This window comes from Schistocerca gregaria, chromosome 1, assembly GCF_023897955.1.
Source record: "Schistocerca gregaria isolate iqSchGreg1 chromosome 1, iqSchGreg1.2, whole genome shotgun sequence".
Lineage (NCBI taxonomy): Eukaryota > Metazoa > Arthropoda > Insecta > Orthoptera > Acrididae > Schistocerca > Schistocerca gregaria.
Genome location: NC_064920.1, coordinates 1,176,861,393 through 1,176,933,481, shown reverse-complemented (window position 1 = coordinate 1,176,933,481; position 72,089 = coordinate 1,176,861,393).

The following is a 72,089-nucleotide window of genomic DNA, read 5'->3' as shown; positions in this document are numbered from 1 at the left end:
AGAAGTAAAGCTGTGAGGACGGGGCTTGAGTCGTGCTTGGGTAGCTCAGTTGGTAGAGCACTTGCCCGCGAAAGGCAAAGTTCCCCGAGTTCGAGTCTCGGTCCGGCACACAGTTTTAATCTGACAGGAAGTTTCAACGTGTTTCTAGTTGCGGCGAAATCTTCTCAGCATATTTTAATCACAAATTTTCCCCTACGAATGCGACAATATTTTGTTGATGCCGACTTACGTAAGGAGAAACGATCATCTTAATAAAATAAGGAAAATCAGATCTAGCACGGAAATATACAGGTGCTGGTTTCTTTTCCGCAAGCTGTTCGAGAGTGAAATAACAGAGAATTATTGTGAAGATGGTTCGATGAACCCTCTGCGAGTCACTTAAGTGTGATTTGCAGAGTTTCGATGTAGATGTAATACATGAGAAATTATACTGCAAAATGCAGAGGAGATAGCGGGAAAACGTCATTAAGGAACGCTGCAAAGGGAAGAAACTGCCTGATGATGTCTTCGAAGAAGACTTGGAAACAGATAAGGAAGACATAGGGGATTGACTGTTAAATTCAGAGATTTTTGAGTTTGAGGGTACAGCACTTACTTATTTTACATAGCAGATGGAATATTTTTGTGATGGATGGGTCTCTCAGGAATAATTCGAAGAAATTTCGTCTCATTTCGAAAAGCCTTGTATCCTCTAGAGTATTTCTGTGATTGTCTACTTTTTATCGCAGCATCATATCTCACATCATATAATTCCTCTTTCTATTCTATCATGTTGTCATTTCACATGTTTAGCCCTTATATACATTCCATTCAACTATCCCCTTACAACTTTCGCCTTTCAACTTTCCATTTTTCACCTAGAGCTGGCTGGCCATCTATGCTCTGAATACATCTACATCTACAAATACTCTCCGTAAGCTAACGTAAGGGGGATACTCTGTACCACTACAAATCTTTTCCTTTGCTGTTCTACTCAGAAGCACAGCGAGGGAAAGACGACTGTCTGTAAGCCACTGTAAGAGCCATAATTCCTCTGATCTTCGTGTTTCTACCGCGAAGTGAACGTTGGTGGCAGCAAAATCGTTCCGCAGTCAGATCCAAACGCTGGTTTTCTAGATTTACTCAGCAACATTCCTCAAAAAGAGCGCCACCTTCTCTCCAGGGATTCCCATTTAAGTTCTCGAAGTATACATTGCCGCAAAAATTTGAACACCCCTTAAGAGGTTTCCAGTTCGTCTTACCATTCATGGTAAGGTGACCGCTAGCGATGAGCGGGAAATCCGCGTTCGAGTCCCGGGCTGGCACGAATTTTCATTGTTGTCATTCCATTCTACAGTTGATGGTAGTCATTATTCGCAGTTTCGAACTCATCTGATATTGGTGACAGTTGTCCAAGAGGACCATCCCGCTACTCGAAGGCTGCAATCTGATCCCTTTCAAATTCCCCAGTTCGCTGTAGGAAGCACAACTGCGTCTCCGTGGTATGGTTACCGGCTTACTTCACACGTTTGCACGACGCTGAGCCTTCTGGCTGAGGATATTCCCTATTAGAGGGTAGCGACAGATGGCGGCGCTCTTGTAGCTATTCCACGTAGTTATCTGTTGGCGGACGACGTTGAAACCATTATCAGTACATTTACTGTCCCACAGGTGGCGTACATCGTCGTAGGATAAAAATACTTTTTTCTGCATTGTACTTGCTTGCTGTTCGAACCTACCGTTAACGAATGTTGTAGTCCGTCTCTGAATTGCTTCAAAGTCTTCTTTTAATCCGTCATGGTGGGGATCCCAAAAATTCGAGCAATACTCAACAATGAGTCACAGTAATGTCCTCTATGCGGTCTGCTTTACAGATAAACTACACTTTCCTAAAATTCTACCAATAAACCGAGGTCAACCATTCGTCTTCCCTACTGCAACCCTTACGTGCTCGTTCCACATGTTATCGCTTTGCAACGTTACGACTAGATGTTAAACTGACGTGACTGTGTCAAGCTGCGCTACTTCTGTACCCGGCAATTACTGGTTTGTATTTTCTACTCATCTGCATTAACTTACTTTTTCTACATTTAGAACTACCTCCACTCATCATAGCAACTACAAATTTTGCCTAATCGTGTATTCTCCTATTCTAGATTTCCGGAAAGCTTTTTACACTGTTCCTCACAAGCTACTTCTAATCAAGCTGCGGGTCTATGGGGTACCGTCTCAGTTGTGCGACTGGATTCGTGATTTCCTGTCAGGAAGGTCGCAGTTAGTAGTAATAGACGGCAAATCATCGAGTAAAACTGAAGTGATATCAGGGAAGCGTCCTGGGACCTCTGCTGTTCCTGATCTATATAAATGACCTGGGTGACAATCTGAGCAGTTCTCTTATGTTGTTCGCAGATGATGCTGTAATTTACCGTCTAGTAAGGTCATCCGAAGACCAGTATCAGTTGCAAAGCGATTTGGAAAAGATTGCTGTATGGTGTGTCAGGTGGCAGTTGACGCTAAATAACGAAAAGTGTGAGATGATCCACATGAGTTCCAAAAGAAATCCGTTGGCATTCGATTACTCGATAAATAGTACAATTCTCAAGGCTGTCAATTCAACTAAGTACCTGGGTGTTAACATTACGAACAACTTCAGTTGGAAAGAGCACATAGATAATATTGTGGGGAAGGCGAGCCAAAGGTTGCGTTTCATTGGCAGCTCACTTAGAAGATGCAACAAGTCCACTAAAGAGACGGCTTACACTACACTCGTTCGTCCTCTGTTAGAATATTGCTGCGCGGTGTGGGATTCTTACCAGGTGGGATTGACGCAGGACATCGAAAGGGTGCAAAAAAGGGCAGCCCGTTTTGTATTATCACGTAATAGGGGAGAGAGTGTGCCAGATATGATACGCGAATTGGGATGGAAGTCATTAAAGCAAAGACACTTTTCGTCGCGGCAAGATCTATTTAAGAAATTTCAGTCACCAACTTTCTCTTCCGAATGCGATAATATTTTGTTGAGCCCAACCTACATAGGTAGGAATGATCATCAAAATAAAATCGGATAAATCAGAGCTCGAACAGAAAGGTTTAGGTGTTCGTTTTTCCCGCACGCTCTTAGGGAGTCGAATAGTAGAGAGATAGTATGATTGTGGTTCGATGAACCCTCTGCCAAGCACTTAAATGTGAATTGCAGAATAGTCATGTAGATGTAGATGTAGACTGACTCAACGACAACAGCCACACGTACACCAGAGCGTCGTCAGACAGCCGTGGGTTGCTGCTCCTGTTTTTCCTCTTTTCCTCTGTGTCACGGTCTTCTGACTGGCTCGGTGCGGCTCGCCACCATTTTCTCTACCGCGCCATCCTCTTCACCTCAGAGCAGCGCCTGCAACCTACGTCCTCAATTACTTGCTGGATGTATTCCAGTCTCTGTCTTCCCCTACAGTTTTTGCTCCCTGCAGCTGCCTCTGGTACCACAGTAGGTATTCCGTGATGTCTTAACAGGTGTTCTACCATCCTGTCCCTTTTTCTTGTCAGCGTTTTCCGTATATTCCTTTCCTTGCCGATTTAGCGGAGACCCTCTTCATTGTTTCCCTTACGTGTGTAGAAAACAGAAGTGGCCCTAACACGCTACCCTGTAACGCTCCCGACGATTCTCTTATCTCGGATGAACATTCTCCGTCTAGGTCAACGTACTGGGCTCTGTCACTGTACGAATCATCGGGCCACTCACCATGGATATCATCTAAGAAAAGGCCAAGCTGAGTTTCGCGCGAGCGATGTTTTCTAAAACCGTGCTGATTCGCGGACAGAACCTTTTCAGACTCAAGCAAATCTATTACATTCGAAATGAGGATATGTTCAAGACATCTGCAGCAAGCCGCTGTTACGGACGTTTTGGCTGCTGTTGTGGACTTCAGTCCGAAGACCGATTTGATGCAGCTCTCCATGGTTGTCCATCCTGTGCAAGCCTCGAATAACAACTGTAACTTATATCCTTCTGAATCGACTTTCTGTATTCATCTCCTTGTCTCCCTACACGATTTTTAGCGCCCCCCCCTCCAATTTTCCTCCACTACTAAACTGGTGATACCTTGATGTCTCATGATGTGTCCTACCATCGGATTCCTTCTTTTAGTCAAGCTGTGCCACAAATTTCTTCTCTACTGAATTCTATTCAGTACATCCTCATCAGTTACGTGATCTACCCGTCTCATCTTCAACATTCTTCTGTAGCACTACGTTCCAAAAGCTTCTATTCTCTTCTTGTCTAAACTCTTTATCGTCCATGTTTCACTTCCGCAGGTGGCTACACCACTCAAGTACTTTCAGAAAATGTTTCCTGACACTTACATCTATACTCGATGTTAAAAATTTTCACTTCTTCAGAAACGCTTTTCTTACCATTGCCAATCCATGTTCTGTATTCTCTCTACTGCACCCATTACCCGTTAGTTTGCTGCCCAAATACCAAAACTTATCTACTACCTCAAGTGTGTCATTTCCTAACCTAATTCCCTCTGTACCACCTGATTTAATTCGACTAATGCTGCTGTTCCTCTTATATCCTACTTTCAAGACACTACTCTTCGAAGCCCTTTGCTGTCTCTGTGAAACAGACGAATGTTAAGGATATTGGTCTGTAACTATGCAGATCAGTTCTTATACGTTGTATTGTATGGAACTGGGGACCTAGAAACGACGGAGAGGCTTCATCCCCGCTGTAGCCCTCAGTGGTTCACAACCCCACAACAGGCTACAGCAGTCCAACACCCCACCGCCGCCCCATACTGAACCAAGGGTTATTGTGTGGTTCGGCCCCCAGTGGACCGCCCCGAGAACCTCTCACACCAGACGAGTGTAACCCCAATGTTTGCAAGCGTACATGGAGACAGAGTTTGCTCATCAATCGCCGACATAGTGCGAGGCGGAACAAGGGGAGCCAGCCCGCATTCGCCGAGGCAGATGGAAAACCGCCTTTTAAACCATTCACAGACTGGCCGGAACACCGGACCTTGACACTAATCCGCCGGGTGGATTTGTGCTGGTTACCAGCACGCCTTTAGGCCTGGAAAAGCAATGCATTAGATCGCACGGCTAACCAGGCGGGCTTCGTTTACCTCTCTTATATACAGGAGTTCGCTGCTCCTACCTTCCAGTCTGTTGGACGAGATATTCCAGATAAAAGGGAGCTAAAGTAAGGGGCCAATGCCGCGGAGTACTCTTTGTAAAATCGCGCTGGGAGTTCGTGTGGCCCTGCTGAATTTCGTTTTCAACCCTTTCAATTGTTTCTATACGCCAGGGATGTCTATTACTATATCCTCCATACAGGAATCTGTGCTATTCTCGGGCGTGAACGATTTCTTAGAAGCGAAATATAAACTACTTTTTTTGTAAAGAAAACCGCTTTTTCCTGCTGCCACTTAATTTATTATTAAAACTTCAGCTTTCCGTTTACTGTGTTATAGTGCCACAACAAACATGCTCATCGAGAGACTGGACAGAAGCCTTAGACCCTCTTGGCAATTTTAGGTAGGCGTAGTACTTTCTCGATTTCGCGGCAAGATCTTTTGCTAAGTTATGACGGTGGTAGTTCTACGCTTCTAGCATCAATATTTTTACAGACGCTCGAATCTCTACCAGCTTCTGTCTGTCGTCGTTTGCTCGTTGTCCCTTGAAACGCGCTTGCAACAGCCTTTGCCTCTTCAGCGTTGTCCGCATTTCGTTGTGAAGCCACGGAGGGTCCTTTGCGTCCTTAATCCACTCCCTCGGCACATACTTCTCCAGAGCGCGATTTACAAAACTTTTAACCTATGTCCATAATTGCTCATTGTCCATCGTACTGGAAATAAATGATGTCTATTCATCGCCTCAGTGGCATGCAAACTGAGACGACGGCGAACGAGTCTTCGCCAATGTTGGTTGGTGGCCAGTGCTAAACAGAAACATACAAATCACAGCAGGTTTGCCAGTAAACACTGATAACGTGCAGACTGCATGGTCTGGATCGGCAACGACAAAAATAATTAGAAGTGGTTAGTACAAAATAATGTATATTGTACTTAACTGTTTGTGCAGGATTCTTCTTGGCTGTATACCTATAACTATAAACAGATAGCTATTGGGGCCTCACTTAGGCTATATGTTACTAAGCGTCTTGTTAGAGCTTGCTTCCTATCAGCTGAAGCCCACGTTAGTTTACCACTTGGCGTCCCGAGCAAGAGTGGACGAGAACTCGCTAGAAACCTGATACAAGCCGCGGAGTGGCGCTGGTCGTGACTCACGAGTCCAGCGATACTAACACGGACCGCGTTCGATAACTGCAACTCATAACAAGTGTGGTATCGAACGTTGGTACCACACTAACAATTATCTGCTCTTTCTTGAAGAAATATTCACGTGGCCTTATTCCTATTTCTTTAGTGACGCCGTCGATAACGTCAGGTGTAAAATAAACTCCTGGAAATTGAAATAAGAACACCGTGAATTCATTGTCCCAGGAAGGGGAAACTTTATTGACACATTCCTGGGGTCAGATACATCACATGATCACACTGACAGAACCACAGGCACATAGACACAGGCAACAGAGCATGCACAATGTCGGCACTAGTACAGTGTATATCCACCTTTCGCAGCAATGCAGGCTGTTATTCTCCCATGGAGACGATCGTAGAGATGCTGGATATAGTCCTGTGGAACGGCTTGCCATGCCATTTCCACCTGGCGTCTCAGTTGGACCAGCGTTCGTGCTGGACGTGCAGACCGCGTGAGACGACGCTTCATCCAGTCCCAAACATGCTCAATGGGGGACAGATCCGGAGATCTTGCTGGCCAGGGTAGTTGACTTACACCTTCTAGAGCACGTTGGGTGGCTCGGGATACATGCGGACGTGCATTGTCCTGTTGTAACAGCAAGTTCCCTTGCCGGTCTAGGAATGGTAGAACGATGGTTTCGATGACGGTTTGGATGTACCGTGCACTATTCAGTGTCCCCTCGACGATAACCAGACATGTACGGCCAGTGTAGGAGATCGCTCCCCACACCATGTTGCCGGGTGTTGGCCCTGTGTGCCTCGGTCGTATGCAGTCCTGATTGTGGCGCTCACCTGCACGGCGCCAAACACGCATTCGACCATCATTGGCACCAAGGCAGAAGCGACTCTCATCGCTGAAGACGACACGTCTCCATTCGTCCCTCCATTCACGCCTGTCGCGACACCACTGGAGGCGGGCTGCACGATGCTGGGGCGTGAGCGGAAGACGGCCTAACGGTGTGCGGGACCGTAGCCCAGCTTCATGGAGACGGTTGCGAATGGTCCTCGCCGATACCCCAGGAGCAACAGTGTCCCTAATTTGCTGGGAAGTGGCGGTGCGGTCCCCTACGGCACTGCGTAGGATCCTACGGTCTTGGCGTGCATCCGTGCGTCGCTGCGGTCCGGTCCCAGGTCGACGGGCACGTGCACCTTCGGGCGACCACTGGCGACAACATCGATGTACTGTGGAGACCTCACGCCCCACGTGTTGAGCAATTCGGCGGTACGTCCACCCGGCCTCCCGCATGCCCACTATACGCCCTGGCTCAAAGTCCGTCAACTGCACATACGGTTCACGTCCACGCTGTCGCGGCATGCTACCAGTGTTAAAGACTGCGATGGAGCTCCGTATGCCACGGCAAACTGGCTGACACTGACGGCGGCGGTGCACAAATGCTGCGCAGCTATCGCCAATCGACGGCCAACACCGCGGTTCCTGGTGTGTCCGCTGTGCCGTGTGTGTGATCATTGCTTGTACAGCCCTCTCGCAGTGTCCGGAGCAAGTATGATAGGTCTGACACACCGGTGTCAATGTTTTCTTTTTTCCATTTCCAGGAGTGTATTAACGTTGTCTGTGGACTGTCGAACTAGCTGCTCAAGACAGTACAAATGTACTACGCTAGACTGTCTGTAACCCCTGCGATGAACTGATAGACATCTCAATCTATATTCGTTAAGTCAAAGGAGCCTCCAACAAATATAGCATATGGTAGATATTTACGACGTAGCTTTCCTTTGTAAAACTGCCACAGAGGAATTGAGTGGTTTGTAAAAATATCCAACTATTGACTTGATTTCAAACAGACCTGTTACATGCGACCTGATAACTTCACTGCCACGCTCGAATTCGACATCAACAGAGGCAATATTTTTGTCAACTCGAATGAACCCTTCCCCTCATATGGATTCTAATCTGTCTTTTCGATACCAGTTCTTCGAATCGCTAAGTATCTCAGAGCTTTCATTTCTGTTTTCAGCCAGCTGTCGGTCCCGTGAACAATTTGAGCGCACGTCATTTCCTGAAGGGCAGTAAATTCAGAGCTTTCATTTCTGTTTTCAGCCAGCTGTCGGTCCCGTGAACAATTTGAGCGCACGTCATTTCCTGAAGGGCAGTAAATTCAGGATGTTTGTTACGAATACTTCAACAATTTACTGATAAACTTCTTTACTTTTAAATTCCGACAGGCAAATTGTGTCTACTCTGAACGCGGTCTGGTTTCGCTTTCTGTGTGTCGTCAGGGGACTGCTCATCAGAGTACCTCAAACTACAACCTAGCCTATAAAACGCCGATTTTTACTCCTTAAGTACTCTGCTACCCGAATGGCTGCTTCCTTCGTGTAATGGACTCCTGGCCTATCTAGGGGAGTTATATAATTCGCCACCATATAACACACGTCCACAAATCAGAAATTTATACATGTATTTTTTTTCAAAAGCTACCGTTAAGTTTCCTACAGGCAGCATATATCAGTATTCTAGAATTGGATGATTCTACGGTATTGCGTTTGTTGTCTATGGCTTCCTGATTGGATATTTTCCATTTTCAATCGCTCTCATATTGTACATGTCTGTATTCCCTTCCCATCGTTCACTATATTTTTTATGTTCTCGATTTGTCAATAAAATTCAGAATCTCCTGGAGGGCATTAGTTTCTACGCTCCCAATTAATTCGAGTCCGTCATTGAAATACGCCGTCAAGTTATTGTAAGTTGCATCTAATTCCCTAGATCTTCATGCGACATTTAAAGATGTGAGTAATTCAAAAGTTCGCATACACATTTTGCCGCATCATGAAAGCACATTCCAACAGCCGTTGGATTGAGTCTCATTCTATTAGGTCAGTACATAAGTTCCTGGCGTTTTTGTTGTGCATGTTAGCGTTCCGGTTGCTGTGAATTTACTTATAGATTGCCATTTTTTATTTAGAGTTCACCGTTGTTATTTGAGCGTACATGTTGTCACTTTGAATTTTTAGATAGTGAATGGAGATGTGGACGCTAGGAAATGAATGCCAAGGGGACAAATCGGAACATTTCCGACGTAATCTTCTGTTTGAGTTTAGCAGAGGGGTGATAGCTGCAGTTGCAGCTAGAAACATTAGCGCCATGTTTGGAGATAGTACCATTTTATAGAGAAAGGCAGGAAAATGGTTTTCTCGTTTCAAGGAAGACCGTTTTGACATTAATGACTGTCCACGTCCAGGAATACCTTTGGAATTTGATGAAGATCGTTTAAACGCATTAATCCACAATGATCCACGACAGTGTACTGGAGACGAACTGTGATCATTCCATCATCGTGCACCATAAATATGCAAAGGGGAAAGTTCAAAAATCTGGCGTATGGGTACCGCATACTGTAAGCAAAAATCACAGAAATCAGCGGGTCGGTTTTCGAAAACCGACTAATACGGTATTATATTTAAGTGCAAATAGCTGTCACCATCCTTCGCAGACGATGAGTGTACTCAGAACTCTGGTACACAGAGCACGTGTCACTGCGGACGAGAGCAGTCTGGAGGACGAGCTTCTCCACCTGAGAAGAGTTTTTGAAGGCAACGGGTACTCTCCACAGCAGATACATAAGGCTCTACAAACTAAATCAACAGTGGGCACAAGAGAAGCGGAAGAAGATACGGAAAGTTTTAAATCCTTGGGTTTCCTGCCATACGGTGGAAGCCTTTCGTGAAAAATAGGACGTATCCTCAGGAAACACAAAGTGAAAGTGATTTTTCGCCCTTTACCAAAGACTGCAGCACTCCTGAGTTACCTTAAAGATGATTTGGTGCTTCGGAAGCCTGGGGTTTACAAGATCCCCTGTGAGAGCGGCCGTTCATATATCGGACAGACGACACGTACAGTCCAGGAGAGATGCATAGAGCACCCGTCTGCTGTGGCAGAGCGCTGTATTAACACTGGGCGCACTATGGTGTACGATAATATCGAAATTTTATCCTCGATTTCATCTTTCTGGGACTCTGTAGTGGAAGAAGCAATTGAAGTTCGGCAGGCGACGGATTTAATAATAATTAATATGGATAGCTGCTTCAGGTTGGACAAATCATACAATCCGACAATTTCTGTAATTAAATCACAAAGACGTCGCGAGGGTACAGCTCTCCCTGACACTTCGATATCACCGTGTGGATCGACTGTGGAGCCATATATCTAATTTCCATGCATGTGTTACTCCTCTTTGACGCCTATCAACGTCTCAGGCTTCTTGTGTATCTTTGGCCGCATACTCAGTGGTTCGGTCCTCGAGTATAAAAGGAAGGAGCAAGTGCTGGAGCGTTAGTCACCTTGACTCACTATCAATGTGGCTGGACCGTATACAGACGAAATATTAGAAGAAGCTGCTGATTTTATGCAGCTGCACGCCCGAAATTTTATGGAACAGTGTTTACGCCGCGAAAACATGAAGATGCAGATACTGTGTGGTTTACTACGAATTGATTCTCTAAGGTGTGATCATCACAGCTGACATTTATTGTCAACAGCTGAGGCTCCTTGCAGACGCAATCCAAGAACAACGACGAGGAAGAATGTGTGAAGAGATGCTACCTGCGTTCTCATAGACTGACAAAAACTACAATATAGGATTTGGGGTGAGAAGTCATTCCACACCCACATTATTCACCTCACCATGCGCACTCACATTTTCACCTTTTCCTCTCTCTCTCGAATAACTTTAAAGGAACTTCCTTTCCGGATGAAAATGCACTCCGAACAAGGCTCAACGAGTTCTTCGTCTCGAAATCATAGGATTTATACAGTCGCGGAATCGAAAAATTACCCATCGTTGCCAGAGTGTTGTAAATAGTGAAGGAGAATATATTATTGATGACTAAAGTATCTGTTATGTGTGTCTGTTGTGTTTATTAAACTTACGGAAGAAAGCAACAAAGATACCATTATCATCATCACCAGCGTTCTGCTATTTTAACAGGTCCTTTGCCTCTCCATTTTCTGCGATCCATTGCTTCCTTCTTAAAGCTGCTGTATGCTGTACCGTCCATCACGTCATCCAGTATCTGAAATCTATTCCTTCCTCGCTTCCTTTTCACTTCTACATAACGAAGATATGCACGAACCTAATAATTATAAGTATTTTAAATAACAGCATTCCTTTTCTCCAGTCGCTGGATGCTCAGGTCAATGCGTTGTGAATGGCTTAAATCATTGTTCGTTGACTTTTTGACCATGAAATTGCGATATACTTCCTAGCCTGTGGAAGTGTAAGAAAAGAAACAAAATTAAATTACTCGACTTCGTCGCTACACATAAAAGTTCTTTTTTCGATGCGAAATTTTGAATGAAAGAGCCGACATGAAACTCATATCGTTTCGTCATTGAACAATGACGACTACAATCCTTTTGAAATCAACCTCCTGTGAAATAATAACTTAAACTTTTTATTAGCTGAGGTCAGACGAAAATGTGCTCTTCCAATATGTATACTAAATAAAACACTTCTGCAGAATTAAGTAATTATTCAAAAAATATTTTTACATGAGCATAACAGTGACCAATCTTGTCGTGGCAGAAGAGGCACAACAGTTTTTTTTTCTTTCGTTTTAAAAGATAAATGATAAAGATATACAAACTACACCTTAAAATGCGGTAACTGATCTCTACATTACGATTTCTGGAAATTATGTAATCGAACAGTACATGGAGGATTATCTACATATTTTATGATTTTTCAAATAAAGAAAAATGTAGTGCTTTACCATCACAATCAAATTTTTACTATCTGATTAATTTATTTTATTTCATCATACATTTTTTCTATCTCATCATCATCTGCGTAGCTAACAGACAATGAATGGAAATGTAAACCTGGTAGGAAGCACTACATTTTGGACCTTAAGCTAAAGCTGAGGGCAGTTGGTTACATCATCAGTTTCTACTCTCAATGAGACCGAAATGCGAATTTATGTCGATGTTGCTTAATTTTATTCATGTGTTTGTGAATATACTTCAGTTGCCAAGGAGAATTCCAATTCAGATAAGAGCGCCCAGGACGAACTGCAGTGTCATTTCACGAATTTTGCGAAGCCTTTTCGTAAAACAATTCAGAATTTTAATTTTGCTGTCATTGTCGTGCATCATTCACTGTATTATTATTTGTTTTTGTTGTTGTTGTTGTGCCTTCAGTTCGAAAATTGGTCTGTCGAAGCTCTCCATGGTACTCTGTCCTATGCAAGCCTTTTCATCTCCAAATAATTACTACAACCTTCATCCTTCTGAATCTGCTTACTGTATTCATCTCTTGGCCTCCCTATATGATCTGTATCTCCTGTACTTCCCTCCAGCACTTAACTGGTGATCCTCTGATCTCTCAAAATGTGTTCTATCAACCGATCGCTTCTTTTAGTCAAGTTGTGACAAAAATTTCTTTCTCCCCATTTTATTCATTAACCTTAGAAAAATCTAATGATATAGTGCTAGATAATGCTTCCTTATTCACAATATAGGGCCGACCTCTGTGGCCGAGCGGTTCTAGGGGGTTCAGTCCGAAACTGCGCTGCTCTTACGGTCGCAGGTTCGATCCTGCCTAGGGCATGGATATGTGTGATGTCCTTAGGGTAGTTAGGTTTACGTAGTTCTAAGTCCAGCGGACTGATAACCTCAGATGTTAAGACCCATAGTGCTTAGAGCCATTTGAACCATCCACAGTAAAGGAAGGCTTGTAATTATTGACAAGATTGCTAGTTGCAGTACGTTTTCAACAAAAGCAACGTGACTCTGAGAAAATTCAGATTTAGAAATAGAAATTGAAAGATTTTAGTATGTTACAATCTTTTTATTCTTTGCAAAAGTTTCTCTCAGTAGCACAGGCAGTTTAAAATCTATGTGGTACTAATGCTTTTATTGTCGCCATTGAGTTAATTTTCATTTCTTTTTGTTTAATCAGCATGAATTTCCCTAATGGTGTACCTTTGACCCAGACTGTTCCACAGAAGCGCAGAGGACAATAAAAGACAAATATACCAGAGGAAGTACCAGTACAGAGAATGGCAATTTATTTGTTGTTTGCTGCAATTACCTAATGACACAAGAGCATCGTGCCATCAGGGAAGCAATTTTCGGGGAAATATCTGAATTAGCGGATATTAACTTTCCCTGATGATCTCTTTGTACAATGGATTAAGTTTACTCTACCTTTAGTCAATTACTTTAATTTCATTACCATGAGTGAGCCAAAATATCGGTATTTAATGTAAGGTGACGGAGAAACAGCTGGATTAACTGGATATGGCGAGAAACAGTACACAGTAATTTCAATCAGATTCATTAAGTCTACAATATTTGCATTTAGAAAAACGATAAATTCATCGATTATTCTTATCCAAACACGCCCATTTACGTATTATATTACTTTCATTTAATTTCAGTCATCATAGCACTGTAATACTATTCAGTTGATACAAGTGTACTGAACTTTGCTACAGTTCAGTGTTCATCTGATTTACTACAATCAGAAATACATCATATGATCCTCTAAACCATTTTCGATTTTGTCTCTTTAAGACTTAATATGTTAAAGACTTCCTGTGTAAAACGCGTTTCCACTTGGACGTAAATGCATAACTTTAATATTAAGAAACCTTATCTTCTAGAGAACATTAATTTCCAAAGGAGTGTTTAATACGTGGGCTTCGCTGGTATTCCAGCAATGTTTGGATACTGTAAAAGATGTTTTATCCCTGATACGAGTATTTCATAAAGAGCGCCAGATGATAACCAAAGACATTTTGTCGTACTAACACTGAACGAATTTAATAATTAATACTCCTTTATTTTAGTAAGTCTTGCAGTGAATACACTCATTACCTTATACTCCTCTCGAGAAGTAAAGATTTAACGTTATACAATGCATTTTAATAAATACCTAATTTTATATGAATTTCTGATGCAAGGATCTAGGTATAATTTTCGTATACAAAGAACTACGTAAATTTGTAGTGAATTCTGCGTAGAACTACTAGTTAGACAGTAAACTAAGCGTGCTCGGAATAACGCTGTATCTCATATTTTGACAGACGTTGGGTTTCTGGTGAAATAATGCTGTTAACGCTGGTGTTCTAGTTCTCATAGTGCCTGTCCGGCTACATAAATACGAATGCTTGAAATCAAATTGAACGCTGTCCGATGGAACACTATTCTGTACCGCAAAGGTAGATGACAACAGCAATGAGAGTGCCATTCAAAGCAGCAGAAACAAGGTTAATAACCTGTGATACTATAAATAATGTGCTAGACTGGTCTCTCGTCGGTTTAATGAAGTTGTAACAAACGGGCACTAGTATTTTCCGTCAAGAGAAACTCCTGAGATGCAACGACACCGTAAATCCAAAACTTTGCACTTGTATTCCACCATAGGATACAAAGATCTTGGTAAACAATTCTTAGAATATATTGTCAAGGCTAATTCTACCATTCTACACCAAGGTTTTGTACAAATTTAAGAAACAAGTTACTACAAATTTCTTTGTTATTATTTTTGAAGCCTTTTCTGCGAATCTGATGAAGTAAGACATACTGCGTTATTCACGTATATGGTTTATATAATTCTAGTGTCTTTAAACTTATAAAGATATTGGACAGCTCAGTGGGGAAGAGCACTGCCAGCGAAAGGCAAGGTTCGTAGTTCGAGATCGACACAAAGCTTTATCTGTCTGAAGTTCCTAACTTGTTAACGTTGCAAAGCTTTCAAGGAAATGCTAGTTACTGTGAGGGAAATCAGATCGTGAATGACAGTAACAATGTAATTACGTATAACACAGGAGGATTTCTACTTGAGGATTCAAACGAAACCGTCAGGGATGCTTATGATTGGTCAGTAAGCAATAAATTATCGCTGAACATAAACAAACAGTATGAACTGCAGAGAAATGAGCTGTTACGTCGCGGCCACGAAAGCCAGCTGACTTGCGTAATACGAATTTCAGTTTGAAGAGACACTCGGATCCTGTCACATTAGAAGTAGATGATTAATCATTAGATTGATTAGTAAACACACAGTTTTAAGGATGAATACTGACGGTCGGTTGATGTAGAATGAGCACACAAAGATGTTAGCGAAGAGAATGTCATCCGCAAGTTAGACCCTTTAAAGTTCTCTTCTCAGCGTGTGACAGCTAGTGCCGAGAATTTATGTATTGCTCCTATGTCCATTTAGTCCTCGACTATGAAACTATATGACCACAACAATCAAGCTAAAGAGAAAGGCCGTAACAATAAAAAACAGTGTTCAAATTATCTGTTTGGATAGTTGCGAATTCAGATTGCACCATCTGAGTACATACACCATTCGGTTATCCACATTAGGAAGTATTACTAATTGTAACACTAACAGTTCTTACTTACGGCAACAGAACAGCAGTCAGATTGAGGACAGTGGATATTGCCACTCTAGTGGCAATAGCGTCACACGGATATTACCACTCATTCTATTTAATAACTCAGAAACAATCACTGAGAAACCAGACTGGCTCGCATATTCAAAAACACTCGATATTACATAGGATATACATGATGTGGTGATTTTTGAAAAGAAAATCGTTTAAAAATGTCATAATCTGCTTCCTTTTCTCGCTGTCAGTTTTAAGAGAAAACCAGGAAACCGTAACGGCACTAAGTTTAGAGAATTGTTCCGACATTTGGCCATCAGAATCTGAATGGAAGAGCATTTAAAAGATTACTGTTTCCTTATAATGATTATGAATTTACGGATTTCTCACCCCCTGCCTGCTGACACTCAATTGGGGCAAGAGATCTGCTCTTACTGCAAGATTCACGTCACACCAGATGGAGGTATTTCTATCTCATTATGCAATTGATAAGCATGAGAGAAATAATAAAGAGAAATAATAAAGAGAAATAAGAAGCACTAATAATCACAGAACCATAGCTGGTAGGGGTTAGGTACTCTTCAGACAAGAATATGGTTGTGTTGCCATCTTCAGTCATAAACATAGAATGCATACGCTGCAGGGTATAATCACCAGCACGATCAGGGAACTACAGACAGCCCTACGGCGCTAAAAGAATATGACGCTAATGAAAGCGCCGGAAGTTGAAGTTGTTCGACCAAAATAGTCTTCGGCTCCGTTATTTTAATACAGATGATGGTAGGATACCCGTCGTACACCCTCGAGCATATGTGATTTTAAGTACACATAGTAGTGTCCGTGCTTATTTAACTGTGTATAGAAGAAAGCTACCGTCTTTTAGGGTTGTCTGAAACAATTTTGAATTTCGAAGACATTCTGCATCAGAACAATGCATGGAAACACAATAAAATATATTCAGAACTGTAAGGCATGCTCATAAATGAGTTTTGCAATATGTTATAAAACTATAGGTCAATAAATCCCGTTATAAAAATAGGAATGTCCGGATGTTTCAAATTACAACTTGTCATGGGTTTTCGCGAAAGAATTATGTTCCTGGCTCTAGATCACTTTGTAAAACACGTCAGGTTCAAATACTAACTATGTAGAAACATTTTTCAAAACCTAAAAATAGTTGGTGTACATTATTAATTAGTGTACTAGATAGTTTGAGGAATTTAAGAATGTAAGTAGTTCTGCCTCATGTGGTAGCACATTTTTCTATACTAGGTTAAATACTCCCCGAGCCTTTGATATGTATGCACGATCATCCACGCTCACGGGTGTACGAGGGGTTTTCTACCATCGTTACTTTGTTTTGCTTTGGTTTTCAGTTCGTTTACAGAAAATTATATAATTCGTGTGCGAAATACTGACTTAAATAACTTGGAAGTGGACTATAATCTGTCGGACCAACATTAATAGTTTTATTGCACAGTTTGCGATTGTGTAAACTAAAAACGCATCAAAGTGTGATACTGTAGGTTAAGTGAAGATTTATTTGTAAAAGTGACGACCTACGACACAGCAGCTGAGAAACTGCAAACTAAAATTAGAAGGCTCTTATCAGAAAAGGCAGCAGCATTTGGGTTGGTGCATATGTTCGAAGCGTTTTTCCAGAAGTTCAGTAAACACAACAGATACACATAATAGAGACTTTAGCACCAATAATATACTCTCCTTCACTATTTACAACACCCTGCTGACGCTGAGGTAACTTTTCGATTCTTCGAAGTGGATCTTCATCCAGAAAGGACGTTCCTTGATCATTTTTCGATAGAGAACGGAAAAGGAGAAAATCTGAGATTTACAGATCAGGCGAATAAGTGGGTGTGGAATGATTTGCAACCCATCTTCACTCACTAATCTATAGTGCGTCCATCAATATGCCACCTGGACGGTCGAACAGTGGGTCATATTATTTTCACAGATGAGTCCCGATTCGGTCTGTAGAGTCATTCTCGGCTGATTCACATCTGTAGGGAACGTGGAACACGATATCTGGACTCAAACATTGTTGAGAGAGACTGACATCGAGGAGGATCACTAATGGTGTGGCAGGGATTATGTTCGCAGCTCGCGCATCTCTTTACGATATTGTACAGGTGGTCACACCACATACTGAGCACATCAACCAGTTGTCGGAATGTGTGTGCAAACCCGTTAAGTTCGAGAAAACGAACAACATTTTGGTGTACCATTATGCATGTTGCATTTGTTTACGTTCTATATTCTTACGTTGTTTCTCCCATTCTGGTTTATACTGTTTTGCGGTAAAATAAACGAAACCATGCAATATTTAGTTTTTTGCTCTAATTTTGGAGATCAGTGTAACAAAATTTCAATTCAAAACGGTAAACATGCGTATGAAGCAAAATTTTTCGCTTATGCTTCTTCTGGAGTGTTTCATTTGTTGACTTTCTCGCTTGATGCTCCAACATTAGTCAGCCATCATATGCACACCCCATCTACCTATTCCGTGATTCCGTGACCTTTGCTAACCCAGCTCATTACTGAATGCACCAAGATTTACCGGGAAATCAGCAAGATGTCTATGTAAAAGCTGTAATTTAATGCTTCTTTTTCAATCAAATAGGAAAAACACCATTTTGAGGTCAACATGGTTCATCTACTGGTGCAGTTTGTGATACTGCAACAAATGGATGCTTCTCTTCACATCTTCAGATTCTTCACGCAGACGAAGCCTGTGCGGTTGCACCAAAGAAATTTACATTGTGCAGCAGGACACACTTAGAGCACCACTTTCAGCTAGCGGTGAAATTGCCGTTCACTTGCGTTATAGACTGAAATTCCCAACTCTTTGTTAAACCATGTACGTTATGGCAATATACAAATCCATCACTTCGAAGTAACTTCAGAAACGCACTTTCTTTTGATCGAAAGTTGGATGCCTCAGGTCCTTTTTCAAACACGTTTTTCTCGCTATCTGTTGAGGATAACAGTTCTGAAGAATTTCTGGATAGTACATAATCTCGTGCCAAATCATTCAACTCATGCTGCTCAAATCCCTTAGGAAACGCCTCATCTTCAGTAGCTAAATCTTCGTCGTTGGGTTCCCTTCGGCCTTGGCCGTCTTTTAATCCTATACTCCTTTATTTCCAAACACAGCAATTTTTTGAAAACTGGATGAATCAGCACCGAGCATATAGCTAACGATAAACTAGGACACATTATTTACATTTGTTTTTCTTGTTGTATCCCCAGATCTACAATGTAAAAAAATAACAATGACCTGAATGATTGCTGAACTCTCGCTAAATCGTACGTATATCAAACGGCAGTTTATCAAGTGTTCCCTTCGTCCACATCCGTAAACTCTCGACACATTGCTTGCACACTTTGCGACGGGCCAATGATCTATCTTGATTAGCTATTTTCATTTTAAAAACAGGAAAATAGTCTTGCCTGCAAAATATGCTGATTCTTGCCCTTTGACTACGAATGGCAAAACTGTCAAATTCACACCAAAACCAATCAGCGCTGTTGAAGCACTTACGACGCTTAACTACCAGAGATAGACATAAGGAAATGTTTAATTTCATTTATAAATAGGAACTCACCCTAGACGTCGGAATGCAGTTCGCTATAACAGAGCGGTGCACGTCATCTCACTACAGTATCTGACCTGGTCTCCACAATATGAATCAGTTGCTGGTCTGCTAAGGTGTCATTCACCCGTCTCCTCGCCGGTCGGAGATCTCAGCTAACAGTCGAGCAACAGTACTTGCTGTGTTAGACACTCCATCCTGTAGGTGTGGTCACATTCATAAAAGCTGTATACAAAAAACATGAAGTGGTAGAAGAAAATGAACAGTTTTGAAATCGATACGCCTATTTAACTCTCATACAGCTCAAAAATCGAAGTCAACAGAAACTGTTTTTACAAATGTTCCCCAGTGCTGTTATTTGTTAAGTCAGTTCCACCCACACCTTGGGGCAAGAGATTTGCTGTTACTGCAAAATTCACGTCATACTAGATGGAAGTATTTCTACCTCATTCTGCAATTGATAAGCATGAGGGAAATAATAAAGAGAAAAAAGAATCACAAACAATCACAGAACCATAGCTGGAAGGGATTAGGTAATCTTCAGACAAGAATACAGATGTGTTGCCATCTTCAGTCATAAACATAGAATCCATACACTGGAGGATATGATCACCAGTACGATCAGGGAACTATAGACAGTCCTACGGCGCTAAAAGAATATGACGCCAATGAAAGAGCCGGAAGTTGAAGTTGTTCGACCAAAATAGTCTTGGGCTCCGTAATTTCAATACTGATGATGGTAGGATACCCGTCGTACACCCTTGAGCTCATGTGATTTTGCGTACACATCATAGAGTCCTTGCATATTTAAACTTGTATAGAAGAAAGATACAGTCTTTTGGGGTTATTTGAAACAATTTTGAATTTCGAAGCCATTCTGCATCACAACAATGCATGGAAACACAATAAAATAAATTTCGAACTTTAAGGCATGCTCCCAGTTGAGTTTTCCAATAGGTAATAAAATTGTACGTCAATATATTCTGTTACAAAAATCGGAAACCTACAAAAAGTTTGTGTAATATTATTAATTAGTGAGGGGCAGATGTGGACACTGATCACAATCTATTGGTTATGACCTGTAGATTAAAACAGAAGAAACTGCAAAAAGGGGGGAAATTAAGGAGATGAGACCTGGTTAAACTGAAAGAACCAAAGGCTGTACAGAGTTTCAGGGAGAGCATAAGGGAACAATTGACAGGAATGGGGGAAAGAAATAAATAGAAGAAGAATGGGTAGCTTTGAGGGACGAAGTAGTGAAGGGAGCAGAGGATCAAGTAGGTATAAAGACGAGGGCTAGTAGAAATCCTTGGGTAACAGAAGAAATATTAAATTTAATTGATGAAAGGAGAAAATATAAAAATTCAGTAAATGAAGCAGGCAAAAAGGAATACAAGCGTCTCAAAAATGAGATCGACAGGAAGTGCAAAATGGCTAAGCAGGGATGGCTAGAGGACAAATGTAAGGATGTAGAGACTTATCTCACTAGGGGTAAGATAGAAACTGCCTACAGGAAAATTAAAGAGACCAGAAGAATGCTGAAGATTAGATGGGTAGATCACATAACTAATGAGGATGTATTGAATAGTACTGGGGAGAAGAGAAGTTTGTGGCACAACCTGACCAGAAGAAGGGATCGGTTGGTAGGACATGTTCTGAGGCATCAAGGGATCACCAATTTAGTATAGGAGGGCAGCGTTGAGGGTAAAAATCGTAGAGGGAGACCAAGAGATGAATACGCTAAGCAGATTCAGAAGGATGTAGATTGCAGTAGGTACTGTGAGATGAAGAAGCTTGCACAGGATAGAGTAGCATGGAGAGCTGCATCAACAACAACAACAACTAGAAAGTTTGAGAAATTTAAGAATGTAAGCGTCAGTAATGCTGCTTCATGTGGTAGCACATTTTTCTATACTAGATTAAAGACGATTCGAGCCTTTGATAAGTATGCACGATCATCCACGCTCACGGGTCTACGAGGGGTATTCTACCATCGTTACTTTGTTTTGCTTTGGTTTTCAGTTCGTTTACAGAAAATTATATAATTCCTGTGGGAAATACTGACTTAAATAACTGGATGTGAACTATAATCTGTCAGACCAACATTAATAGTTTTATTGTACAGTTTGCGATTGCGTAAACTAACAACGCATCAAAGTGTGATACTGTAGGGTAAGTGAAGATTTATTTGGAAAAGTGACGACTTACAGTATAGCGGGTGGAAACTGCATACTAAAATTAGAAGGCTCTAATCAGAAAAAGCAGCAGCTATTGGGTTGGTGCATACGTTCAAAAGGTTTTTCCAAAAGTTCGGTAAACACAACAGATACACTTAATAGAGACTTTAGCATCAATAAAAACGAAGGTAAACACTTTTGGAACATTTCTCCGATTTATAATTAAAAAATCTGTAATTTCAAAATATCCATAAACCCGTATTTCAAATACTGGTAAAATTGTACACGAAATTGTCTATATATATACACTTGCACTTTCAGTAACATTTCTTCAAAGCGAATAAAGTTTACGCTTTGGTAATAATCACGTGCTGGACTCTCGTGTACAATGCTACTTGGAATTAGCATAACAATACCTCAAAACCATATTAACAACAACTAATTATGGACACACAGTAACCACTTCATTTCAGTTAGTTAATAATTTCCACCCATATGGCAACCAGTCGAAGACGGAGGTCCTCCTGTGACCGCAGACTTTCTCCACTTGTTCGTATAACGGCCAGCTGCGCCGACCGCCATTCAGTATATGTAGAAAGGACTTTTCTTGGTCTCAGCCTCAGTCGGTGGTCAACTAAACATAAGTAAACTGAGCGGAGAGTCAGTTCTTAAGCTTTACATGTATCAATACAGTTCTGATTATCGGATGTTGCTGTATTGGGAGAAATATTGGCGATTAAAATTGCTACACCAAAGAAGAAATGCAGATGACGAACGGGTATTCATTGGGAAAATATATTATACTAGAACTGACATGTGATTACATTTTCACGCAAATTGGGTGCATAGATCCTGAGAAATCAGTACCCACAACAACCACCTCTGGCAGTAATAACGGCCTTGATACGCCTGGGAATTGAGTCAAACATAGCTTGGAGGGCATGTACAGCTACAGCTGCCCATACTGTTTCAACACGATACTACAGTTCATCAAGAGTATTAGCGTAATTTTGACGAGCCAGTTGCTCGGCCACCATTGACCAGACATTTTCAATTGCTGAGAGATCTGGAGAATATGCTGGCCAGGGCAGAAGCCGAACACTTTCTGTATCCAGAAAAGCCCGTACAGGACCTGCAACATGCGGTCGTGCATTATCCTGCTGAAATGTAGGGTTTCGCAGGGATCGAATGAAGGGTAGAGGGTCGGAAGCGGTGGCCGATCGGTTCTATGGGCTTCAGTCCGGAACCGCGCCACTGCTACGGTCGCAGGTTCGAATCCTGCATTGGGCATGGATATGTGTGATGTCCTTGTGTGATGTCCTTAGGTTAGATAGGTTTAAGTAGATCTAAGTTCTAGGGGACTGGTGACCTCGGATGTTAAGTCCCATAGTGCTCAGAGCCATTTGAAGGGTAGACCTTCGGGTCGTAACACATCTGAAATGTAATGTCCACTGTTCAAAGTGCCGTCAATGCGAAGAAGGGGTGACCGAGACGTGTAACCAATGGCACCCCATAATATCACACGGGGTGATACGCCAGTATGGCGATGACGAATACACGCTTCCAATGTGCGTTCACCGCGATGTCGCCAAACACGGATGCGACCATCACGATGCTGTAAACAGAACCTGAATTCATCCAAAACAATGACGTTATGCCAATCGTGCACCCGAGTTCGTCGTTCAGTACATCATCGCAGGCTCTCCTGTCTATGACGCAGCGTCAACGGTAACCGCAGCCATGGTCAACGAGCTGATAGTCCATGCTGCTGCAAACGTCATAGAACTGTTGGAGGAGATGGTTGTTGTCTTGCAAACGTCCCCATTTGTAGACTCAGGGGTCGAGACGTGGCTGCACGATCCGTTACAGCCATGCGGATAAGATGCCTGTCATCTCGACTGCTAGTGATACGAGGCCGTTGGGATCCAGCACGGCTTTCCGTATTACCCTCCTGAACCCACCGATTCCATATTCTGCTAACAGCCATTGGATCTCGACCAACGAGAGCAGCAATGTAGCGATACGATAAACCGCAATCGCTATAGACTACAATCCTACCTTTATCAAACTCGGAAACGTGATGGTACGCAATCCTCCTCCTTACACGAGGCATCACAACAACGTTTCACCAGGCAACGCCGGTCAACTGCTGTTTGTGTATGAGAAATCGGTTGGAAACTTTCCTCATATCAGCACGTTGTAGGTGTCTCAACCGGCGCCAAACTTGTGTGAATGCTCTGAAAAGCTAATCATGTGCATATCACAGCATATTCTTCCTGTCGGTTAAATTTCCCGTCTGTAGCACGTCAGCTTCGTGGTGTAGCAATTTTTTTGGCCAGTAGTGTATTATGACTACCTTCGACAGATTTCTCAAACACAAGCTGCATGAGACAGTAGTGACATACTCCCATAGCCTTATATTGGCGTACAGTAAAAGCTTGCTAATGCCGAAACAAGGCAGAGAGTGAAGAAAATGAGACAAAAAAATGAACTGTCTTACAAGCTGTGACATTGTCGCAAATAAAGCAGTGACCCGTATATACAATAAGTTTCCTTTTATTTACGTCTATGGTCACAAACGTTTTGTTAACAGATTACCGGTTTCGGTCTATAATGACCATCATCAGATCTGCACCAAAAAATGGGAAAAAAGTAAATACACTTTTTCATATTGGTCTATGTATTGTTTTCAAGCTGTAGGCAATCTGCGAGTGTATTTACGTTTTTTCCATTTTTTGCTGCAAATCTGATGATGGTCATTATAGACCGAAACCGGTAATCTGTTAACAAGAAGTTTGTGACCATAGGCGTAAATTGAAGGAAACTTAAAATGAACTGTGTTTGTCAATCTCCGGGTAAACTTCCGATAACAAACTGTGGATGAGGGAAAGGCGGCTGTTTTATCTCAGTAAAGGGGTGAAAGTTCATCCGCGTGGTCGGATGTGTACTTCCGCAAAACATTTACTGTGCTTTCACAGCGTTCAAGAACTTCCAGAAAACGTATCTTTCCCAGTGACGTACATCGAGGTCGGTAAATGCCGTCGTCGAGTTTGTAAACATTCTGCGGCACAGCAACGTGTAGCGCCCAAGATACACAAAATTCGCTCTGCCTGATGGAGGTCCCACTTTGAGGAGCGTAAACACGAGATAATTTGAGAACATTTTACCACGCGATACCAGGGAATGTCTGCAAAAAAAGCACCAGCAGTCGCTAGAGACGCACGAGTCGTGTTTCAGAAATGCCATAGGAGGAGCTGCATTCCTGGTATTTTATTACTTTTAATTTGTTTACTACGTTTATTTTCAGATTGAAAGCCAAGATTCAGTTAAAACTAAAATTCTACTTTCATTTTTGGTGTTTGCTTATATAAAACCTGTTTACCTTCTCGTTGTGCTATCGATGTTTCGACGTAACACACAAAGACAAAGATGTCCAGCACTTAAATAATTATGACAAAGCATTGACTGCACATTCAATTAAGTGGCATGATTTCATGTGGTTTAAAACGTTCATTATCAGTAGACTCTGTGGTAGCTTGGTACAACAAAAGACCATTACACATAGCTGTGTAAAAATCTGAAATCATGAACGTATGGAAACCCAAAAATTTGCGTCGATTTTTAAAAAATTATTAGTGAGTCCTGCGTACAAGAGACAATATCTGAAAGATTACATGGATTTCGCGTCCACAATGTGGCGGAATGTATAGAGTGTGTCTACTGAAGTAGATATGAAATATTCATAGTCTGTTTTATTCAGAATCGCAAGTTTCTCGCAATTATGAACTGTTCTTTTAGGCCATCTAATGGACGTTGTGCCTTCGTCCTGGCTCTCACATCATACATAGCAGGCTGGTACTATTTTCTATCCTGTCTGAACATTCTAATTGCATGTATTCTTTGAGGAAGTGTCTTCTGCCAGATGGATTATTTTGCTGGATCCAGTTTCTGAACTAATTTATCATGTATTAAATGTTCTGACATTTTACCAGTACGAGCCCACGTTCAGTTAGTTGCATGTATAGAGAATTTTTCTGTTCAGTGAACTTTCGCGCCACATGTCTTTAGAGAAAGTTTCTTTTTAGGCCAGTTCAGTACTTTCAAACCTAACTAACAAGAATTTTCGAAGTTTCGTAACTTTTCTGTCAAATATTATTTCTATGTGTTCGAGCGTTATCTTAATATTTATTTTAATTTGCTCTCATGGGAGTTTGTAGACGAGATCTATTTTCTGTTCTTTCAAGATGCTAATGTATGTGCCAAATCGTTTAAAAAGGCTGTATAAATTACCTTAATTCTATCCAATTTTGTTCTTGAAGTATACTCTTCCACACTAAAATCTATTGTTTCAAGACTCGATATTATTATTCCTTTGGTAGTATGTAAGTATTCAGCGAATATACATTGTTTATAAACTTTTCCCTCGAAAGGTTGGATTATTTGTGGTTTCCAATTTAAGCATAAAATACTTTGCATATTATGTCCAGTATTTGGTCATGTGGTAAGTGAAGTGTATCTTTAATATATATAATTTATAGTATTACAGATTACTTGAAGAGTATGCTTAGTGCTTTTAGAGTGAGTAGCTCAGTATAGTATGGTTAGTTCCTGATGTTTGTCGAATTACTGGTAGAAGGCTCTTCGTCTTAATATAAGAATGTCGGATGTATTTAAGGAGCTACATAAACAAAGAGTAAGTTTTTGAACTATGTTTTTATTCAGTGGTACGTTATTAATATTGTCCGCTCCCCACATTTTTTTTTTTTTTTTTTGCCTTTTGCCAGATGTAATATGACACAACTGCCGGAATACTGTTTTGCATAAAGGTTTGGCGGCAAGTAACGTATAGAGATTTTATTTGCACGGAGAAGGTTCGAAACTGTAACATCTAACTATAGATAAACTTAACAGATTTGCAAACGACGCAGTGGTAATTAAGACGCAATGCTAACCAAGACTTAAAATATCATGCAAAGGAACTGTTGCATATTACTGAAGTTAACTTAAGCATCCAAATGTTCAGAAATGAATCTTCCCTACATGAAATTTTTCTTGTACTTTTGTGATTTTTCGTGCGCCGTGTGAGCCATATGTTGAAATTAGAAGGTAGATAATAGATGTATACGTTGAACACTTTTCACTGCCTTTTGCAACCACTCAGTACGCTTCTAAGACCTTCCTACTATCCACTATAAACACAGTCCTATTACAAGGTTCCTCTCCACCTCGTCCGTGTGGATTACGACATGGATAGGAGGAGAAAGGCACAAAAATCGTCCAAAGTACCACATGAGTAAGTACCGGGTGGTTACTGTTCAATGACGGCGGTCCGAGTGCTACAGTGTGGGCTGTGTACATCACAGATTGTACATATGTTCACTGATCCGTGCGCTCGTGCAGTATTCTGAAAAAAAGTGATAGTACCACTTTCGGGCACCAGGTGAAAATATAGTGCTGAAAGCAGTCACAGTGTTGTACGCGTGCAAGAAAAGCGAGGAGTGGTTCTGGCACCTTTACTAGGGCATGGTTACAATTTACAACATGTCTTCAGTACGACCTCCTGACTCAGAAACCTACTGCATCTCTAACACGGCACGGTCGCCAGTTGCTCGCTGTATATCCAGTCTAATCATAGCGAGATGTCATCATCTGTTATCCCTCAGATTAAGGAGAGTCCAGATTCACCCCTGATAGAAACGATTTTTCAGATATCCTCAAAGCTAAAAGTTACATGGATTTAGATCGGGGGATCTGGAAGGTAACACATCTTGAAATTGCTTAGACATGATGCGGACGTTACCGAAGGTTCCTCGCAGCGAAAATTTCACCTGGCAAGCGATATGTGCTGTTGCCCCGTCTTGTACGCAAATAGCGGTGTGGACACAGTTGTGTTCTTGGGAAGTTATAAGAACATGTTGCGCAAGGACGTCCTTATAACGTGCACACGCAACAGGCCGGTGAGGAGTAATCTCCTCAAGGAAAAATGTACTGAGAATGAAGGAACCTGTGACAACACTCCAGACATTCAAATAAGCTGAGTGCAATGGATGATCCTCCACTATATGTGGCGGCGAAGAACCCCATGTGCCTCAATTATGTGCATTCACGGCACCGTGCAGCGTAAAATGTGCCTCATTTATCCCAATAATATTCCCTAAACACATGTCATCCATTTCCATGCATGTCAAAAAACAAAGGGCAAAGTCACGGCGTTGTAACCTATCTTGGGGCTTGATATGGTATACATCCTGAATGTTGCAGAGATAGCAGTACAAAATGCGCCGCAAAATCTTAGGAACTGTAAAAGGGGAGAGAGTAGTGGCTGCAGAATTTGTGGGATGTGCTGCACAGGCGGCTACAGCTAAAACAACGTCATCAGCAATTGCAATGGGAATGAGTCGTCTCCCTTTCCCTGCCGGACCACATGCTTTTCACTATATAACTATAATATTGTTTAGCGTAATTACTGAGATGGGGAATCTTCGCAGCTGTTTCCATCTGCGATATAGCCGCAATGCAGATCTGCTGTTGCTACCGTTCGGATAAAATAACTTTACCAGCAATGGATGATCTTTCTTCTCAACAGCCATTGAGCTTCGTGCGGAAAACTCAAACTTTTTTTTTACACCAACAATCACTTCAAGAAAGAAATCTCACGCATCACTAATTGAAAAACGGCATACTGACAAGAAAGAAGGGAATATATCACATTATGACCGTTTACAGTCCCATATTTTCACATAATGGCAGAAAGTCGAGCTGCTGCATTAGTTTTCAGTATAGACCACAAGAGCACCGATTGATGAACATACCGGCGATGTTTCAGCGTCCTGTGATACATACATCTAGCGCTAAAGCATTCGGAACACTGTCAGTTCAAATATAAGCTGCCAGTACAAGTGATGAACAACTATCACTTCCGCCGGCCAGAGTGGCCGAGCGGTTCTAGGCGCTACAGTCTGGAGCAGCGCGGTTCCGGACTGAGCGCCTAGAACCGCGAGACCACCGCGGCCGGCATCACTTCCTTCCTAAGACAGTTGGATGAAATGTCTAGCGCCATTTACGGTGTAGCTTCCTCTACCTTTAAATTGTAAAGTTTAAATATTTCCCATGTCTCTGTTGTTCCTTGTTTAAATTCATCTACAACTAATTCATTTACATAATATTTCCTTTCCCTTATTTGGTCGAAGATCGTCTTTCCCTCACATCTTAATTTGCTGGTAAGTGAAAAGACGAGCTTAACTGTTGCTGAGGAACGAAAGGCGAATGGCCGTGAAGAACACCGTTTGGGAATGTCAGAACACGGAGCAAAAGTAAAGAAAAATCTGGCGTGGGAGCTCCGGGCTTGGCTCGTCGAAGCTGTAAGCACGTGCGCACTGCGGCAGTTCAGTTTTTTTTTTTTCTTTTCTTTTCCTTCGTTGCAGCTCTTTCCGTTTCACGAGAACGTGCAGAGCGGTGTGGCGAAAGCAAACAGTCGGCCTGTTCGCAGCGGCGTTCGGAGAAGTAGAGAGAGAGAGAGAGAGAGAGAGTAGAAGCAAACACGGAGAGTGCAGAGTGGAGTCGTGGTGTGGTCCGCTGCTCTTGTAGCCCGCTGGCCGTTGCGTGCCGAGCCGAGTGTTTGGCCTCTCTGCACATGTGCGGGCCGAGCGAGAGACGGCAGTCCGAGCTCAAGCCGACGAAATAATGCAACTGCTTCTTGTCGAGAGTTCTCTTGAAAATAACACAACACGGGAGATGTCGAGGAGTACGGCACGTGGCTGTCTACCGAAATTGGTTTCCTAGAGGACGTAGTTCAGCATTTCCAGGAATTCCGTGTGGAGTGACAAGTGGGAAGAGAAGCAGTAGCCAATTAAACCTTTCAGTACGCAGACGTCACTCTCCACGTTGACGTAGATGTTATATGACAACGGATAGTCGTGTAAGATTATCACTTCTACGAAACTATGAAGCGTCGTGGTAGTCCTTCTCTACGTAATCACCATTGACAACGTCATTTTGTTTCCCCAACGTTACACGACTTGGGTAATCTTGGTTTCGTAAGTCTGCATTTTGACTGTTCAGAAGACGTTCGACTTGAAAATCACTTCGCCGTATTTATGAATATACCAGCCAAGCAATGGTTTCTTCATCCGAGGAGCCACGGAGAAGTCACAACGGGCAGTGGCAGAATGACAAACTAGGGGAGTTGTGGGGATAGAGGCAAGGAGGGAAAGAAGTAGCTCACGTGACTGTACGTTGTGTAGAATGAAACGGGGCGTTGTCGTGGAGCAAAAACGTCCCCATACAGAGTTTCCACTGTTTGCTCTGCTGCTTGCTCTTGAGCTCTTAGTGATACGACTCAGTACTTGTTCACGGTGATTAAGCTAGTAAAAGCTCATCTCGATTGCACTGACACAGACACAACTTTTCCATTTCTGCCTTTTTTTGAATATATGTTATCTTCAAAATGAAAAAACTTCGAAAATCGTAGAGATCTTTGCAACAGACTATATTCTACAATTGTATTTTATTATGCACCACTAGTTTCGAGCCAAGGCTATTCTGAAGTGCGTCTATGCTGTCCAGTCACATTACTGTGACCACCTGTCACCGACCGCTGAGAGGTGCAGTAAGAGGACCAGTGACGTTGCTGAAGGTACCTGTAGGGATGCGGAGCTATGCCGACCTCACTACCTGTGGTGTGCGTACTGTAAGACCTTCCGTACACACACCATCAGATTATTTGACTCGTCGCTCTAACGAAGTAGGCGAGTGTCAGCAATATGTCTCGTGATCTTATCGTGGCGTGTTTATCTTCTGCCGTTAGGTCAGATGATGGAAATGCCACTTGCACGCTTAGAGTAGCAGATTGACGGTGACCAACTTAAAACAGAACTTGATTAATTTTCATACCCATTTATTAAAATAATAACAATCATAAACCTTACTTAACTTGATTCTGGATGCTATTTACAATTCACAATCTGAAGTTCCTTTGGTCTTGCTATGTTAATCTTATTCTCACATATCTCTGATACTTGACAAAGTGTCTATTCACTTCTCTTCATGGCTATGTACAGGAATTTGATAATCTTATTATGCTCAGACTGAAACTTGACTGTAGACTGATACAGACAAATGCAGACTAATGCAGACTGATGCATACTGACTAATCGTAGGTCTGTACACTCGTTATAATACCATGTGCGTTCATGTATCACTGTGCGAGTGTGATCCACGAGGAGAAAAGGTTCTTCGTTAGCAGCAATCTCATTGGCTGCGTTACATATTAATACGCGGATCGGCGGAAGCAGAATTTGGTCCGTCTCTAAGACAGCGCCATCTCGTAGTGCGGAGACAGACGAGCGCTGCGCCTGCGCCGTTGTGCTTAGTGGGGCTCGCTCTAGTGGGAAAGTTGTGCATGCGCTGACAACGCGGAATTATGTACACAACAAACACTACCGTTGCCAGGCGCGCTGGATTTTCAATGGAGGGTCCATGGCTCGAACAACCCGATCAAGTTGGTCCCATGGACTCTCGACTGGTGTTAAATCCGAGCTGTTTTGTGACCTAAGGAGTATGGTGAACTCATCCTGGTTCTCCTCTAACCACGCACGTCCACTAAGAGTTGTGTAACACATTGCATTGTCCTGCTGGTAGATGCCATTGTGCCGAGGAGAAACGAAATGCATGCACAGATAGCCATAGTCTCCAAGGATAGATAGATGCCTGCGTAGATTCATTGTGCCTTCCAGAATGACGATATCACTCAGAGCATGCCACTGAAACATACCCCAGACCACAACGACCCCATCATCTGTCTGATGGAGCATGAAATGTAATTCATTTTCAAAGTCTGCCTGTCGCCACCGATTGGACGTCCAGTTGGGATCCCGGCGAGCTAATTCCCGTCTTCGTAGCCGGTGAAAAGCAGTCACGTGGGTGCATAGACCAGGCTGTTGTTTTGAGGCCCATACGCTGCAACGTTTGCTGAACGGTTGTTGAGGAGACGATCGGTAAGTGGTTGGTTCACATGGGCGGTCAGCTGCGCAACAGTTTCACGTTATCAGTCGGCACACACCTCTGCAGCCGTCGTTCATCCCTGCTATGTATGGCCCATGGTGAACCACATTTGCTTTGCCGCCGTTTGTGGATAGCACCGTTTTGCCATGCCCTGTATTCCTTAACCACACCGGCAAGCGATAAGTTTACAAACGTTGCCGTTACGAAAATGTTTCCAGCCTTGACCCGAAAACCAGTGATAGTCCTAAGCCGTGGTAAAATTGACTGTTTTGAAGAGCGCGCCGCTGCGCGTAGTGTAAAGCAGCCGCCTTTCGTTTCTGGCGCTGGCGCCGCTGTGGCAATCGCAGTTTTGGTATCTCCCTCTGCTGGGAAAGGGGAAAATTTGCCTGTTCACGTGCATTTAAGGGGCGCTATGAGTTCGGCAGTGGGTCAGTCTGTCAGTCTCGGCGATGCTGGTCAGTTGGTCAACCGTGTCAGTGTGGGGCAGTCAGTGTTCGTCTATCGTCCGGAGAGCTAGTACGTGTTAGACCGCCAGTCTGATCGAGTTTGTTCAGGCAATGGTCATTGGCGGTTGGATCGATCGGTTGGTCGGTCGCGCACTGGGACAAAAGGTGACTTGTCCGTCTTGAGCGTCGGCGCATGTGAGGTCGCCACGTGCGTCCAGTGGGCCGCGCCGTATAGCGAGGGGTAGTGGCTTCGCGGCAGACACGAGGGCAACAGGAGTCAAGCCACGACATCGGGCAGGCCGGTGCGAACTGCGACGCCGTGAGACGGGAGATCGGCGTGCCTTCCTGCGTCTGTTGAAGCGACTGGCAGTGGACGCTTCGGGAGACCGTTTTGGGGGTGCTGTCCCGGGTCTTCGCCAGAAATCGCAGTTCATTAGAAGTTAGGTGATTCGTGATATGTTGTTGCATTTACTTGTTAAATTCTACTTGTTTTCGTGGCCAGTCCCTCGTCCCCAGCTTGTTCGACTGTTTCTCGTCCACATTTGTTAGGCAGTTAGTGTCTGTCTGTCTGTCGGTCTGCCGTACGTTAATAGCTGCCTCTGTCATGTTTGTCGGGTTCGTCGTTAACGAATTTATTGCTTGAAGTGTAACGGCCGAATTCCAGTAATATGTTTTTATCTTGCCTATCATCTTGAGAGGTGGTATATGTGTAATGTAGAGGATGTTTGTATATTTTATGTAAGACTGCATTTCATGATTTTTTATTTAAATGGTCGTTTTAGTTGCCACCTTCCACTGTAAGAGTATTTTTTTTTAATCAAGTTGCACTTTCGGTGGCAAGTTAATTTTTTTAATGTTAGTGCTTTGTACCATTTCCATCCCTCCTACGGGATGCATAGTTTATGGGCTTGTGTGAGTTTTTTTTCCTTTATTGTTATTTTCAAACCTGTTTACCGGCAGGCCTGCAGCAGTATACTACCCCGCTCTTTGGCCTCAGAGAAACACACAAGATACAAATGAAGACAATGTGAGACAAAAATACAGTGGACATATAAACGGAGACAAACACTTCTTAAAATACATGGAGCCGTTCACGGGCGTAGAGTCCGAGATAAAAGTTGTTCAGACACTTGGACACATACGTAGACGAAATTTGTCACACGTGAACGTTGGTGCACAAAACGAATAACACTGAACCACTTAAGCACAAACGACGGCACACACAGAAACAGGAGGCATTGATCTCCGGCGGGCGATAGTTCACTAACCATGTACGAGTCCGGGGACCTGCCAAGAGAGGAGGAGGGGGGGAGGGGGGGAGGGAGAGGGAGAAGGAGAAGGGAGAAACGATGCCGTAGGCAGGGGAGATAGGGGGAGGGGAGAAGGGGCGGAAGCCTGGGGGAAGAGGGGTGGAGGAAGGGGATGGGGGAAAAGGTGAGAGAAGGGAGGGAGGGTGCCAAGAGGAGAGGACACAGGAAGAGGGGGTGGGGAGGATCAAAGTTGAGCTGGTGGAAGCCACCTTGGGAGACGGTAAGGAGGGTGGAGAGATGGAGACCGGGTGGGACGTTGGAATACAGGCATGGCAGCGGTCGGGGGTGGGAGAGGATGGGCGAGACAGGCGGGTGAGGAGGATCGAGTTTGCGGGAGGTGTACAGGATCCATATCCTTTCAAGGAAAAGGAGGAGGTGGGGGAAAGGAATGAGATCGTACAGGATCCGCGTGGGGGAGGGGAGACCGATGCGATAGGCGAGGCGTTCAAGGTAGGGGGGCAGAGATGGACGTAGCAAAGGTTAGGGTGGATGAGGGATTTATAGGTGTGGAGGATGGTAGAGGGGTCCAGACCCCACGTACGGCTCGAAAGGAGCTTGAGGAGACGGAGTCGGGAGTGTGCCGTGGCTTGGATTGTCCGGAGATGGGGGGTCCAGGAGAAGCGACGGTCGGGTGTACGCCAAGGTACTTGAGGGTGGGAGTGAGGGCGATAGGACGGCCATAGACGGTGAGATAGAAATCAAGGAGGCGGAAGGAAGGGGTGGTTTTGCCTACAATGATCGCCTGGGTTTTGCAGGGATTGATCTTGAGCAACCACTGGTTGCACCAAGCGGTGAACCGGTCAAGATGGAATTGGAGAAGGTGTTTGGAGCGCTGCAGGGTGGAGGCAACGACAAGGAAGGCGGTGTCATCGGCAAACTGGAGAAGGTGGACAGGGGGTGACGGCGGCGGCATGTCAAGGTACAGAAGGGGGGAGAGGACGGAGCCTTGGGGCACACCGGCAGAGGGAAAAATGGTGTAGGAGTCCGTGTTATGGATGGTGACGTAGGTGGGAGAGAAAGCAGCCGATCAGACGGACGTAGTTAATGGGAAGGGCGAAGGTTTGGAGCTTGAAGAGGAGACCGGAATACCATACGCGGTCATAAGCTCATTCGAGGTCCAGGGAGCGGAAGATAGCGGAGCGACTGGCATGTGTCAGTTGTTAATATTTTTATTTTAAAGTAATCTGGTGTGATCCAGATTTGCACCAGTGTAGTCTTTCAGAGGTTGTGGTGAGCGGTCGCGACTACGGCCGTGTCAAAAGGGGGCGGCAAGGTTCTCAGCCTGAAAGCTCTTACTGTCAAAATTTGTTCTTTCTGCCTCTGAATAAATTGTAACTTGATATTTAGAGGGTGCTTTCCGATTATAATTTTAAATCTGTTTCAAAACAAAAGGGCCTTTAGGAATAAAATTTCCATTTGTCGAAAGAAATCTGATTTGTTTCATCAGTTACCACTGGCAACTACTTTCACGCTCACATAGTGTGATTAAATGTGTAAATGTTCTTGATGAATCGTTAGTAAATTAATTAAACTCTTAAGAAGAGGTTTTGAAAGTAAATTCACGATTCACATGCTCTTTTGGACGTCAAATAAATCGTTCCGATTCCGCATTACTACAACTACACTGTTTAACGTTCCCCCGGCGCGCTTTATACCCCCCCCCCCCCCCAGTGCCACTTCTGCCACCTGTCGTCTGTGAGGGGTTACTGCACGTTGACGTCCTTGAGATTTGTGAAGGCTGTAGAAGAAATAGATGATATACAGAATGGTTCCACTAAGGATTTTTATTTTTTACACTGTTTCGCATTCCAGTACCCGCACTGCTGCTTCGATGCCCAGTTTCTCACAAAGATATATCCTCCCCATCCAATCTTCATCATCCCTCATTCGTCATCCGGACAGTCGCGTCTGATCACACTGGAAGCGTCCGCGCCACGTAAACACTGTCTAATATGATGCCGTATTGTTGTGGTGGGCTTCCATCAACTAAGCATTGTCATTCTTCAGACGGAGAAAATGAATCTGCTGCACGATGTTCTACTTCAAAGTTGGGGTGAGCCATTTTGTTCTGTCTCCTCTTGCGGCATGTTACGATACTGTGGAGCGGAGATGTCAGAGTGTACCGTGAGCGGACACATGTAGCTGCAAACAGACAAAACATTCTACACGTAACTTTACTTTTTCGCATTTATGATTAAAACTCCAATAATTGAATTCAGTTGGTTCTTGTAGAATAGTATTGCATTATGAACCAAACAACACACGACACAAATGGTTAAAGTGGCTCTGAGCACTATGGCGTTTAAATTCTGAGGTTATCAGTCCCCTAGAACTTAAAACAACTAAAACCTAACTAACCTAAGGAAATCACACACATCCATGCCCGAGGCAGGATTCGAACCTGCGACCATCGCGGTAGGGCGGTTCCAGACTGTAGCGCCTAGAACCGCTCGGTAACACCGGCCGGCCACACGACGCAGATGAACTCTTTAATGCATAAGAAACAAAAATCATGCGTTCCCTTGTTCCTCATCCTTTACACATCCAATCATCTCAAGACTCCAATGAATGGTGCACGAGTTCATATACGTAAGGGGTGTTCAAAAATAAACGATCCGGAGGCATTATTACAGAAACTAGTACCTGTATGTTAGAAGTATTGACCCTGGGTGTTGAGGCACTTGTCCCACTGTGACACAAGGCGGTGAATGGCCGTCTCATAAGATTCCCGGGGCTGTGACGTTAACCAGTTCCGCACGTACAGCTGGACGTCGTCGTCCGAGGTGAATCATTTTTAAGGGGACCAAACATGGTGTAATCGCAGGGAGAGAGGTCCGGACTGTATGGAGGGTGGCCGACAACCTCCCATTCGAATTTCTACAGGAGTTCCACGACTGTGCTGGCCGTATGAGGCTTTGCACTGTCGTGGAGAAGAATAACCCCACTGGTGGGATTGCCTGGTCGTTTTGATTTGATCGCTGGGCGACGGGTGGCCAAGGTTTGCGAGTAACGCTGGGCATTCACTGTTGTCCCGTGCTGCAGGAAGTGAATCAGAAGGGGGCCATATTGGTCAAAGAAGAACGTCAGCATAACCTTTCCTGCACTCGTATGGATGACGACGTCCAGCAATACGTGCGGAACTGGTTAACAGCCCCGGGACTTTTATGAGACAGCCATTCACCGCCTTGTGCCACAGTGGAACAAGTGCCTCAACAGCCAGGTTCAATACTTCTAACATACATGTACCGGTTTCTCTAATTATGCCTCCAGCTCGTTTCTTTTTGAACGCCCCTTGTTGGAAACGTCTCTCTGAACGTGGTAATAAAACTTAAAACTTGGAACATTATCAATCCTTTTATGAGGACAACATTGTTAGACACATTCTACCCCATGGTAAAGATAGCACTTCAGTTTTGAAAAATAGTTCTGTATTCAAAATAACTTGTGATTGTTGTAAGTTATATTCAAAGTATAGGCCAGTCTGACAGGGAAATACCCACCCAACTGAAGGAACACAACAGAAGTTCTCGATTTAGGAAAGGAGACTCATCTTTTGCAGACAACCTACTTATATAAGGCCAGAGTTTCAAGGTGTAACTTGAAGTCTTACACAACATCCACAAAAGCTGAAAGATGAACTACCTTGAAATAACGGAAAAGAGTAAAGATACGTCTCCTTACTCAAGCTTAATATTGAATGATCATAGTTTCCCTATTAGTCACATGTAATTGCACATACTGTGAATAACCCCATCAAAATCACGTTGAAACTCATCCTACTCATCAAAATGCCCCATTTTTTCTTATTTCACGTAGTGTACTAACCTTTCCACTGTTAAAATATTTATTTAGTACAGTTACAGTTATTTCATTTACCTGTTTAGTCTCACGTGTTGTATTGTACATGTTTTTAACTTTGGACCTTATAAGACAACGTTATCTTGTTCTGTCATCTACTTGGTGAACCTCACTAAATTATACTATATAACGTTCAATCATTCTTTACGTCGGAATACTTGTAGTATATCATATAGTTAGGTATTCAATGTGTCGCATATGTGATCTAACCTAAACATTTTACATCGAATTTTACTGAAACAGTTCCTCTCTTCTCAGTGAAACATTAACAATTGCCATCTTTGGAAACTGAGATACCTTGCAGTTACCCTGTTTCGAAATTTTTCACAGCGACACACGTATTTACCTTTCGATCTGACGACGGTACAACAGCCGAGAATTAGTTCGTTTTGATTATTATTATGAAAGAGAAAACACACGATACTGTTGTGACATTCTAAAAGTGTTAGAATGTCACAACAGTATCGTGTGTTTTCTCTTTCATAATAATAATCAAAACTTTATGACCACCTGTCGTAGAAATGCTTCATTGATCAGCTTCGCTATCGTGAGGAATCTGTAGTTGTAATCGCGGTCATGGAAATCGGAACGTGGCAATGCAATTCTGCAAAAGTCAGTGGCCCACAGCTCGCCGTCTCTTTTTAGTGTCGTACGATGAAAACTGCACGCTGGTCTATTTATGGTTCGTATTACCAATCACAGCTCGGACTCGATTCATTTCGTGTTGTGAGTGCAGAGGATGACTTCGGACTTGAACTGCTGTAGATTTTTTAGTATGGTTGTTTTGGATGTAAATGCACATAACGGCAACCAGTCAGTTCTGAAATAATTCTTTATATCCATAAAGAGTTTTTCTAGTCTTTTCAAGCTCATCTTCATATGGGGTACGTAGATATTACTTATTTATAACTACAGTGTGATGCTGTGTACTTGCTTGGGACAGGTCTATTTTGTTGCTAACATAGACGAATCAACTTTAATTTTAATTGGCTGTTGGCCACAGAATTGATCGGCAGTCAGTATAATTATTAATTATTGCCACATGCTCACCATTCGGTGATACTCAGTGTTTATTGAGAATAATTATTAATTCTGTGGCCTATAGGAAATGAAAATGTAAGCTGCCAGGTGGATGGTAATAATACACCCACAAACCAAATACCTTGCTGTGGACATACATGCCCTATATGACGATAAGCCTGAAAAATCTCTAAATATGGTTCATGGAAAAAATGTTTCGTTGACTTATTTCAGTTATCTATATACATTCCGCGTATCTGTTATCTAACAAAGATATTATATAACCTATATACAATAAATGTACAGTCATAATAGCCATAATCTGAATTTTTTGCCATTGAGAAGCTTTTAGCAGTCTGTTTTATTGTATTATGTATGCTTCAGGACTTGTGAAATCGTCGTGTTGCCGGAACTGTGCTGGACTAATTAATTTCAATTAATGTGCCAGTTAAAACTTTTCGACGTTTTTGTGCCCCACTTAGAACTTTTTATCAAAGGTTCTTTTGCGTTGGTAGTACAATTCCGCGTGGCCGAAGTGAAAATAATTTTAATGAGCGTAAACTTTATTTGAACGATTGGTAATACGAACCGTCTTTCTCTCATGCAGAAGCCTCAACACTCTGTTGAGTTTCTGAAGAGAACTGGTGAAACTTTCATAACTTCACACGACATTTAAGCTGGAGTTGTAAAGGGCTTGATCTTAAAGAGAGCTCTTTACTTGGCCATTGCAGCCTCCTGTTTAACTTTCGATTTTTGTTTCCTTTTGATGATTATATGCCTCAGTAATTAAATTTTGTGACGACATTTTCAGCTGGTCACTCAGTCGAAGACGGGATCTAAGGACACAGTAAGAGTAGTTACACATTCTTTTCACTGCGTGCGTCATTTGAGATATACACTCCTGGAAATTGAAATAAGAACACCGTGAATTCATTGTCCCAGGAAGGGGAAACTTTATTGACACATTCCTGGGGTCAGATACATCACATGATCACACTGACAGAACCACAGGCACATAGACACAGGCAACAGAGCATGCACAATGTCGGCACTAGTACAGTGTATATCCACCATTCGCAGCAATGCAGGCTGCTATTCTCCCATGGAGACGATCGTAGAGATGCTGGATGTAGTCCTGTGGAACGGCTTGCCATGCCATTTCCACCTGGCGCCTCAGTTGGACCAGCGTTCGTGCTGGACATGCAGACCGCGTGAGACGACGCTTCATCCAGTCCCAAACATGCTCAATGGGGGACAGATCCGGAGATCTTGCTGGCCAGGGTAGTTGACTTACACCTTCTAGAGCACGTTGCGTGGCACGGGATACATGCGGACGTGCATTGTCCTGTTGGAACAGCAAGTTCCCTTGCCGGTCTAGGAATGGTCGAACGATGGGTTCTATGACGGTTTGGATGTACCGTGCACTATTCAGTGTCCCCTCGACGATCACCAGAGGTGTACGGCCGGTGTAGGAGATCGCTCCCCACACCATGATGCCGGGTGTTGGTCCTGTGTGCCTCGGTCGTATGCAGTCCTGATTGTGGCGCTCACCTGCACGGCGTAAAACACGCATACGACCATCATTGGCACCAAGGCAGAAGCGACTCTCATCGCTAAAGACGACACGTCTCCATTCGTCCCTCCATTCACGCCTGTCGCGACACCACTGGAGGCGGGCTGCACGATGTTGGGGCGTGAGCGGTAGACGGCCTAACGGTGTGCGGGACCGTAGCCCAGCTTCATGGAGACGGTTGCGAATGGTCCTCGCCGATACCCCAGGAGCAACAGTGTCCCAATTTGCTGGGAAGTGGCGGTGCAGTCCCCTACGGCAGTGCGTAGGATCCTACGGTCTTGGCGTACATCCGTGCGTCGCTGCGGTCCGGTCCCAGGTCGACGGGAACGTTCACCTTCCGCCGACCACTGGCGACAACATCGATGTACTGTGGAGACCTCACGCCCCATGTGTTGAGGAATTCGGCGGTACATCCACCCGGCCTCCCGCATGCCCACTATACGCCCTCGCTCAAAGTCCGTCAACTGCACATACGGTTTACGTCCACGCTGTCGCGGCATGCTACCAGTGTTAAAGACTGCGATGGACCTCCGTATGCCACGGCAAACTGGCTGACACTGACGGCGGCGGTGCTCAAATGCTGCGCAGCTAGCGCCATTCGACGGCCAACACCGCGGTTCCTGGTGTGTCCGCTGTGCCGTGCGTGTGATCATTGCTTGTACAGCCCTCTCGCAGTGTCCGGAGCAAGTATGGTGGGTCTGACACACCGGTGTCAATGTGTTCTTTTTTCCATTTCCAGGAGTGTAATAACACCTGGAGGGAAAAAACTGCCCTTGCTGCATTTGTAATGGTTGGGAAGCGCAGACTTTAACAGAAACTCTGGACGTCAGGAATTAAGTAAACCATTTCCTCTAACACCAAACCGCTCTCCGACACTCTCACGTCTCGTATAGTATATTAATAACAGGGGTTCTGTTGTGAACTTCTTTTCCAAAATGAAGAAGAGTAATTTCTGCTCCTAGTATTGCAAGTCTGAGAGGGACAAATTCTTGGTAATTGGTTTAATAATTCCGGATAAATTAAAGTTCTTAGAATTTATTCATTCTCTGTGTCTGACGTCAAACTGATGGCTGTGTTACGTAGAATCACGCGATTTCACACAAAATTAAGGGAATATGACACGTCTAAACAGGAGGAAGAATAATATTGCGCTAGTGCTGTACCAGTATAAAAAGGAACATAGGACAATGTGTTCTTGTATTCTGTCCATACGCCGTTCAGAATTTATATAAGATAATGTTGCACCAGTGTGATACCAATATAAAAAGGAACATAGGACGATGTGAGTTTGTATTCTGCCCATACACTGTTCGGAATTTGTATACGATAATTAGTATCAAGCAACGAGCGCAAAGGTGGGAACACCAGTCATCACTTACGTTCCGCGAAAGAGTAATGTGATGATTGAAACAATGAAATTGTAAGTTCTGAAATCTGCAATTTCTCCGAATTACTTACCTGAATGGAAGTATCTTTTTCTATGTACGGACTTATAGTAGAAACTACTGCACTGAGGTGACAAGTCAAGGGCCAGCGATATGCACATATAAAGACAGCTGTAGTATCGTGTACATAACGTATAAAAGGACAGTGCACTGGCGGAGTTGTCATTGGTACCCAGGTAATTCACTGAAAGGGATTCCGATGTGATTATTGCCGTACTGTGGGAGTTAACACAGTTTGAAGGTGGAATGATAGTTGGAGCTAGATGCATGCGACATTCAGTTTCGGAAATCATTAGGGAATTCAATGACCCTAGATGCACAATGTGCAGTGGCCGAGAATACTAAATTTCAGGCATTATCTCTCAACAAGGTCAACGCACTGGCCGACGGCCTTCACTTAACCACTGAGAGCAGCTGCGTCTGCGTGGGGTTGTCAGCGCTAACAGGCAAGCAACACTGCTTGAAGCAACTGCAGAAATCAATGTGGGATGTACGACGAACGTATCAGTTACGAGAGTGCAATGAAATCTGGCGTTAGTGGACAGTGGTAGCACACGACCGACGCGAGTGCATTCACTAACAGCACGGGTCACCTGTAGCGCCTCTACTGAACTCGTGACCATATTGGTTGGATCCTACACGATTGGGAAATCGTGGCCTAGTCAGATGAGTCCCGTTTCCATTTGGTAGAACTGATGGCACTATTCGAGTGTGGCGCATGTGGTGTCTCGTTTCTGAGAACCTTATAACAACGACAGGATCAGAGAAAGAGCGTCAGAGAGAGAATGTCAAGGAGTGAGACGCTACCACAATGAGGCTTATATATATATATATATATATATATATATATATATATATATATATATATATATATTACATTGGATGAGTCACAGATATAAATTTACTCTTCCATATCTCATTATATCAAGTTGTCACTGTCATTCTCCAAAGTAACATTTCGTAGAATTAACAGTCGCATACTCCATGGCCATTGTTTTTCTTCTTCACTGGTTACTACAGTATACAGGGTTACTTTTATTACAGTCACTCAGTTTATTAATTCATAACAAACGTAAAAATGTTTGTGACAAATACATGTGGAGAGGACATACGAAGACCCCACGAAGACATGGATCCAAGTTGTCAATAAGGTACAATGCAATGCACAGAGTCGTGGTAATGTTCCACTACTTGGAGACCATTTCCAGCCATTCATGGACTTGATGTCACCAAACAACGCTAGAAATTTGTTGTAGTGGGTGGGTGCTAGGAGGTGACGTAATAAAACTGGGCTAGAACTTTCCAAATGATTTATTTGCTTCCACTACAGAGCTCCGTTCACCTCGGTCTGCATCACAGGGCCCCGCAATGCTGAGGAAGCACCCCCAGCGGCCTGTGCAACGCAACGCTGTGTCGTGCTGGCCTCGGCCGTCCCACTGAGTTCCAGCGCTGCTCAGTGTGATCCTCAGGCGGCCAGCTGCGTCCTTCTCCTCGCCAGCATGGCTGAGATCATGGTGACATACAAGCGCCCACTATATGGCGTCCGAATCTGAAGCCCTTGCGTCGGGAAGTCTCCGGTATGTGTCGGGATCCAAGAGGACTGCCAGCGGTAGTTAGCCAAAGAGTGACCCATTGCTGGCTGGCTGCGGACCTCACATTGGTCTCAGAGGGTCGAACGCATGACCCGCTGTGCACTGGGACACTGGCACCTTATCTGATGCCCGGTGGTGAGATACGCCCCGCCGTCCAGGAGAGCTGCCACTATTGAATAAATCTCATTAGAAAAGGACATCTATCTATACTTGGCCGCGCGCCCATGTTTTGCCAAGCATGCTGCTTCGCGTCATGTATGCATTACACTCAGGATGGCCAGTGGCCCTCTTCGGTCTGTGACTTGTGCCATGGAAACTGCTGTGTGCTGCCCTCTCCAGCAGTTCTCCACCCCTGTGGCCTCTATTTACCTTTGCAACTGCTGGTATGCGTAACTTACTGCAAACCTGCCCACACCTGGCTTTAACTCGTACTCCGAATATGGCACAAAACTATCTTTCCCTATCCTAAACGGTGATGCCGCTACATTGTGAATAAGAATGTGTCATGTCACAGGGCCACAATCGTTCGCGATTTGTTTGAAGAACAGCCCAGACAGTTCGAGCGAATAATTTGGCCACCCTCATCGTCTGACACAAGACCCAGAGACATTTATGGGTCATAATAGATAAGTTAGTTCGTGGATAAAAACCTGATCTAGCAGCAGGATGGCTCATTGTTTCTCTAGGGGACTTCCAATTTGTCAAGTCCATGGCACGTCGAGTTGTTGCGATATGCCGGGAAAAAGGAGGTCTGGACGATATTAGGAGATATCCCGTGACGTTTGTCTCCTCGGTGTATAGTTCCAATTGAAGAAAAATGAAAGAATGTTTTCTCTCTGTCGTTAATATTGGTATAATAAGTCGTTTTCTGAAGATTTTCTTACAGTTTGTCAAACTGAAAATAGATTTACAATATTGCACTATTCTGGAAATAGGTGAGGTTAAAAAATTAATTTGTAGGTAGAGTACATAAAAGCAACACAAAGTCAGCATTCACGGTTTTACCAGTAGTCATTAGTCACACTTTAAGGCGTCATCAACCTGAGGATCATTAGAGGGAGAGGATCTATATCTAGATCTCGAATCTGGAAGCCACAGTGCGCTAATAAGTCATACATTAGCACCATCCCTCCACAACCCCGCCCCCTAAATTACACAACACTCATTCCCTACCCCGTATTTCCTAAGTCGGATGGAGATGAATTGGAGGGACATGGTGGTGACATTATTGAATAACCTTTGCGATCAGATAATATAAGTAAGAATGGGTGGACAGAGACTCTAACACAGATATCAACCCAGTGGCATTTAACGTGCCACTTTACTCGGCGGAGTACTCGAGTTTCTTTGCAAATTTATTGTAATAATCCCAAGAAACTGTAATTATTATCCCAGTAAGCACAGTCGCGAACCATTAATTTGTTGCATTCTATATTATTTTTACACGGCGAGGTGTTCCTGTGGTAAATCACTTGCCTGGAAACCGAAAAATCGCCAAACCGAGCAGTGGTCGACCCTCGAATTCTTGGTCTACAGTTAACCTACCACTCACGTCCCAGTTACGTGACGACTCGTCAGCAACGACACATGGTTCGAACTCCGCATTAAACTGTGGGTCCACTTTGCCTGGCCGGGTTATTGGAGTAGGTCCGGTCACCGAAGTGGTGTCCAATTGAAGAAGACGCACCGGGTCGAGGAGCCATGGGGAACTGTTGTTAACGTTATTGTACCATATTCACACTCTTTCGTAGACCTTTGCGTAGCTGAGAAAGCGGAAGAGATTAGTAAGAAGCATACTGAAAATGGAGCCTCCAAAATAGAGAGTACCCATTATATACCGTACAATGGAATATACTTTGTTAGCTTTACGCTGCGAAAAATAATGTAATTATTCTCCTTTCCTGCCTACAATCATTAATATTTGCTGAGCGTCATCAAGCTGAAAATAAACGTATCAGCATACCATCATAGATAGATGGGATGTTGCTGAGGCTCTTGTTTCCTGTCTCTCACAATTGTTCATCTACATCTACATCCATACCCCGCAAGCCACCTGACGGTGTGTGGCGGAGGGTACCTTGAGTACCTCTGTCGGTTCTCCCTTCTATTCCAGTCTCGTATTGCTCGTGGAAAGAAGGATGGTCGGTATGCTTCTGTGTGGGCTCTAATCTCTCTGATTTTATCCTCATGGTCTCTTCGCGAGATACACGTAGGAAGGAGCAATATACTGCTTGACTCTTCGGTGAAGGTATGTTCTTGAAACTTTAACAAAAGCCCGTACAGAGCTACTGAGCGTCTCTCCTGCAGAGCAGTTCTGGGATCTTTCTATAGACGCTCGTGCAGTTTACTATTAGCACATTAATATTGTTATTCCCTGTTGCATTTTGCCTATCCCTACCTTGCCGCGTCTCAGGAGGCATCTTGTCGAGCCTAGGGAGGGAATTCTCTAACCAAAAAAACCCACATGTGCACTCCACACGTACTCCGCTACCGTTGTAGCCGCTTCCCGCATGTAGTGCACGCCTGACCTATTTAGGGGGACCCTACTTTTCTCCACCCGATAGCGGAGGTCGAGAAATTTGCACCCCAGGATCTCCGCAGAATCGTCTGATCTCTCTGGTTTAAGCCTTCTACTCGGCTCCAAACCAGAAGACTGCGATCGGTTCTCGGAACGATACTACAAATAGTTAGCACTGATTCCACCCCGCGAGCGAGGCTTTCCTCCTTCACCAATTCCGCCACCACCTGTACACTGAGGATGAACTCTGAACCCAGACGGCAGGAGTCATTGGTGCCGACATGAGCAACAATTTGCAGTCGGGTGCACCCAGTGCTCTCTATCGCCGCCGGCAGGGCCACTTCCACATTTCGGATGCCCGGCAAGCAGACAGAGTGAACACTGGCCTTCTTCCCCGACCTTTCCGCTATTTCCCTAAGGGGCTCAAACGTTCTAGCTCCCAATAACTAATACCCCACCCCCGCGTGTGCCTGCTCGGACCTTGCTGAAGGAGCAGCCACATGTCCACTCACAGGCAGAGCGAGCGATGCCACACGGCCAGCCTCCACATTGACCCTCCGCCTCGTGCGCCGCGAACGCCGCTGAACCCTCCACTCCCCTTGGGGAGAGGGTGGCCCAACCGCGCCCGGTACCCGCGAAGATGTCTCGACAGCAGGGACAGTGGGTGAAGCATCTAACACCTGGGGTGCACCATGCGACGCACCAGACTCCCCACTGCCGCTACACTCCGAGGCAGCAGCCAGCATTCATCTCTCTGTTTTAATGTTAACAACTTTTGGTTTTTGAATGGTTTTCGCATGAAAAATCCATTTTACTGGCATAATTCAGATGAATATTACTGGGGAATTTCCCGTTTTAGACATATTGGGAGCCTAATAAATTAGATTTGGTTTACCAAAGACACTCCATTACAATTCTGCTCTCCCGCTTATTACTTTACTGTTCTACAAAACACATAGTTCATGTGCTCAAAATCTTAACTCATCAGCTGGCCCTATGACCATGTTGTTAAGTGCTTAAACTTTGTTGTTTATAAAAGTGTGTTGCATATTATTGTTACCACTGCTATCAGAGTTGTGTTTATATTTTCCATTCACTGGTATTAGGTGTGTAATGAGGATTCTGAATCAAAAATTACTTCGATGTAGTCATTGACCTTGCAGGACTTCACATGCAAAACATATGATCACACAAAATGCCGTCATGCTCTCACCCCTACCCGCCCCTACCCTCCGCTTGCCTTCCTTTCCCACCACCTTCAGCCAACCAGAATTCAAGATGGCGGAGTTAGTGAGTTTTGTACCCTACAACTTTCCTCTCTCCAGTCAATCACAGAGAGGTATTGAAATGAGTCAGCCAACTGTAATGTAGTCTCAATGAACAAATGAATGAAACAATCAAAAATACCCAAATTATGCTATTTACAACTTGCTTGTGTCTCTCTTTCCAGTCAATCAGAGGGTAAAATTACACTGAGGTGTAAAACTGATACCAGATGCGCCATAAAAAAATTTCATCCTCACTTGAAAGTCAAAGACGTGCGTTATCTCCGTGAAAGTCAAAGATACTATTGTACTAACCCCACCTCCTCCGTCCCCCATTAACCATAGACCTTGCTGTAGGTGGGGAGGCTTGCGTGCCTTAATAACACGGGTAGCTGTGCCATTGATGCAACCAGAACGGAGGGGTACCAGTGGTTCCTGAGGATGGATAGCAGTCTTTTCAGTAGCTACAGGGGCAACAGTATGTATGATTGGCTGATCGGTTATTGTGACTACGACCAAAACTGCCTTGCTGTGCTGGTAACGCGAACGGATGAAAGCAAGGGGAAACTAGAGCCCTAACGTTTCCTGAGGGCATGCAGGTGTGCTGTACGGTTAAGTGATGATGGCTTCCTCTTGGGTAAAATAGTCCCCCCCCCCCATTCATATCTCAGGGCGTAAACTACTCAGGAGGATGTCGTTATCAGGAGAAACAAAAGAGGCGTTCTACAGATCGAATAGTGGAGATCAGATCCCTCCCCTAATAATAATATAAGGGGAGGGAAGGGGACGGATGGAGGCGAGGTGTTCCTGTGGTAAATCACTTGCCTGGAAACCGAAAAATCGCCAAACCGAGCAGTGGTCGACCCTCGAATTCTTGGTCTACAGTTAACCTACCACTCACGTCCCAGTTACGTGACGACTCGTCAGCAACGACACATGGTTCGAACTCCGCATTAAACTGTGGGTCCACTTTGCCTGGCCGGGTTATTGGAGTAGGTCCGGTCACCGAAGTGGTGTCCAATTGAAGAAGACGCACCGGGTCGAGGAGCCATGGGGAACTGTTGTTAACGTTATTGTACCATATTCACACTCTTTCGTAGACCTTTGCGTAGCTGAGAAAGCGGAAGAGATTAGTAAGAAGCATACTGAAAATGGAGCCTCCAAAATAGAGAGTACCCATTATATACCGTACAATGGAATATACTTTGTTAGCTTTACGCTGCGAAAAATAATGTAATTATTCTCCTTTCCTGCCTACAATCATTAATATTTGCTGAGCGTCATCAAGCTGAAAATAAACGTATCAGCATACCATCATAGATAGATGGGATGTTGCTGAGGCTCTTGTTTCCTGTCTCTCACAATTGTTCATCTACATCTACATCCATACCCCGCAAGCCACCTGACGGTGTGTGGCGGAGGGTACCTTGAGTACCTCTGTCGGTTCTCCCTTCTATTCCAGTCTCGTATTGCTCGTGGAAAGAAGGATGGTCGGTATGCTTCTGTGTGGGCTCTAATCTCTCTGATTTTATCCTCATGGTCTCTTCGCGAGATACACGTAGGAAGGAGCAATATACTGCTTGACTCTTCGGTGAAGGTATGTTCTTGAAACTTTAACAAAAGCCCGTACAGAGCTACTGAGCGTCTCTCCTGCAGAGCAGTTCTGGGATCTTTCTATAGACGCTCGTGCAGTTTACTATTAGCACATTAATATTGTTATTCCCTGTTGCATTTTGCCTATCCCTACCTTGCCGCGTCTCAGGAGGCATCTTGTCGAGCCTAGGGAGGGAATTCTCTAACCAAAAAAACCCACATGTGCACTCCACACGTACTCCGCTACCGTTGTAGCCGCTTCCCGCATGTAGTGCACGCCTGACCTATTTAGGGGGACCCTACTTTTCTCCACCCGATAGCGGAGGTCGAGAAATTTGCACCCCAGGATCTCCGCAGAATCGTCTGATCTCTCTGGTTTAAGCCTTCTACTCGGCTCCAAACCAGAAGACTGCGATCGGTTCTCGGAACGATACTACAAATAGTTAGCACTGATTCCACCCCGCGAGCGAGGCTTTCCTCCTTCACCAATTCCGCCACCACCTGTACACTGAGGATGAACTCTGAACCCAGACGGCAGGAGTCATTGGTGCCGACATGAGCAACAATTTGCAGTCGGGTGCACCCAGTGCTCTCTATCGCCGCCGGCAGGGCCACTTCCACATTTCGGATGCCCGGCAAGCAGACAGAGTGAACACTGGCCTTCTTCCCCGACCTTTCCGCTATTTCCCTAAGGGGCTCAAACGTTCTAGCTCCCAATAACTAATACCCCACCCCCGCGTGTGCCTGCTCGGACCTTGCTGAAGGAGCAGCCACATGTCCACTCACAGGCAGAGCGAGCGATGCCACACGGCCAGCCTCCACATTGACCCTCCGCCTCGTGCGCCGCGAACGCCGCTGAACCCTCCACTCCCCTTGGGGAGAGGGTGGCCCAACCGCGCCCGGTACCCGCGAAGATGTCTCGACAGCAGGGACAGTGGGTGAAGCATCTAACACCTGGGGTGCACCATGCGACGCACCAGACTCCCCACTGCCGCTACACTCCGAGGCAGCAGCCAGCATTCATCTCTCTGTTTTAATGTTAACAACTTTTGGTTTTTGAATGGTTTTCGCATGAAAAATCCATTTTACTGGCATAATTCAGATGAATATTACTGGGGAATTTCCCGTTTTAGACATATTGGGAGCCTAATAAATTAGATTTGGTTTACCAAAGACACTCCATTACAATTCTGCTCTCCCGCTTATTACTTTACTGTTCTACAAAACACATAGTTCATGTGCTCAAAATCTTAACTCATCAGCTGGCCCTATGACCATGTTGTTAAGTGCTTAAACTTTGTTGTTTATAAAAGTGTGTTGCATATTATTGTTACCACTGCTATCAGAGTTGTGTTTATATTTTCCATTCACTGGTATTAGGTGTGTAATGAGGATTCTGAATCAAAAATTACTTCGATGTAGTCATTGACCTTGCAGGACTTCACATGCAAAACATATGATCACACAAAATGCCGTCATGCTCTCACCCCTACCCGCCCCTACCCTCCGCTTGCCTTCCTTTCCCACCACCTTCAGCCAACCAGAATTCAAGATGGCGGAGTTAGTGAGTTTTGTACCCTACAACTTTCCTCTCTCCAGTCAATCACAGAGAGGTATTGAAATGAGTCAGCCAACTGTAATGTAGTCTCAATGAACAAATGAATGAAACAATCAAAAATACCCAAATTATGCTATTTACAACTTGCTTGTGTCTCTCTTTCCAGTCAATCAGAGGGTAAAATTACACTGAGGTGTAAAACTGATACCAGATGCGCCATAAAAAAATTTCATCCTCACTTGAAAGTCAAAGACGTGCGTTATCTCCGTGAAAGTCAAAGATACTATTGTACTAACCCCACCTCCTCCGTCCCCCATTAACCATAGACCTTGCTGTAGGTGGGGAGGCTTGCGTGCCTTAATAACACGGGTAGCTGTGCCATTGATGCAACCAGAACGGAGGGGTACCAGTGGTTCCTGAGGATGGATAGCAGTCTTTTCAGTAGCTACAGGGGCAACAGTATGTATGATTGGCTGATCGGTTATTGTGACTACGACCAAAACTGCCTTGCTGTGCTGGTAACGCGAACGGATGAAAGCAAGGGGAAACTAGAGCCCTAACGTTTCCTGAGGGCATGCAGGTGTGCTGTACGGTTAAGTGATGATGGCTTCCTCTTGGGTAAAATAGTCCCCCCCCCCCATTCATATCTCAGGGCGTAAACTACTCAGGAGGATGTCGTTATCAGGAGAAACAAAAGAGGCGTTCTACAGATCGAATAGTGGAGATCAGATCCCTCCCCTAATAATAATATAAGGGGAGGGAAGGGGACGGATGGAGGGCGAGGGTAAGGAGGCTTGAATGAAGGGGCGGGAGAGTAAGAAGATGGAAATGGCATGTTGATTGCATTGAAGGTGGTTTTTGATCCAGATTCATTATATCTACTACAGCTCAAATTTTACTTGTGCAGGAGGCAAAGAGTACAATATTATCGTCAAGATAAAGGTGATACCTCTCTGTTCCATTATTACACACTTCATCGTTTTTCCATTATAAGGGCCTGAAAAATTCCTTACGAAAGCAAGTAGGCCATTAAAAATTGTTGCATCAGACTTCAGCCGCTTTGGGGAAATTAACTCAAAATGTTTTTCGGATGTAGGTGTCACCTTCGTTGAAACACACTTTCCCTGTTGTGGCCCTCATGCGTAACTTCTCCTAAAGAAGAGAAATAGATCGTGCCAGTTACTGTTATTTGAAATATTCGCCCTTGTCTTTTACAAAACGAAGAATGGAGCCTATCGTGAGAACATTGCGTATGTAAGATAGTATTCGCTTCCCTCTTAAGCTCATGTTACTGAAGTGGGTACATGTTACGTATTCTGCTCAGTCCACTGTATGTTTAACTGAGAAGTCTGAGAAAGGTGCTGCAACCATTAACTGTCCTATGCTACGCAGATGTTTATATCTACCCAACAACAAACAACAGTTAGTACGGAATACCAGACAATGCTTTGTACATTTGTTTGCTTCTACTGCCTATCGCCACAACTAAATACAGGCTAATTAGCAGAACACAGCGTTGACTTCACAGCACTGAGATTTATGGTGCCTAACACTGAGCATAGAATATGTCAGCTTGGCGTAATGACTTTTTTACATACAGGGATAAGATTTTTCTGAGCTACTATCAACTGTTTCCGTGGATATCAAAGAGAACACTCTCCTCTATTCTCTCCTTTCTTTTCCTTTAAGCAGAACGAGCACCGCATATGTGTTACAAGCGAACAACAAGTACGGAACACGAGGGGGATTGGGTAAACATTTTTAGCCGTGGGCACAAAATTTTTTATCTCTTTCTTCCTCCTTTTTTTCCATTTATTATGATGCAATTTTTACTGTTCTCGGAACTCAAGTTGTGCGACAAAACGGTACGAAAGCAGGAATACGTAAAGGGGCAGGTAGGAATTCCAACAGCACACGGTGGATCCCTCACCTCGAGTGTAGATCTATACATATTCCGGTCACAAAGCTAGGACAGAACAGTGGGTTATTAAATATTATACGTGTATTTTGTGACCTCGAGTAATACAAGTTACATGCAGAGAAGGGAGAGTAAAGTGATGACTAGTAAATGATTATGTACTACCTATATAGCATAACCTAATATTTAACGGATTTGAAGAGTTATTTGAAAGAGAAATACAGTGATTGGGTTCTTATGGAAGTAAAATCAATTTAATTATATTGATTTGTTCTTCACTTTAACAGTGTTAAATCTGAGGTCGCTTTTTACGACAGTGTCATCATTTTAGACAGCAATATTTACTTTCTGTCAGCAGTAAACTTCTTACATGAAACAGAAGCTTCCTTCACCTGTCGAAATATATTTCTGGATTCTTTATTCAATGGGCCGTGGTGAATTCATTTCAGATGCAACGCTGTCCTCTTTCTAGTACATTTTACATTATCCATCTGTTTTTGTTTACCGCTTACCATTTTGCGTTTTGTTTCCGAAACTCCTTCAGACAAATCTAAATCTTCCGTTAATTTTTCATGTTACAAGCTTCACATATTCGTCTCAATTCACATCACTACTTAGTGTTACCCTTAGGACTTACAGTTCCATAACGTTCGTATTGTATCCTGTATTGTCGTGTTGCTTTCTCTTTACCATGGACATTTCTCGAATTTATACACATTTAACGAGACCTACACAGTAATTGTAGTAAATGGAAATCCAGCACGTTTGCCTTTCCTTAGGAACACTGAATAGCGATACATTCATGTAGGCATCAGATTAGTTAGCGACCAACGCTCTGGTGATCGATAAGAACGCTAATTATCCTAGTAGCATCCTTGGGGAACACCTGATGTTACTTCTGTCTGTTGAACTTTCGCCTTGTTCACTCTATTAGTCAATAGTTCGTAGTCACATTTGTGTGGATACTCCGTGTATTGTATCTTTGTTTCCAGTTGAGAATGTGGTACTGTGTGTACTGTGTCGAGCGTGTTTCAGAAGTCTGGCACTTGTGTATTTCTTTGTTTGACTTCCTTTTCTTTTACTTCACGAATCTTTCTATTGGTCTTCCGCCCTTGTTAATTACTCCCTATTTACATTTTATCTCTCCACATACCTACTGCACTAAATATCGTCTACGGCCTGTTGTTCTTATACCTCTTCATGTCACACGCAACCTGGCTATTTAGTGCTTAAATATACTGTGCAGTATAAATGATTCAGATACTTGCAAATTCTTCTACTCCGGTTGTCGCGGGTTCCACCTTTTACTTACATCTGATGCTCTGAAGCATTTGGTGTCAGTCGAGATTGTTTTCTTGTCTCAAGTTTTGATAGCAAATGAAAATCTATTCCTGGAAGTTACTTTCATTCAGGTGTCCTGTGCAATCTTTCTTCACAGAAAGGAGAATTCTACAACCATGTTATAAGTTTTTTGTAAATCAAGCTGATACTTTTTTCGCTATTACTGTATAGCACCATCACCTTAGATTCATTTGCCACTATGTGCTAAACAGCCTATACCATAGAAGGCTTCTAAGTGTTCTTTGGAATCAGTAAGTGTTCTCTTTACACGGTCTCTAGTCTTACGGGAGTTTTTCCCCAATTCTATAGTCAATAATAATGAGCACAATTTATTGTACATGTAGGCCTATTGTAGAGTATTTTGCTACAAACTCTTAATGATAACGGACATAAACTATTAATCAGACCTTTGACTGTTAACAAATTGAATACCGTAAAGAATAAAATGAGCTGAATCGCTGCAATTTGACAGCTTTTGGGAAAGAAATAATATGTTAGACTTACTGAGAGTTGTTATAAAATTTTGGGAACTGCAAAAAAATTACTATACCTCTGTTACAGACTGCATCAGAATATACTCAATAAGTCGGTAGCTCGCCTTGTTACATGTCCTAAGCGAAGAATGTGGTACTGAAACGGTTGGTGTAGCATGATATCCTGCACACACAGACGTATGTATCCAGACAACGTAATGCTCTAAATAACCATATGATATCAGTGTTTTATTTCTGCTTCGCTGCCGATTAATAATTATTATTGTTGTCCGGAGGACATCTAATTACAGAAATTCCAATTATATTTGAATGCTTCCAGGATTAATTAATTAATTAATTCTTGTTTTTTAAATACGCAATGAATATTCGTGTATACAATTAGAGGTGAAAGATTGAATTATATGTTGAATTAATTTAGAGCTTGTGTATGTAATTTTGATAGGATATAACTGTTTCCCAAAAACATTGTCATGTTCGAAGATAACTTACCGAAAAATCGTCATTCTGTAATGATATTTAGAGTGTAATTAATTATACAAATTATTTAATTCCATTTGATTTTGGAGTGAAAATTGTGTTTCCGTTTTTCTTTTTTCTTTTAATGAGTCAGCTCTGTAGCAAGGGAAAGGTTAGGAAATAAATAATGACATTCTTATTCTTCATTTGCAGATGTATCTTTCACTCTGCGGCGAAGTACACGCTGCTTTACCTATTTCTGACAGCATAGCTGTGTTTCTAACGGTCAACCTTATCAGTTGAGCTCTCAAGGCACGACTCTCGAGTTGCCCTAACTGTTCCACTCACAGTGAGTCTCAAACCTTTCGGGTCAGATTGAAACATGCGATAATGGGTCCATAGCCGATTATATTGAGGTAGGAAATCAGTGGTCGGAAATGCATATTTATTGCGTTATGAACATGAGCAGCGTACATTGCATAACAGCAGCGTAATTCATAATTGTTCGAAGTGAAGACCACCACTCTCAGCCCTGTCATACATTAAATGTCTATCTGCCAATTCCCTTGAGGAGTAACATTCCATCTTTGACTTCGCGTCGTGAACTGTACACTGTTAACACACCTGGTCACGGACACATCTCAAATTCTATGATGCAATGGACGACTGACACCAAGAATAGTGGTTTGCATGTGGCACAGGTCAATAAACCAGTGTGATTGATGCGGTCATCACATGACACACATGCTATGACGTAAGGTGTGTACAATGTGTCCGTTTAGTGGTGAGGGGCGTACGGTATTTAGCAACCGCTGCCTGTTTCAGTGTACAACTTATAACTAGGACCTTTGCAAGAGTGCGGCAGAGCTGTGTGAGCCGTTGCGATACATACGTTGAGACTGGCAGTCGCAGCTTTGAAAAATTACTGCGAGTTACGTTGTTGTTAGCCCACCCGGTTGGCCATGCGGTCTAATGCACGGCTTTCCGGGAGGGAAGGAGCGCCTGGTCCCCGGCACGACTCCGCCCGGCGGACTTGTGTCGAAGTCCGGTGAGCGGACTGTCTGTGGATGGTTTTTAGGCGGTTTTCCATCTGCCTCGGTGAATGCGGGCTGGTTCCCCTTACTCCGCCTCAGTTACGTCGGTTACGTCGGCAATTGCTGCGCAAACAAGTTCTCCACGTACGCGTACACCACCATTACTCTCCCACGCAAACATAGGGGTTACACTCGTCTGGTGTGAGACGTTCCCTGGGTGGTCCACCAGGGGCCGCAACCGCACTATGTCCCTGGGTTCGGTGTGGGGCGGCGGAGGGGTGAAGTGGACTGCGGTAGTCGTGGGGAGGTTGTGGACCACTGCGGCTGCGGCGGGGACGGAGCCTCTCCGTCGTTTCTAGGTCTCCGGTTAACATACATTACAATTATAGGGAGAGAGTGTGGCAGATATGATACACGAGTTGGGATGGAAGTCATTACAGCAGAGACGTTTTTCGTCGCGGCGAGACCTTTTTACGAAATTTCAGTCACCAACTTTCTCTTCAGAATGCGAAAATATTTTGTTGAGCCCAACCTACATAGGTAGGAATGATCATCAAAATAAAATAAGAGAAATCAGAGCTTGAACAGAAGGTTTTAGGTGTTCGTTTTTCCCGCTCGCTGTTCGGGAGTGGAATAATAGAGAGATAGTATGATTGTGGTTCGATGAACCCTCTGCCAAGCACTTAAATGTGAATTGCAGAGTAGTCATGTAGATGTAGATGTAGATGTAGAATACAATACGTTGTTGTTATTCGCTGTATGCTGTGTATGTCCTTAACACAATAAATGTGCATTTCCAACCATTGTTTCCCTCTCTCAGTCCAATCTGTTGTGGAGCCGCTACCACCTGTTTCAATTTGATCCAAAAAGTTTGAGACACCGTGTACATGCAGGACAAACTTTAGTCCGAAGAATAGTTTGCTGCAGCTCTCCACACAACACTATGAAGTCTTACATTTTACGGATTGCGACTGCAACATACATCAATTCTGAACCTGCTTACTTTGTTAAAGGCTTCGACTGGTAAGGCTGTTTGCAGAATAGAGAGCAACGACAAGAGGAGCAGATATTTATGCTAAGGTTAGTAGATGACACAGCGTTTCTGGGCGAAACTAAGGAAGACTTAGCTCTATCGAATAAAGTGGGTTGAATATTTGCGGCAGGATAAGGGTTAAAGAAGAATACACTTGATACAAATGTAATGATGAGTAGCGGAAAGAAAAGCTAGGACATGCCTAACTTTAAATTTAGAAATGGTTTGATAATAGAAATTATATATTGCAAATAATAAAACGTTCTACAGTTGTAAAAAATTTCTAAAACGGAAAGCAGTACTCAGTTTCACGATATTTGACTTATCTTCAGGTGCATCCGTAAAATTTGAAATCAATAACAATACCTATCTGCTCACAAAGTCGTGGACTCAGGTTCTCCAAATGGCTCTGAGCACTATGGGACTTAACTTCTGAGGTCATCAGTCCCCTAGAACTTATAACTACTTAAATCTAACTAACCTAAGGACATTTCACACCTCCATGCCCGAGGGACGATTCGAATCTGCGACCGTAGTTGTCATGCGTTTGCAGACTGAAGCGCCTAGAACCCCACGGCCACAAAGACCAGCAATAACTATCTGCATCGTAAAGATAATGAAAGCTTAAGAAAACCAACAAATTCTTAGGACGAAACCGCTATACGTATATGAAAATGTGAGTCCACAAAGGAAGCATAACTAAGGTTTTAACATATTTTAATCTATTTTAACCTTAGTTATGCATCCTTTGTTGGCTCACACTGCAATGCAGGTTAAGGGCCTTTTTCTAAGAATTTCTATTGGTTCTTTTTAGGTTTGGTTATCTTAATGACATTATTCATTAAAATTTTACAGATGAACCTGAAGATAAGGCATATGTCCCCAAACCGAGAAGTGGTTTCCTTTTTAAAAGTAAATAATTTCTACAACTGTAGCGGATTTTCGGATTTTATCATTGATACTGAATAACAGTTGTGGGTGTCCTGTCAAGAGAAACGTGTATGAATTGATACAACTCTTCATTCGAGAAAAGAAAATTGAACACGGTGGCAATAGCAGCCGAGATCCTGTCAGATGACTGGTGCAAGGAAAGAAGCTTACCTTGGTTTGTGCTACAGAGAAAGACACTTTCGTGTCTGACACCAAAGGCTACTGAAAGTTAATAATATGTTTCAACTAGTTGCAGTATCTTACGTAACAATCTATCAAATTTCAGTATCTGCCACTTAATGACGTAAACTGTGGAAGCTTGCTACAGCGTAAAAAGAGGAATATTAAAGTTTAACGTGCCGTAGACAACAAGGTTATTAGAGACGTGGGAACACGTTCGGATTAGAGCATGACGGCAACGGAAATCGGCCTTGGTCTTTCAAAGGAACCATCCAGGCATTTACCTTAAGGAGCTATTGTCCTTATTCAGCCTATGAAATGAGCGATTTTCACGATTTTTTTTTTGCAAAAACTAATGAAGCAATCCACGTACATCCTTTTGAACATTATTTATCGATTTTTGAACAATGTCTGACCATTTGAAGTAATTCAGTCATCATTAAGCTCCCATTCTAGGAGTTAAAGGTGCTCCGTCCAAAATGAGGTGTGTCCATAATGGAAGTCCAGCAGTCTGCAAATCTTGCGTGAAATCAAAAGACTGGCTGGGAGCGAATTGGACTACTGCACTGAGGGTCCAGTGCAAAGTTAACTGTGTATACAGACAGTTCATCCATTTCGGGAATCGGGAATCTCGGCCATTTTTCCCGGTTATCAGCGCGGATGCTGGGAAGATATCAGTCCCAGGGATCTCAAGATTTCCGAAGATATTTAAATTTGACATAAAGACATTCAGGAGGCAGCCGACCATCACTATAGGAATCAGAAGTGGTCACAATGGTAAAAGTCAAACATCTGGCAAGCCATTCCTTGGCAAATTTTTTCTTTTACCATTTGCGACCCATTCAGCGTGAATACAGACGTACTGATAGTTTTAATATCAAATTTGACAAAAGAAATAGTTTTTTCGTGTGTTATAAACTAACGATCTTCGGATTTTTTCCTTTACCTGTAATGCGAAACTTTGCTTCTTGCCGAATCTCGTGTCTGAAGGTAAACGGAAAGTACCCTATAGATTTTGACGAGTGAGTTCCCGAGTTTTAAAATATATGTCGTAAATGGCCTATTTTTTGGTTGCATTGACTTGGAAGCTTACAATTTTATCACTGCCAAGGGAACATAGACTTAAGTATTTGACGTAAATTAGAAATTTGATACACCAAATTGTTCCTGAGAGAAACGGTCTTAACAGATGGACAAACAGATGATGGATCCAAAAGCGAAAAAAACATTTTCCATGTTATGTAATTATGAATAAGCGCCTTCGGATATTTTTCCTATTTCGCAATGTTAAACCTTCCTGTTTGCTAAATTTCATTAGTCTAGGCCAATGGGAACTACCGTACAGGTTTTGATGAGCGAGTGAGTTTGCGAGTTTTAAAACATGTGACATAAAGGACCTTATCTTCAGACTGCAGTTACTTAGAAACTCCAGTGTTTTACACCTTCAAGGGACCCCGGACTACGACATGCGACAATGATTTAAACTCGACACGTCTGTCCGTTCCTGACAAAAAGGTTTTGAACCGTGAGACAGACAGACAGACGAACCGACCATAAAGGGATCCTATAAATGTTCCGTTTTTACCAGTTGAGGTACGTAACAATAAAAACAATTTTCTGTAGCTACGAGTATACGATATTGCTCACGGAGTAACTGCACAGTTTTTTTTTTAATTTGAGAAGATAATAAAGTGGCCGACGTTTGAAAAAAAGATGTAGTTCTGTCGCGTATTTTTGGTCACGTTTTGTGCAATAACTAACGAATAAATCTCAAGCTGCCGCTGTAGTTTGAGGGCAAAGTAATACAGATACCTTGCTGATATTTGGCTGCAGTACTCCTCTGGCACATCCACAAGGAGTGACAGGCTAATTTCGAAAGTTTTAATTTATTTACTAGTTACTGAAAGAAAACGAGATCAAAAACACACGATAGAATTACGTCTATGTTTCAAAGTCTGTCATTTTATTAGTTTCTTTTTTTTTCAAATTTCAAACACCTGTGCTATTACCCCGTGAACAATATCCTGTGGATTAAAAAAAATACTGTTTGTTTGTTGCCCTCAGTTGAGGTGTGTTGTCTGCAGTACTTCCGTTGTGGGCACACCTCATTTCGAACAGAGCAAAGTTAAGTGAATGTCTAGAAAAAAAAAAAAAAAAAAAAAAAATTAAAAAAAACGCTGTCCAAGAATTAATAAGTAATTCGCAAAAAGATTTACTTTTATTGCTTCATTAGTTTTTCAGAACGAAAAATCCTTAAAGAAGCTCATATTACGGGGTGACTTAGGAAGATGGACTATTAAGCGATTTAGGGATACGACGGGAAACCTAAATCTAGATAGTCGGGTGGAGATATCAATAGTCATCCTACCAAATAAGATCACATGTGCTGAACACTGCGCCACCTCCTTCGGTAAGTTAGAACGTGTTACACGCTTTCATATGAAGACTCTCTTTGAAAAACATATTCTGCAGTGTATTAAAGGAAATATTTGTGTATAACTTTTCCATCTTACGATTAGAATAATTGACTGAAATTTAAAAGAAAAGTCTGATCGTGTCACGACTTGCACACGAGAATCCATTCATGAGACTTACGCGGATTAGACATTTCAGGGAGATATTACGACCAATACGGCACCCTACATGACGCAAAGAAACTCCGGTTAATTTATGTGATATAATTATAATAATATTATTATTGAGGGTTGAATAACACTTAGACGGTTTTTTTTCCACTGATTTTTATTTGTATGAACTAGTTTTCGGCTTATTAGGCCATCTTCAGATAACTACTAGCTATTGTTTACAAGGAGCTTGTGTTCTTACGAACCAAAGATTCTGGATTAAGATACAACGCACTTACATACGATCTTTAGTTGTGGTATTGTCTTTGGAATTGTCAAATGGGTCTTTTGACCTTTTGTTCTATAAAACTGTTCTTCAATATAAAACAATCATATTTTATGGTTTGTCAGTACATTGTGTGGCAACAATTAGCATTAATTAGAATACTAAATTCTAAATAATAGTCCATATCTTAGTCCAGAATGTTTAGGTAGTAAGAACACAAGCTCCTCGTAAACAATGGCCAGTAGTTATCTGAAGATGGCCTAATAAGCCGAAAACTAGTTCATACATATAAAAATTAGTGGAACAAAAAATCGCCTGAGTGTTATTCAACCCTCAATATGCAGTTCTTCTATCAAGAAGTAACGGAAGAATCCATAAATAAAAGTAATACTATTACTTCACAGGACTGGAGACTGGTTATTCATCCACATGAAAACTAGTAGAGGAGAGTGAAGTCAAATTCTGGCGGTACGCAATGAAAGCTATGAAATACCGGATGGCATTTCCAGTGCACTCTACAAACAAGGACAGACGAAGGAGGACGTCAATCCAAACCAATGAGTAAACGTAGACAGTGGGTCTGCCACAATCAATAGCAGGACCAAAAAGGAGCGAAAGAGACTTAATGACGTAAACCCTTTTGTCGGTGCTGATGATGGCAATTATGATTATAAGGCCAAAAGTTGGTGTCATGCAGCTCTGCACACCAGTCTATGGCAAGCCACCTCTGCATAAATACTGCAAAGTACATTCGATTCAGCTAGCTTTCTTTAGTCAAGCTTTGGTCTCCCTCTGCAATTTTTACTGCCATTTCCCTCCTTTAGGAAATTTTCGACACCTCAATGCCTCAGGATGTGACCTATTAGCCGATCTCTTCTCATACACAAGTCGTGCTATAAATTTCTTTTCTCCTCAGTCCGTTTCAACGCGTCCACATCAGTTACTCGATCAACCCACCTAACTTTTAGCGTTCCTCCATAGCAACACACTTTAAATACACTGACGGAAAAAAATCGTAATACCAAAAAATAATTAATGTAGAGTACTGACATTTTGCGAACGCATTTGTCTATGTAGCATACATAAGTGATTATCAGTGCAAGAGCACTGGTTAATGTAAGATCGAGGTAAGCTGTTGCAAATGTGACATGCTGTGGCTTTCGATTGTTAGCCGCCTGCCTCCTGGCCAACACTCCTACAAATTTACAACAAAACCAAGCAGATTCATGCTTACCTACGCCACTTCTCAGTCATTCGTATTCGTATCTACACACATCATTAAAACTTTGAACGTTGTCTTTCTAGTGAAAATATGAGTGAATTTGATTTACTGGTAAGATAGTAAATCCAGCAAACCATTAATTCTTACTGCAAAAGCGCTTTTAATAGGTGTAATTAGTTAAGGGGGGGGGGGGGGGGGGGTAGGACGAGAAAACGGGCCGACTTCGAGCAGGAGAGGCACCACAGGAGATCTTAATTTACACTGTCAATACTTTTACAAATAAATTCATAAAACTTTGTTAGCATGACCAGGAAGGATTCAGGATTCACACTCACAGCAGAAGAAGTTCAAAAACATAACAAAACAAATTTTTTTACATGTAAAATCTCATCATTTTTTCACTTGGTATTGGCTGCATTTGTTGCTCTAGGTACACTTTTCTTCATAAATAAGAGAGATTCTTCGATGAATTTTGCACAGCTTACAAACCATACTTACAGGTGTATGAAATTCTAGAATTTCCAAAATCTGTTAAACACTGTGGTAAAAATGGAGATAATTAACTATAAATTTCGAGTTTTCTCTAAACACGAAGTTTAAAACGTAACACCCCATTCATTTTTCCATAGGTTAAATAAATTCTAGAGTTTCGTACACCTGTAAGTATGATTTGTAAGCTGTGCAAAATTAATCGTCTCTCTGTTACTTATGAAGAAAATTGTACCTGTAGCAACAAATGCAGCCAACAGTAAGTGAAAAAAATCATTAAATTTCACATTTAAAAAAATATTATTTTTTGTGTTTTAGAACTTCCACTGCTATGAGTGTGAATCCTGAATCCTTCCTGGTCATGCTGACAAAGTTTTATGAGTTTTTTTTGTAAAAGTGTAGACAGTGTAAATTAAAATGTCCTGTGGTGCCTCTCCTTCTCGCAGTCTGCCGAATTTCTACCCCCCTTAAGCTTGGATACTTTAGTTCAACGGCGTGGTTTTTTTGTGAAAGGGCGAGGAATACGTCCCCCTGTTTTCCACCAGTGGTGGTGCCGATGCATGTTACAAAGTAGGTCACTCTCATCCAGAATGTTGACCCTGTAATTGCCAAAAAGACCTCTGCCGTACTTCAGAAAAACTGTGTTAGGGTTGCAAGCACGATGCAGCTGCCTGTATCGTTGAGGCACGCAAGCCAGCCAAACCCTTCCAACATAGGTTCATGGGCAAGTAAGGCGATTTTCCGATCCGTTGTAGAAAATTTATTTGAGTTGAAGCCTGTAAGTTCGCCTTAAGTGTTCAAGCTAATTGAGTACTATGGACCATCGTCTTTGTTCGGACTGAGTGTAAACTGGAGCACCGAGGCGTGTATTGTGTATAATCGCTACGGTGACCCGTGAGTTGGATCCGTAAATTAAGAGGTCGTTAATTTAAGAGGGCCTCGGTACTTCAGTGTACTGGCGCCGGGTTCCTCTACACTGCTTCCCGTTGCCCGTAATTTTCACCTGCGAGGGGCTGATTGTAGAGCGGACAATGCCGGCTAACAATGGGACATTGTGCCACGGTTATAACGGCGTCGCGACCCCATTAGCTGCCGATTAGCATACTCAAGGCCGGGGGCGGTGCGCTCGGCGGGGTGCTACGAGCTGCTGCCCGCAAACGGGCTGAGCCAGTACAGTAGTGAGCAGAGGACCACGGCGCTGCCTGGGCGCAGCTATTTAGCGCTTCACTAATGTTGGTTTGTGGTATTCTTGTCCAAAAAGGTAGCGGGTCAGTTTAAACAGTTGACACCCCTCTGCTGTACAACTGGTCTTACGAGACAAGCTGAACTACAAAGTTGTGTGATTAAATTTCTCTGCACAACAGCTTGTAACGATGCAAGGTTGGCCACTGCTATCCTGTTTTGGTTTTACACTCCTTCAGTAACTTAGTTAAGCAATGAACTTTTTTTTTTTCATTTTCACTACTCAGATTCCGACTACAGATTCTGTGGCCTTCAGCCTCGTAGCACAGAATTCACAAATAGTTTAAACAAAATTCCCCTAGTAAAACCTATTATTTCAGTACGTTCTAATGTCTATATTGAAAGTAATGAGCTAATTAGTTTTATTGGAAATGCATCCTATTAAAAGTTATGAACAATGACGTATATTGTGCAATACATGTTAAGTAAAATTCGAGTGAGCTAATAGATCTAATTCAGCTATAAGACTGCATCCAAAAGAATGCCTAAATTTTACTGATTCCAGCAAAGTGTTTAAATTAACCTAAAGTCTATTAGTTAAATAGATATTAAGACTTGAAATCTGTAGCTTGTATGACTTTCAGTGCCAATTGTGACCAAATTACTGAATAATTCCGAGATCTGTGTTGATACTTTTGCTACCTATATTTTTCTATGTAAAATGGCTCCACACTCAACTCTGTAAGTGCATTAATTAAGAATTAAGTAAATTTGAATAAGTAAAAATTATTGTTCAAGAGGGCTGCCATAGTTATAAGTCGGGAATTCCCACAGCGGATGCATAAGTTAGTTCTGCGAATTTAAATTGATACAGCTCACTCGTGCCATTTAGGTAATAAAAACCCAATAGTTAACTTCAAAACCAATTATAAAGTAACATTTTAACCCTGTGAAATTATATAGTATATTAACAGAAGTAGTCAAAATAGTCAAATATTCAAGCACTCGTCTATATAAGGTCCGAGCTGTGCAGTTCTCAGTTAGTTCTCAGTCAGATTCTCATGGAGCAAAAGTGCGGCAAGTCGGTGTCGGAATGTGGTGTGATAATACTTGTAACAGAAGCTTAACTTTTCTGGTCGGTACCAAAAAAGTGTAATTGTATTCGGCTTTGAACATTTAACGTGAATTGTGAACACTGTTACAGACTGGAAGTTTTTGACCTACCTAATGTGACGATTATTAGGTGTAAGAGGCCTGGTCACATGAATATTGTGTGTGTGAATGATAGCAAATAAATCGCACTGTGGTTGTCATAAGTGTTCAACAATGAATACGGTCTTGACTTTTGATTTTGGAAAACATAATCTAGGATCCTGGCTTCTTAATTTCAGTGTGATTTAGGTGAGACGGGCGCAGCTACCGAGAAGGCAATATTGAATAATTAAAGCAACGTAGGTCAGGAACACTGCGCTCTGTCTGCTGGGTGAGGAAATGTTTCACTACATCCGGTTGTGAAGTGAGCTTTAAGTGGCACTAATACACGGGTTCAGCCTGGCACGTTACAAGCTCTTCACCATTAAGTAAACGTCTTGTATAACGTTACGTTGTATGAATCATATTCCGTAAAGCACGTGCATGTAATCTCTCGGAAAAGGAAAGCAGTCAAGGTTACATATTTCAGTGTAATTAGCAGATCACGTACGCAAGTCAAGGAGGTTCTCGAGAACGTGAAACTTCTCAGAAATGTACTATACTGCCTTTATACTAAAAAACCCTGATATGCTGATGTTCCTTCCATGGAATTCACATAAAGTGGTCCTCATGGATGTGGAGAAGGAAAAAAAAAAAAAAGTTTGCTTTTACAGTAGTTAAAAACCCATCCACAAACATTTAAATTTGTACATTCTACAGTACATGTAATTGCTAGCATATCGTTTACAAGGCTTGAGCTGTCGGCACACGGGACGACGCAGCTAACGTTGTCGTGCGCGCAGGTGCGATCTCCAACGTCACGAGACACAGCGCCGTCTGCACGACGGAACTACCTGGTTAAAGGGATTTTGCGCTCGGAGAGCTCTCCAGCGGTAGCTGTTGGCTTTATTTAGCTCGCAAGCAATACAGTTTGTTCACGATAATGGACGCGCTTAAAGTTCCTGCGTTAACTCTATCAAAACGCACATGTCTTTCCAAGATGCTACTCCAGGCGGGTGCAAGATGAAAGTGCGCAACAGAAAATAATAAACGCTACAAATGATAATTTGGCCCTGTCTGACTACCCCCTGAAGCAGATCTTAGAATCTCTTAATTTTATAAATTACAATCTAAACACAAATGAATGATTAAGGCAACTAATACTGCTAAACGATAAACGTTGTTCCTGCTTATATATTTATTGTAGATTTTTTAAAAAACTTTATATTACAAAATTTACATTTCCTAAATAAAATTACTAATCAATTGCCTAAATCTGCCCATTATTATGACTGCGCGATCTAATATCAATAACGCGAAATGGATGACATCATCTAAGTACCAAACACTGGAGGCACTACTTTCAAAGATGATCTACGGTGTTGTAGAACCTCAGTGAAAATAAACTAACGTGATCACAGCTGCTTAGCATTTATAGCTCTAATAAGCCGAAGCAATTTGATATATCACCTTATGTACTGTGTCCGGTGCGTCGAAGTGATGGTTCTCGTACTCGTATGCGACGATGGAAGAACTCCAGCCACAAATAAACTCTTTCAAACACTAGGACGGCAGCTGGCGGTCCTCTGACTAATGTACTCTAATACTGTCTTCTCCTCTCTGTGTTCTACAGATGAAAGACGAGAAACGCGAACACCCAGCCACAAGGACAGGTTTCAAATAACGTCTCACCGTAAATGTAGGCAGAAGAAATGTTCTCAATTACTGAACGCTGCGTTCTCAACGACGACTCCCAAACCGGAGGTTAAGTCCAGAATCTATAAGTTCGCAATAGTACAGTGCCTAACGGTTCTAACTATAAATTCTCCTGAGAGCAAAGACAGCAAGTCCGTCCGTACCAACAAAGCTGATATCGAGCGATCGTCACACACGGGCGCTCACAACGGAAGACCTCGTCTCTCCACTACTGGCCTCCCAGCAAGGCTCGGCTCTCCACCATAGTAACTCTGAAAACGAATCATATTTCCGAATCTACGAAATATTCTCCCTCTCTACACATTCTTCTGAGCGCCGACCAACCATATTTTAGTCTTTTGTCGTTCAGCGCGGAAAATTTGCGACTAATCACCTATACTCGTACAGTGGTATGCTTCTGAGTAAAAACCTCGGAAATAACCCAGGCTTCGTGGTTTCCGAGGGGCCGCTTCTTCGTTCCTCTCACAGGCGTCCAAAATTTGCAGAACTTGGAATTACTATCCGGTTATCCTTCCAGCCCTACTACAACAGTGGCCGGCCGTTACCCTATAGTGGTCCAGAGCTCAGGTGCCACGACGTCCGTCTAGCTACTTCCTGTGTTTAAGCAGGACCAACACCTGTGCGGGCCTTCCACCCAGAGCTTGAGATCTGCCTGCCGTTTCATCTACACTGGCGTTCCAACCTCTACTAGTATAGCCGTTCTGATAATAAAGACACTTCGTCACGTTTTATGCAATAAGCGTTAACAATTATTTACAAGGCTTACGTGACAGTCTCAGTCTCCTCGAAATATTCATATTTGCAATGTACAACCTATCGCATGATACCTAATTGTGCTTGCAGATCACGGCAAAGTATGTGGATAAGTTCTTGTAAGGTGCGAAATTATAGCCACCTTACATCCTTAGTCCTGTTGTTCTGTCTGTGTTATACATAAATAAAAACTTGAATATCCATGAATATTTAATAAGACAGAAGGGAAAGATACATGTCCGGGTCTGCGAGGATATAAGCTTTTAAAAGTTTTCCAAATCGGACAAACTCATTGCTGACAGTGTGTGCACTTATACTTACATTTCTATTAATTTCGCGAGGATGTCCACAACCTTTTTGAAAACATGAAGGTGAAGAAAAAAAAAGGACACAAAGTACTCGAACCCTGGGTCGGCCTAATCTTTGCGCTGATAGTGGCACCGCCACATACTACAGTGAAAACAACCTTCGCTCAGTCACTGGCTTAAAATCTAAATCTGTGCAACAGATGTTGACGTTCGTTTCAGTTTCACAGTGTTGTTCTTAATTTCGTCTATTGCATTCATAATTCGAGCAAGGAATGCCTCACGTGATTTGACTTTGTCCTCTATGTCTTTCATCCATTCCCATATACAAAGATCCACCGGTGTTACATCGGGTGATCTGGGTGGCCACAGACGTGTAGCACCACGACCAATCCATTTCTGGGGAGGATGGTCATTTAAATGCGTAGTAACGGCGCTGGTGAAATGTGGAAACGAGCCGTCATGTTGAAAATACATTTGCAATGTAGCAAGTGGAACATTTTAAGTGGAAGCGGGGCATTTCTTCTCGAAGGAATTGTAAGTACGTCTCACTAGTTATATGTCCTGGGAAGATGAATGGTCTAATAAAGTGTGTGTTCATTATACCACAGTATACATTTATGCTAAAACGCTGCTGGCAATTTCGTAGCACTGTTGCATGTAGCTTTGCTTCAGACCATACGTGTTCGCTATGTAAATTGTTTATACTATCCCTAGTAAGCAGTGCCTCATCAGTGAATAAAATATATTTGTGTAACTGTCGATTAGTATTGAACCAGTTGCACAACTCCAAGCGAAGGGCAGGATCTGCCGTATGCAAATGATGCACTTTTTGTTTATGGTAAGGATACAGATTATTGTACTTCAGTGTACGCCATGCAATAGACTGTGAAATGCCTCATTGTTGAGAGATACGCCGTGTACTGGTACCGGAGCTACGCTGGACAGCGTCCATAATGTCCTCATTATCGTCTTCAAGTATCAAGCGCTCTTACTGATTAGGAAAATTTAGGTAGATAATCTGTCTCCCGTAACATTCCAAATACTCCCTAATGATCCGTGCATTCACAATTCTCCGAGTTGGATAACGAACGCGATATTCGTTAACTGCAGCCGTTGCATTACCATCACATTTGCCATGAATAAACAACATATCGGCGTTTTTCCTCTGTCGAAAATTTGTAAGGCATCCCTATTTTATAAATAATCTAAAAACTACAACAGTTACTATGTGGTTTCACTTAAATACGCGGTTGTTATTATGTTCTTTCACTGAAGAGTAGAGAAAACTAACTCGTTTCAAGGTTAGGAAACAACGGAAACAACTTACTAGCAGCAGCCAACAATGACATAAGCGTTTCTACATTCTTGGTGGGAAGTAAAAAAAATTTCTTCTAAAACAGTCTTTGCTCCTCTGGAAGTTCTGGAAAACTATTGCAGATACACTACTGGGACATGTTTTAATACATTCACCAGACCAATAACAATAAAATAAATGGAAATCGTGCTACATTCAAACAGTTTTGCGATGGCTTCATGTTAACGAACTTGCTAATTTTCAGGCAAAATCACTTGCGGACTTTAGTTTATCTGAACTTTTTTTCTAGTTTTACTTGTAGAATAACGCATAAAAATATTCGCACTTTTCGTGAATCACTCTCTATATGTGCGCACAATTAAGTTAGATTTCAAGAGATCGTACTACCTCCCTTTAATCTTGTTTCTTGTACAGAGACCTTCACGTAGATGGCAGGAAAGCAGTACGTATTATCACCACAAACGAATACAAAATAAAGCGACTGTGTTTCTCTACTACAAGTGAGTCCCGCATCTCCTTGAAATGCCTGACAGCTGCAGGAATTAAAGGGCCTGCGGGCCAGTAGGTCTCAGGAGGAAATCCAATCCATTAGGGCAGAGAAGCGTGACTCCCTGGCGCCAGCAATGAGCTCCGGCGGTGCTTCTGACAGCCGTGCTGGTGCGCCGCGGGCGATTCGTCTTCTGAGCGGAGGTACGGCCGGGGGCAGGCAGGGGCTTCCCCGCGCTCCCGGGGGAAACTCCCGCCTCTGATAGAGCGCCCCGCCAACCCGTCTCCCACCTTCCCACCCCCACTCCTTGAGAAGCCTACCGCATCCACTGTGCACCTGTAGGTTGCCTGCTGCCCTTTAGAAAGAGAGTGCTCACTGACTGCATACCACTGTTCCTTAAAGCATCTACATAAATTCTGCCCAAGCTACTCCCTGATCCTCGGGGAAAGATTATTTGCAGAGGCGTGAATTTAAGGCATGCAAACGTAAGCAGCTCCTAGCAACGAGGATATTTTATTATCTGTGGTGTGCATACTGTAAGACCTTCAGTACACACACCATCTGATTATTTGACTTGTCGCTCTAACGAAGTAGGCGAGTGTCAGCAATATGTCTCGTGGACTTATCGTGGCGTGTTTATCTTCTGTCGTTAGGTCAGACGATAGAAATGCCACTTGCACGCTTAGAGTAGCAGATTGACGCTTACCAACTTTACACAGAACTTGATTAATTTTCACACACATTTATTAAAATAATAACAAGCACAATAATTACTTATTTGGTTCTGGATGCTATTTACAATTGACAATATGAAGTTCCTTTGGTATTGGTACGTTAATCGTATTCTCACATATATCTCTGATACTTGACAAAAGTGTCTATACACTTGACAAAAGTGTCTATCTTCGTGGCTATTTACAGGAATATGGTAATCCTATCAGGCGCATAAGTGCTTCTGCTTCTCATATATCTGTCTAAAGCATTGAGAGAACTGTCAGCTTACTACGGGGAAAACCAGTTGAGACCAAATCCTGGAAAAACACAGACTTGCGCTTCCCATCTTAAAAACCGACAGGCAGCTAGAGCCCTCAAAATCACCTGGGAAGAAACATCACTAGAACACTGTACGTATTCCAAACACCCAGGGGTCACCCTTGACCGTACTTTAACATACAAGAGGCACTGCCTAAATACTAAGCAAACAGTGGCAACCAGGAACAATATCATCAGAAAGCTAACAGGCACAACGTGCGGAGCACACGCCAACACTGTGAGAACCTCTTCCCTTGTGTTGTGTTACTCTGCCGGAGAAAACGCAAGCCCAGTGTGGTTCAATTCTTGCCATGCCAAAACAGTAGATGCTGCTCTTAATGATACGTGTCGTATCATTAGCGGGTGCCTGAAGCCTACTCCTCTGGATAAACTGTAAAGACTCGCGGGAATTGCACTCCCCGACATCCGCCGGGAGGTAGCAGCAAAAAGCGAGAAGGAAAAATGAGAAACCTCTGCAGCTCACCCCCTATATGGCTATCAACCAGCAAACCCACGACTAAAATCCAGAAAGAGCTTCCTCAGATCTACCGAGGCTCGAGTTGGGGCACCAGAGGAATGCCGAATCGAACTATGGCGTGCAAGGCTTACCAGTACTGTGGGATGGATTACACCTAGCGAACGACTACCACCCGGCTACACAGAGAGTTGGAGTACATGGAGATCCCTCAACAGACTACGCTCGGGTGTCACGAAATGTAAGAGCAATCTGACCAAATGGGGTTTCCTAGAGGAGCCGCCACTCTGCCAGTGTGGGGCAACGCAGACGACCTCCCACCTGCTCCAGTGTACCCAATGTCCAGCAACACGCGCAACAGAAGACCTGCTACATGCAACGCCAAATGCAACAGAGGTCGCTAACTTCTGGGCGGAAAAAGTGTAAATAATTATCTTGTAAATGTATCTACAAACAACATGTAAATATTGTACATTATTTTATATATTGTAAATGCTTCTGACACGAATAAATAAATAAAATCAGGCGCAGACTGAAACTTGACTATAGGCTGCTACAGACAAATGTAGAACTCGTACAGACTGGTACAGACTAATGCAGACTGGTACAGACTGGTGCAGACAAATGCGGACTGACTAATCGGAGGTCTGTACACTCGCGATAATAGCTCGCATGTTCATGTATCATGGCGTGAGTGTGATCCGCAAGGAGAAAAAGTTCTCCATAAGCAGCAATCTCATTGGCTGCAATACATATTAATACGCGGATTGGCGGAAGCAGAATTTGGCCTGGCTCTATGGCAGCGCCATCTCGTAGTGCAGAGATGGACGAGCGCTGCGCCTGCGCTGTTGTGCTTAGAGGGGGGTGCTCTAGTGGGGGGAAGTTCTGCACGCGCTGACTATGTGGAACTATGTACACAACATTATCTTATGCCTTAAACACCACTCTTTCAACACTAGGAATGTCACCGTATATCCAAGGTCACTTCTGGGGGAAGAATGTATCAAATTTACTGCTTGGCAACCATGTTATTATTTTATGTATTCACTGTTCGCCTCGATAGTTGAGTGGTGCCGGCATGGTAGCTCAGCGTTCTCGGTCAGAGTGTAGTAAAAAACTGAGTTAATGGAGCTACAATGAACTGGAACAAGCATCATGGGACGTCCGTCCCAAACAAATGGAACCAATAGAAATGAACAAAATGACAAAAAAATGAGAAAAATGTGGACAGCATGCCAAGCAAAGGGGCCTGGGTTCGATTCCCCGCTGGGTCGGAGATTTTCTCCGCTCAGGAACTGTGTGTTACAAGAACCTTCAACATCGCAGCGCGTAAGCAATCGTTGGTTAATATATTAAAAAGCTAGAAACCCGCCTCGATTGCGAAAAAAGCACGTAGTGTTAACCTAGGTTTCGGCATAGATAACTACACCTACTTCAGAACAATAAAACCCACAAGACCCTAAGAAGACCTTTGTCAATGATTAAAAGAACACCATAGCTATACATTTATGCACTAAAAAAAGGAAAACACAAACAGTACATGCGTAGAAAGTCTAAACAGTTACTTAACTTAATGGTGTAACCTCCACCTGACACCGGCCTATGTTAGATGGGCCATGACCCGCCATAAACTGTGCAGGATCCATTAAAAACGCGCATTTTTTGAGACACTCAAGGAAATGTAAATAGGCTATAAGAAAGTAATGATAAGTCTGGACACTGTGTCTCTTTTTAAGAGGGTGCCAGTACAAGACACGCTGGATCTTTCCGGCCAACAGCTTCTACATAGAATCGTCAAGCTATTCCATCATGTTCTAACGACCTCGTACTTATACCACGACGAATGGCACAGCGATAGGCTCACCACTGCCTCCTGCAGTTGAGACTTTCTTCATGGAGCACTTTGAGGAGCAGGCTCTGAAGTCTGCGGTGTTGCATCCGTCTGGATTCTTAAAGTACGTCGATGATCCCTTCCTGATATGGCCTCACGGTGAAAATATACTGCAGCAGTTTCTGGATCACATGAACGGTGCCCTTCTCAATATTAAACTTACCA